This window comes from Dermochelys coriacea, chromosome 2 (genome assembly GCF_009764565.3).
Source record: "Dermochelys coriacea isolate rDerCor1 chromosome 2, rDerCor1.pri.v4, whole genome shotgun sequence".
NCBI classification, from domain to species: Eukaryota; Metazoa; Chordata; order Testudines; family Dermochelyidae; genus Dermochelys; species Dermochelys coriacea.
This window is the reverse complement of record NC_050069.1, coordinates 5,932,282-6,003,693: the sequence shown is the minus strand read 5'-3', so window position 1 is coordinate 6,003,693 and position 71,412 is coordinate 5,932,282. Positions and strand designations below refer to the sequence as shown.

Here is a 71,412-nt window from a genome sequence, read left to right as displayed (position 1 = left end):
TGGCGGCCGGTAGCCCAAATGCCCTCCACCTGCTAAAGGGCAAGTCTGCTGGCTCTGAGTCTGCCTCAGTACAAAGGGTCTGCAGTTCTGCACAGAAAGTCCTTCAAGCAGGGCTTGCAAGCCTGACTCACATGCAGCCGGCACGGTGGGTAATCCCCATTCAAGGAGGGTGGCAGACCTGCCAGTCTGTTCCCTTGCAGAGTTGTTCAGCAATAACACCACTAAGGACCTTGCAAGAGCTCTGCTTTACTCTCTGTCTGGTTGCGGCTTGCTTCACAGGGCTCCACCCAGAGGCTCTGTCTGGGAAGCTCAGCCCTTGAAGGCACAGACCCCGCAAAGCACAGAACCCCGACTACAGTTAGCAATGGCTCTTGTCCTGCTCTGGAGAGAGAGGGTGTGCACTGGGTTGACTGTGCTAGTGCAGTGGTTTTCAACCTTTTTTCATTTGCAGACCACAGGTTAAAAACCACTGGGCTAGCATAACACCCCATGACCCCATGCAGATGGCGGGAAACTGAACCCTCAGACCCTCAGCACAAGCACCTCCAACAACCCCATTAGTAGCCAGCAAGTAGCGGGCTCTGATGCTCTCTGGGGCCAACCACTGGAGCAGGACATGGCCATGACCAGCCAGCCTGCTTCTTGCAGTTCCTCCTTGAGCTCCAGGGGCGGTTGCACTGGAGGAGTCTAGTGTTGATTCCCCACAGGTGACCGGGGTGTTATTCTATGGGTGACTGCAGCTTGTTACACCAGGACTGCCATGTGTCCAACACCCCGAGCTTAAGAACCTGGCCGTTTAGCTCACGTTGGAGCAGCTCATGCCACTGGCTGCCTGGCTCTGGCATTGGCCAAGTCAGGCACTATCATGCTGGCTGGGACCTCCTCTGCTACTTCTCTCCTTGCTGGTGCTGGCGAGTGGATTGTGATTGTGATGAGCAGACTAACTTTCCCCTTCCCACTCCTGCCCTCGCAGGAAAGTCAAGGGGAAGCAGATTTAATTCTACTAAGTGGGGCGGGGGCCCCAGTGACCTAGAGGCTAGCACTGGATTGGGATGCAGGAGACCTGGATTCCATTCCCAGCTCTGCCACTGAGCTCCCTGGGGCCCTTGGGCATCTCAATGCAGTGCTCTGGGCCTCAGTTTCCCTCTCTGTGAAATGGGGTGAGTGATACAGATCTCTGTTATAAAGGGCTTTGGGATTTATGGATGACAAGGGCTATAAAGGAGGGAGGTATTTTTACGATTTGGGTCCCAGGGAGCTGATCCATAAGCAAAGCTCCCAAAGAACTGGTTGAATTTTGTGACACGTTAAAGCCAGCCTGTGAGGGACACAACAAACAGCAGAATAGCCCACCACACATGCCATCACCCCTTACTCCTCCTTATTAGTGATAGCTCTGCTACGGCTGCTCCAGAATCCCTTTCTTGAACCAGTGGGGCGTTGCTCGCTTGTTGTTAAACCTGAAGTGTCACGGGTCTAATGACAGTGTGTTCAAGTGGCCCTGAGAGATCGACCCAGAGGCCCCTGAAATGTTTGTCATCAGCCGAGCAAGCACACTGGAGAGCAGTCAGCGGCACGGTAGATGTGCTCTGTGGCCTCTGAGCCCTGTAACATTCAGCAGCATGGCAGATGAGAGCATGTATAACATTCAACGGGGTGGCAGGTGCATGGTCAGAAGCTGTGTTCTACCTGCAGGTACCTGGAACATCCAGGCTCACAGCAGGTATGTTCTGCTCAGGGGTGTCCCTGCGGTGTTTGGCAAGCCAGCATGTGCTTTCTATCTGCCTGAACTGAGTTCAAGTGATTGAACGTAAGAAAGGCCACAATGGGTCAGACCAATGGTCCATCTAGCCCAGGATCCTGTCTTCCAACAGGGACCAATGCCAAGTGCTTCAAAGCGAATGAACAGAACAGGGAGTCATTGAATGATGCATCCGCTGTTGACCACACCCAGCTTCTGGTAGTCAGAGGCTTAGGGACACCCAGAGCATGGGATTGCATCCCTGACCTTCTTGGCTAATAGCCATTGATGGACCTATCCTCCAGGAATTTATCTAAGTCTTTTTTTAACCCGGTTCAAAGAAGCAGCTGTAACAGCAAGAGCTGGGTGAATGTGGCACAAAAATTAGAAAATAAAGACATAAGAATGGCCATACTGGGTCAGACCAAAGGTCCATCCAGCCCAGTATGCCAGTTGCCCCAGAGGGAGTGAATCTAACAGGTAATGATCAAATGATCTCTCTCCTGTCATCCATCTCCACCCTCTGACAAACAGAGGCTAGGGACACCATTCCTTACCCATCCTGGCTAATAGCCATTAATGCACTTAGCCTCCATGAATTTATCCAGTTCTCTTTTAAACTCTGTTATAGTCCTAACCTTCACAACCTCCTCAGGCAAGGAGTTCCACAGGTTGACTATGCGCTGTGTGAAGAAGAACTTCCTTTTATTTGTTTTAATCCTGCTGCCCATTAATTTCTTTTGATGACATCTCGTTCTTATATTATGGGAAAAAGTAAATAACTTTTCCTTATTCACTTTCTCCACACCCCTCATGATTTTATAGACCTCTGTCATATCCCCCCTTAGTCTCCTCTTTTCCAAGCTGAAAAGTCCCAGGCTCTTTAATCTCTCCTCTTATGGGACCCATTCCAAACCCCTAATTACTTACAAATGTTTCTATTTTTAAATTGTTGATTGTGCTTGTGCTCCTTGCAGCATCCTCTGTGGAAAGCGTTTTACTGGCAGGAACATTTGCAAAAATACACCTAGCAGAACACTTGTGGATAAATCAATTGCATGGCTTTACACGGAGGACCTGGTGCTGTGCAGTACACTCATCCAGTCCAGAAACAGAAGCATACCATATCACCTTAGGTCCTCCAATCCAGCACCAGAAACATACCTTGGGACCAATGTGTCCAATCAAGCAGCTTGGAGTTCCAATATCGGCTGCTCAAAGCAATACCCTCAGCAAACATCTGGGGAGCTGCGGTGGACTGAAATCTATTTGCAATAAACATGGACTGAGTCATTGCAAATGAAGAATGTGGTGGGAACTGTAATGTGTTTGCAGGTGTTTTCCAAAAGCAAACGGCCAACAGTGCCCAGTTCTGCCAAGCCCCAGAGAGACGTTTGTGTATTTATTTACCTGAAAAAGTAACAACTCCTGTGACATGCCCATTTTTTTAGTTGCTTGCTAGCTCTTCTCCTCTTTGCTTCCATTCCCTCCTGTCACAGACAATATAAAAATATGGGATTTATTGCCATGGACGGGCTGCCATTGTAGAGAGGTGAAAGAACAGCTGTTACTGGAGGCAGCGGGAGGGGAAAGTGTATATGGACAGCGGCTTATATGTACTGTAACACTGTTGACTCTCTCCTGTTATCACTAGAGCCAGAGAAAAACACCATAATCAGTGATAAATGCTCATGAATCCGTGTCTCATCTTCCCGGGAACCTCAGAACAGGGGACGGACAGAGGGTCAAATAAATGGGGAGAACTAGCCCCTGAATCTCATCCAGCCCCCTGCTGTTGGGCTGCCAAGTTAATCTCCTGCCTGGCCACCTGGCAATCACATAACACCTGCGCGGGAGCGGGGATCTCTGAGCCACCTCGCGCTCTTAGACACAGCCGTGCCCTTAGCCAGGCTGTCGAGAAGCCTGTCCTACAAGGCATGGGCCCATCAATCCTGCATGCACCAGGCTGCAAGAGATGGTCCTCGGTGTGCTGTGTGTTAAGCCCTGAGAGGGAAAGGGCCTGGAGAGATGGGACTTCATAGCATTTCTGTTCCTTCTGCACAGATGCACCCTACCCTCTCTAGTGTTAGTAACCGTACAGTCATAGAGTTTAAGGACAGATGGGACCACTAGGTATCACAGCCCACAGGAGACTAGGCTGTCATGTGTCACCATCAGAGAATAGGCGGGATTGAGGTGCACCTGTGCCCAAAGCTCCTACAATGGCAGGACAATGATTACCTGAGATACACCCAGGTAATCCTCACAAGTCATCTGAACCCCACGCTGCAGAGGAAGGTGAAAACCCCCCCAAAGGTCCCTGCCAATCTGAGCTGGGGGGAAATTCCTTCCCAACCTTACATATGACCATCAGTTAGACCCTGAGCGTGTGAGCAAGAACCAGCCAGCCAAGACCCTGAGAAAGATACTCGGTGACACCTCAGAGCACTGGCCCAACCTACTGAATGTCCCTTCTCCAGCCAGGGACATCCCTGATGTTTCAGAGGAAGAAGATTAAAAACACTACCCAGAATACATTGGTGGAAGTAAATCCCTTCCTGACCCCTAATGGGGGCCAGCTGAAACCCTGGAGCATGAGCTTGAGGAACAGGACAGAGCAAACACAGCAACGTTTGGCTTTGGCATGCCCCAGGCATGCTGTGGGCTGGGCTGGGCGGGGCTGGGCCAGCTGGGAGCAGCCAGCCCTCCCTTCCCTCCAGTCCAGGGATGGGCACCAGGAGTGTGAGGTTTTTCCAGACCAGCTGTAAGGAAGCAGGGACGAGTCTGTCACCCAGCCGCTGAGACACACACGTCAGCCTGATATGTGCTGGTCCTGCGGCTGCTAATGCAGACTCATAATGACCAGCTTGGGTTCAGCTTGGGGGCACTGAGACTGGGTCCAAGCGGGCTTGGATTTCTGGCCAAAATATCCTACAAGCTGGGGAGAGGATGTTTCAAGGCCCCTTTTTATGCATCCAGGCCTTGAGATTCCTTGGACTCCCACCTCAGTTTAGAACTAAAACGGGGCTTCCCTTCTTCTCTGAATGCCCAGGACACAACAAATAGCCACGTGACTCATCTGGGAGAACATTCTGCTTAGAGACGATTCCGCTCGTGTCCGAGATAACTTTGGTTCTCCTGGGATAGTTTTAGAATTACCCAGTGGTTAGAGTATGGGACTGGGGGTCAGGACTCCTGATTCTGTGTCCAGCTTTGGGAAGGGGCTGTGGTTTCATGATTAATGCAAGGGATGGGATGTCAGGGCTTCTGCCACTGATTCTTTATGAGACTTCGAGCCAGTCACTTAGGCCTTGTCTACACCAGGCTTTGGAGGGGTGGTGGTAACTAATACACTTTCAGAGTCTGGTCTAGATAAGACCAGAGAGCCCGGTTTTTCAGAGAAACTGCAAGTCTGTGGCACTCACCGACTGGCTGGAATTAGGAGTGGTCAGCACCTCGAAAAATCAGGCTCTGTGCCCTCCTGTATTTCAGTTTCCCCATCTCTAAAACAGGGCTGGTGATACTTCCCTGCTTCACAGGGTTGCTGGCAGGCTTAATTAGTCAGGGGGGTACAATGCTCTAAGTAATAGCTAACTCTCCTCAGCATGAATTTGTTTGTCTAGCAATGCCTTGCCAGGTTACCTGGGGTGCTGCTATTTCACATACCCCCCTGCAGCCCTGTAGGTCAGTTCCTGCCTACATTACACGTTAAGAAATCCATGCTGAGCGAGAAACGTTTGCTCTCAGCAGAAGAACTAGTGATGAATGAGCTGGGAACCGTTAATGTCATGCAGGCCACATTTTACAGTCGCAAGAGGCTAATCGGCATGAAATCGCTGGCTACATTCTTTTGTGCAAACGTTCATTAAGGTGCCCGCCTGCACAAGCACATAACATATAATTTCCCATGGGGGCCCCTCCCCATGGGTCTGTTAGGGAACGGACTATAGTCTCGGACCAGCCTTTCATGCCCATTCCATTTGCACTGCTTAAAGTGCTGCTTGGGCGAACAATATGCTCAGCGCTAAGGCAGGTATAAACCTTTTGCAGGGAGTTCTCCTGGACACCACACTGAGCCTCTAGGGGACTCACCCACGGTCTACAGCAGGGTTTCTCAACTCGTGGGTCGGAACCCAAAATTGGGCCATCAGAGTGTTTCAAAGGGTCGCGTGGCAGCTCCTGTCCCATGGGGCTGGCTGGGCTCGCCTCCCTGCTCCTGGCACTGCAACCTCTGGGGTCCCAGCACCGCTCAGGTTTGGCCCAGCCGTCGTGATGACGGGAGCCCGGGTAGGCCAGATTTGAGCGAGTCACCCTGCAACCCCAGGAGCCAGGTCACAACTCCAGTCACACAAATCTAGTCCAGTCAGGGGGCTGGGGCCAAACCTGAGCGGCACTGCTTGGAGTGGAGAGCCAAGCCCAGCCAGCCCCACAGCACAGGAGCTGCAGGAGTCAGCACTGTGGGCTGAATGCCAGGCAGGACCCAACCCCTTGCAGGGCAGGACCCGACCAAAACCACCCCAGGGCCTCCACCCACGACTATTTACTGGGTCACAACAGGCCATAAACATTTACAAATGGGTCCTGAGCCCAAAGATGTTGAGACCCACTGACCTACTGCATTAATGGCGGTAGTGGGTCGGGACTCTGGTTCCCAGGTTGCCTGGAGTCCAGGGTGGAGATAGAACAAGATGGAAGCTATTCCAAAAGCCAAACTCAGAGACAAAGGGTTTGGCTAAGCCACAGTGCTGGCTGGGAATGTGAAAGGGATCTTCGAAGGGTTTTATAGGCAGCCATGCTAAAGGAACTACAGTAGAGTTTGCAAATATTTGCATGCATGCGTATCTACTCTGCCTCTCGCTCTCTCTGTATACACAGAACTTGAGCACTCTCTTTATATATATATTAGCTCTTAATCAGGCGAAGGTCCCTTGAGCTTTGTGTGTGGGGGAGAGAGAGAGAGAGAGCGCGCTCTTAATTAGGTACAAATCCCTAGAGTGGTGTTAATACCTCAGTGACAGGCCTTCCCTAGCACACAGAGGTTTGCAAGGATGCACACATTGAAGACTGTGAGGTGCTCAGGTACAACGTCAATGGGGCCATACAGGTACCTAGGACTGACAGATACACACCACGAACAACTTCAGCAAGATCTTTGTGGAAATGTCCCTCCCTTGCCTGATATCTTTGGACCTCGCATCATGTCCGTTGTATCTAACCTAGATTGTAAGATCCACAGGGCAGGGGCATTATCTTTATTCTTTCTGCAAACATCCGGAGTAGCATTAGTGCTAGGAATATGACAGCTAGATAATTATCTCCAAAATTTGATCTCTAGAAGGATTTTGTACCTCTCCCAATCCTGAAGCATCTCCCACTGATCATGCAGGTAAGAAGAAATCTTCTGAACCTGACAAGTCAAAAGGAGACATGCTAAAAATGTAGAAAGCGATTGAGGTGTCTCCATTTTTGGGTGCCTGACTTGAGACACCTTAAAGAGCTCGATTCTCAGGAGGCGTGTGCTTACCATGAAAGGGCCTCCCAAGACAGGTGCCTAAAAACTGCTGAAAAGTAGTTAATAAGAGAATAGAGAGAAGGTTTAGCTGCAGACCCTCCCAGCCCCAGACAACGTGACCATGCAAATGGTTTGCATTACCCATCATCAGTGCTTAAGAAATAATAAGTGAATAATAAAGCTGCCATTAAAAGTTGATTGGCCCAGGAAGTTAGAAAGCTCCTTAATGGCTGTTGTTCTTGTGTGTTTTCAGCCACCAAGAGGAGAGGCTTTGATGCTTTGCTCCCTGTATTTGCCATGGCAGTGAAGGCATCTGAACAGACATTGCAGTGGCATGAACTCAGACTCTACAGAAAAACCAGCACCCACAGTGAGCCGCATCAATCAGGAGTGATTTTCCACCTGAAAACGTATGTGTTGATGCTAATGTCTTCCTGGCAGAAAGCACAATGGAGAAGGACAAAGGAGTAGCTGAGCGGGAACCAGCTGTGATGCCAGAGTACTGTGAATATGGCATGAGGCACAGGTGGTACAAACAAACACTCATTTCTATGCACTTCTACTGTTTCCAACACATGGTAACAAATAAGAATGTAAGAATAGCCATACTGGGAGAGACCAATGGTCCGTCTAGCCCAATATGCTTTCTCTCACAATGGCCAGTGCCAAATGCTTCAGGAGGAATAAACCAAACAGGGCAATTGCGAGTGATCCATCCTCTGTTGTCCAGTCCCAGCTTTTGGCAGTCAGAGGTTTAGGGCCACCAAGAGCATGGGGTTTCATCCCTGCCCATCCTGGCTAATAGCCACTGATGAACCCATCCTCCAGGAACTTATCGAAATCTTCTCTGAACCCAGTTATACTTTTGGCCTTCACAACATCCCCTGGCAATGAGTTCCACAGGTTGACTGTGCGTTTTGTGAAGAAATACTTCTTTCTGCTTGTTTTAAACCTGCTGCCTGTTAATGTCATTGGGTGACCTCTGGTCCTTGTGTTAAGGGAAGAAGTAAATAACATTTTTTTAGTCGCTTCCTCTACACCAGTCAGGATTTTATAGATCGTCTCTTTCTAATCTGAACAGTCCCAGGCTTTTAAATCTCTCCTCAAATGAGAGCCATTCCAGACCCTTCATCATTTTTTTTTGCTCTTCTTGTGAATGCCAAACACACCTGTTCTGCTTCTTCCCCAGCTCACTTTAAAGGCAACAATCAACATCTTTTCTCTTGCAGATTTGCACTATTCTTTTCCTAACTTGTTTTCTTCCTTGAACAAGGCTTTCCCAGCAGTTAATTGTTGTGGATGAAATCTACTAGAGTTATAATTCCGCCTGAGCCAGAACCTCAGCTTGTGTAAATCAACACAACTGATTTGAATGGATGCTGATTTACACCTCTTCATGCTCTGTGGGCTTCTTTCTGCTCTTGTTCACGCAGGGGAAGGAATAATTTCAAAATGTCAGCAGAAAGTTTCATCAGCATGTTTAAAAACATGTCACAGCTCTCCGACTGGCTGAAAAGCAAAACCCAAACAAATCCATGAAATCTTCTTTGAATTTTGCATGACAATTGCCATAGAAAATTTGCAAATATGAATTAGCTGCACCAATATTGCTCCAATATTGTTGGAACAGCTGTAGTGGAATGGATACAGTTGTAATTTAGAAAGTATTATTATCATAATGTATTGATGTCTATTACTTTAGCATCCACAGATGCCCGTCTGGATCAGGGCCAGATTGTTCTTTTATCCCTCTGCTTCAAACAACTGAAAATTGCTGCTCCAGGACAACTTCAGGAAATGATACATGAACAGTCCAGATTGAGATACTACAGGAAGATAGAAAGAAATCTAACACCTACAAACCCTGAACTTGAAGCCAAGAATGTAACCAGATTCAAGAAGGGACTGGATATTCCTGTGGATAACAAGAATATGCAGAGTGATCATGATTAATGCTAACAAACATTTTGGAAGGGATATTAAACCTTCCAGCCTTAAAACCAGAAGTCGAGAGGACACCTAATGTGAAAGGCAGATTTTCTGACAGATGCTGGGATGGTTACATCTTACACCTTAAGAACAGAAGAATGGCCATACTGGGCCAGACCAATGGGCCATCTAGCCCAGTATCCTGTCTTCTGGCAGCAGCCAATGCCAGGTGCTTCTGAGGGAATGAACAGAACAGGTAATCATCAGGTGATCCTATCCATGTCACCCATTTCTAGCTTCTGGCAAACAGAGGCTAGGGACACCATCCCTGCCCTTCCTGGCTAATAGCCATTGATGGACCTATGCTCCATGAACTTATCTAGTTCTTTTTTGAACCCTGTTATAGTCTTGGCCTTCACACCCTCCTCTGGCAAGAAGTTCCACAGCTTGACTGTGCTCTGCACTGTGCATTATTACACCTTCCTTTGGAGCATCTGGTTGTGGTCACTGTCAGAGTCAGGGTACTGTGCTAGATGGACCTTGGGTCTGATACCAATCTGGCAACCTCTATATTCCTAAATAGCAAAGTACAGACTGAAATTACTGAATCAGCTAAGCACACAAGTAGCCTCATCTCTGTTCAGCAAAGCATTCACACATATGCTTAATTATAAGCATTGACTTCAAATGTGTGTTTAAATTTAGAAAAGTGCTTATGGCCCTGATCCAGCAAACACCTACACACACTTAACGTACAGCACATGCTTAGTTCCACTGACTTTAATGGAGCTACTTAAATGATTAAAATTAAGGACATATGTGCGTGTTTGCAATACCAAAGACTGAAAGCCTGACCTTACACCATTGAATGGGATCTGTGCCATTGACCTCAATAGAAGCAGGATCAAGACCTAAGTGCTTTATAGAGGTCTAGGAACTGACTGGGAATGACATTAAGCAAACCTTACAGCTCCTTGAAAAGTTTCCCGGGGGCTTAGTCCATGTGCACAAAAACCAGGAGATAAAATCAATCTCTCCCATAAAAAGGTTGTTTGCTTATGTTCAGCATCAGCTGCTGGTTTAACATTAAACCCTCCTCTGCTCTGGAGGAAAAAACAAACTAACAGCTAAACACTGCTTAATAGCGTGCTCAGACTGAAATTACAGGTTTCAGAGTAGCAGCCGTGTTAGTCTGTATTCGCAAAAAGAAAAGGAGTACTTGTGGCACCTTAGAGACTAACAAATTTATTTGAGCATAAGCTTTCGTGAGCTTCAGCTCACTTCATCGGATGCATTTGGTGGAAAATACAGTGGAGAGATTTATATACACACACAGAGAACATGAAACAATGGGTTTTATCATACACACTGTAAGGAGAGTGATCGCTTAAGATGAGCCATCACCAGCAGCGGGTGGGGGGGAACGGAAGAAAACCTTTCATGGTGACAAGCAAGGTGGGCCATTTCCAGCAGTTAATAAGAACATCTGAGGAACAGTGGGGGGTGGGGTGGGGTCGGTGGTAGAAATAACATGGGGAAATAGTTTTACTTTATGTAATGACTCATCCATTCCCAGTCTCTATTCAAGCCTAAGTTAATTGTATCCAGTTTGCAAATTAATTCCAATTCAGCACTCTCTCGTTGGAGTCTGTTTTGAAGTTTTTTGTTGAAGGATAGCCACTCTCAGGTTTGTAATCGAGTGACCGGAGAGATTGAAGTGTTCTCCGACTGGTTTTTGAATGTTATAATTCTTGACGTCTGATTTGTGTCCATTTATTCTTTTATGTAGAGACTGTCCAGTTTGACCAATGTACATGACAGAGGGGCATTGCTGGCACATGATGGCATATATCATATATAACATTCCACACAAAGACGGACTACAAGCCATCAGGAACAGTATCCCCGATAATGTCACGGCTAACCTGGTGGCTGAACTTTGTGACTTTGTCCTCACCCATAACTATTCACATTTGGGGACAATGTATACCTTCAAATCAGCAGCACTGCGATGGGTACCCGCATGGCCCCACAGTATGCGAACATTTTTATGGCTGACTTAGAACAACGCTTCCTCAGCTCTCGTCCCCTAATGCCCCTACTCTACTTGCGCTACATTGATGACTTCTTCATCATCTGGACCCACGGAAAAGAAGTCCTTGAGGAATTCCACCATGATTTCAACAATTTCCATCCCACCATCAACCTCAGCCTGGACCAGTCCACACAAGAGATCCACTTCCTGGACACTACGGTGCTAATACGTGATGGTCACATAAACACCACCCTATATCAGAAACCTACTGACCGCTATTCCTAACTACATGCCTCTAGCTTTCATCCAGATCACACCACACGATCCATTGTCTACAGCCAAGCTCTACGATATAAGCGCATTTGCTCCAACCCCTCAGACAGAGACAAACACCTACAAGATCTCTATCATGCATTCTTACAACTACAATACCCACCTGCTGAAGTGAAGAAACAGATTGACAGAGCCAGAAGAGTACCCAGAAGTCACCTACTACAGGACAGGCCCAACAAAGAAAATAACAGAACGCCACTAGCCATCACCTTCAGCCCCCAACTAAAACCCCTCCAACGCATCATCAAGGATCTACAACCTATCCTGAAGGATGACCCATCACTCTCACAGATCTTGGGAGACAGGCCAGTCCTTGCTTGACAGCCCCCCAAACTGAAGCAAATACTCATCAGCAACCACACGCTACACAACAGAACCACTAACCCAGGAACCTATCCTTGCAACGAAGCCCGTTGCCAACTCTGTCCACATATCTATTCAGGGGACACTATCATAGGGCCTACTCACATCAGCCACACATCAGAGGCTCGTTCACCTGCGCATCTACCAATGTGATATATGCCATCATGTGCCAGCAATGCCCTCTGCCATGTACTTTGGTCAAACTGGACAGTCTCTATGTAAAAGGATAAATGGACACAAATCAGACGTCAAGAATTATAACATTCAAAAACCAGTTGGAGAACACTTCAATCTCTCTGGTCACTCGATTATAGACCTGAGAGTGGCTATCCTTCAACAAAAAAACTTCAAAAACAGACTCCAACGAGGGACTGCTGAATTGGAATTAATTTGCAAACTGGATACAATTAACTTAGAGATACAATTAATACTTAGATACAATTAACTTAGCTTGAATAGAGACTGGGAATGGATGAGTCATTACACAAAGTAAAACTATTTCCCCAAGTTATTTCTCCCCCCCACCCCACCCCCACTGTTCCTCAGATGTTCTTGTTAACTGCTGGAAATGGCCCACCTTGCTTGTCACCATGAAAGGTTTTCCTCCATTCCCCCCCCCCCACTGCTGGTGATGGCTCATCTTAAGTGATCACTCTCCTTACAGTGTGTATGATAAACCCATTGTTTCATGTTCTCTGTGTGTGTGTATATAAATCTCTCCTCTGTTTTTTCCACCAAATGCATCCGATGAAGTGAGCTGTAGCTCACAAAAGCTTATGCTCAAATAAATTTGTTAGTCTCTAAGGTGCCACAAGTACTCCTTTTCTTTTTACTGAAATTACAATTTCCCTTGCTTGTTCCCTTTTCTTCTATGCAGAGGAGAGCAAACTCAGGCTCCACAAGCCATTATGATCAATCACAGAGCATCAGAGCTGGCGAGGTAGTTACAAGCTGTGTTTAATAGAAATTTTCTCAGAGACAGCGTAATCGCCAACCAGCTCAGGTGCCTGAAAATAGGAAATCTTAACAAAGTCCCACATATTCACACAGAGACCTATGAAAACAAATGGCAAATGACATCCTGGGCCTTTGATCCAAAGCAGGGTCTCAGCTATCTAGTCGCCAAGCAGCTTGGCCAGCACACAGGTACCCCAGAGTCGGGAAATGGCTTTATTAGACAGAAATAAAGAATAACAATCAATGCAAGTGCATTTGTGAGGTTCAGTTAAATCCCTCTTTTGAGTGGGCAGCTTGAATGGAGCAAGATTCTGAGCCAGATCCTCAGCTGGTGTCAGTTGATGTAGCTCCACTGAAGTCAACTGGACTTAAGCATGAACTTAAAGTTAAGCACTTACTTAAGTGATTTGCAAAATAGGTAGAAATTCTAAGAGTTACTATTGATCCAATGCCCCAGACTATTGCCAGAGGCTACTGTTTTCTGGAAGATACCAGCCTACCGATAAGATGTAAAATACCTGTTGTCGTTAAAGACGGAGTGGTAAGCCGGTGTCCTGGCCAAGTTCCAAATCAGGTAATTGCATCCTGCCTACCCAAAATTCCCCTGTAGTTTTAATTGATATGTATACTTCCTTAGTTTCTGTCCTCAGCTGTTGTGCTGTGTGGTTATGTGCTGTGAAGACAACTGAGATGTTCCACCCCAGAAGTGGCTGTGTTTCAGTAGTGGATAAAGTAATAACCGTATATTTTGTTGTTTGGTTGTTTTGTGAGCGCCTGTGATCATCTTGCAGATAGTCTGACTGGCCTGGCTGGAGGAATCCTATTCCCCAGATCTGAATCCTTTAGCAAATGTCCATTTGAGAATTTCAAGGCGAAGAAGGTTTGGGGATGGGGTTCTTGGTAGACCTGGAGGTCGAAGCGCCTGGTGATATCCATCCTCTGACTGATGTACAGACCTCACTGACAGAGCACTCTATTCGTTGCTGGAATGTGGTACAAGGAAACATTACCCCATAATATTTTGTCCATGGCCATTTGACAGCCTTCCCCAGTAACCTGTCACACCTCCACCTCTACAGCACATATGCCTTAGCCATTGCTCATTTGACCTGAACCAAAGTCCAATGGAATCAATGGAAGCTTTTCCACTGAGTTCAGTGGCCTCTAGATCAACGCCTAGGGAGGCAGCAATAAAAGTACTAGTATAGACAGAACCAGGTACATGCACTAGATATGATACCAAAACACATCTATTTGAGGTTGTTATTTACTGCATCTCATGGAATCATAGACCCATAGGATTAGCAGGGACCACAAAGCTCTAGTCTAACCCCCTGCCAAGATACAGGATTTGTTGTGTCTAAACCATCCGAGACAGATGGCTCTCCAGCCTCCTTTTGAAAACCTCCAGCAACGCTGATTCCATGACACTGGAATCAACTATTTCATATGTCAAATATTCAGTCTTAGAATCATAGACTCATAGAATATCAGGGTTGGAAGGGACCTCAGGAGGTCATCTAGTCCAACCCCCTGCTCAAAGCAGGACCAATCCCCAACTAAAACATCCCAGCCAGGGCTTTGTCAAGCCAGGCCTTAAAAACCTGTAAGGAAGGAGATTCCACCACCACCCTAGGGAACCCATTCCAGTGCTTCACCACCCTCCTGGTGAAAAAGTTTTTCCTTACTCGTTTCCACTCCAACAGTTACTCACCAGACTCCAGATGCCAAGAAAAGGCTCCATCGTGCTACGTTGAGGAGCGTGAATCCTCTCTGATACATACCTCGCTGGGCTGGAATGCCTCCAGACATCACTGTGTAGCTGGGAAGGGCCTTTCCGCTTTTGTAAAGCAATTTTAGTAGCTGTTATTTTATTCTTCCCTCAATCTCGACTGGCTTCCCCAATTAGTTAGCTGTTGCTGACCGATCCAAAGGATAATAAAGGCCTACAGGCTGCTCATTTTGTCTGAGTGATTGTAGAGAGTGGGCTATAACTTTCTCCAAGAACAAACAGGAGAAAGGTCTGTGTCACAGGAGATGGACACCCGGTCTTTGCACTGCCTGGTGCTTCTGTGAACAGTCTGATTGTAATGATACTACCTTTCCTTTCCAAAACCGAGCTCTAGGGAGAGTTCTTTGAAAGGAAATCAGCCTTGAGGAGATAGCTTTGATTAGACATATTTACACTCCCTGGACCTCCAGGTTTATGCTTGGCAGAGTCAACTCAGCTTTTCATCTTTCAGAGATAAATACATTCAGTTCCGGACATCCCATTGTCAGGCACTCTTTCTAATGAGACCTTTTTGGAAAAGCTAAACTGAAGGCAGGCCTTGCGTATGCTCTGAGGTCATTAAAGATTACAAGTGTCCCACTGACACGCCAGTTCTTGTTATCCAATGCTCAAAGTGCTTCAGTATGTTATGAAAAGGAGTAAAGAGTCCACAGAATTTATAATTATCGTACAGGAAAAAACATACTAAATATCTGCTGTTATGAGAAGACCACATAGATCTATCTAGCCATTTATATACACATCCACCTATCCAACCATCTATCCGTCCCTATTGATATCTGTCCATCCATCCATCCATTCTGAATGATACCATTCATCCATCCATCCCTATTGATATCCAGCCAATCAACTCTATTGATACCGATCTATCCAGCCAACCAGCCCTATTGATATCTATCCATCCATCCTTATTGATACCCATCTATCCACCCATCTATCCATCCGTACTAATACCCATCCATCTAGCTCTATTCATACACATCTACTATCTATCTATCTCTATCTATCTATCTATCTATCCCACACACCCCATCTCTATCTATCTATCTATCTATCTATCTATCTATCTATCTATCATGAAAACCCCTTTTTTCATTTTTCAACTCCCCTCAAAACTGGGGGTTTTCAGTTTTTCAGTGAAAATCTCCCTCAAAATCAGGGGAAAATGATTTTTTTTCATTTTCTTTGAACTATTCCATGGGAAATAAAATCCATTTCCCATACATTTCCTATCATCTTCCTGGTGTCCAAGCCCCTCAGCTATAAAGCACCACAGACTGATGCGTTTCTCTTTCTCTCTTTGCAGTCGCACGGGACTGCACAGTATTTCCATGGAAGGGTTTGTCTCTTTAATGCACTGTGGTTATGGGAGGGCTGGATGAAAGAAGCCGGTGTTGCACTAATTCTTGAGGATCACAGAGAAGCACTCTCATTTCATAGTTTCTAGTATTCTCCACGGAGTCCCACTGCCTCTCTCCCATATTGAAGCGCCACTATTTTAGGGCCAAATTTTGCTCCTATTACTCATGGTGAAGTATTGTTATTTGCATTGCAGTAATGCCCAGCGGTGCCAACTTTGGTCAGGGCGCCATTGTGCTTGTAGGGAGAAAAAACAATTCCTGCCTCCAAAGAGTTTACAAACTAAACAGACAATGGGTAGGAGTGGAAGAGACTAGCCCAGTGATGGTCACATACCAGGGCAGGGGCAGAGTTGGAAATAACACCCACGTCTCCTAATTCCAAATCCGGGACCCTTTCCACTAGAAGACCATATGCCTGAATAGTCCCTTTCTACAAATAGTCCGACAGCTGTCCATGGGACAATGTGGTCTAGTGTATAGAGCACTGGACTGGAACTCAATTGACCAAACTCTATTCCTGGCTCTGCCATTAATCTGCTGGATGACCTTGGGCAAATCATGGTGCCTCCGCATATTTAAAATGGGGATCATGTTACTGAGCTCCTTTGCAAAGTGCTTTGAGTTCTACAGATGAAAAGCTCTACATAAGAGTCAGGTGATGCTGTTATTAACTTTTCTAAGGTCCAGCTTGACAAAGCCCTGGCTGGGATGATTTAGGTGACGTTGGTCCAGCTTTGAGCAGGGGGTTGAACTAGATGACCTCCTGAGGTCTCTTCCAACCCTAATCTTCTATGATTCTATGATTATAAGATGGCAAACTCTGATCTAGATCCAGGTTGTGATCACCTTCAAAGTTCACAGGTTTTTCAAATCCCAGGTTTTGATTGAGCCAACATCATCACAAAAAGAAAAGGAGTACTTGTGGCACCTTACTTCATGATAAATTTGTTAGTCTCTAAGGTGCCACAAGTACTCCTTTTCTTTTTGCGAATACAGACTAACACGGCTGCTACCCATCATCACAAAGAGTGCTATATTAGAGATTAACCCCTGCCTTTGTGGTATTATTATATATATTACAGTGCCACCTTGAGGCACCAACTGAAATGGTATGACTTGTGGAGTAGGGTCTCACTCAACGTGTTCAAGGCTATCAGCATCTGCCCATAGTTAACAATGTAAAATGAGCACTGTATATCAAATGTCATTATGCGGGCAGAACAAGGGTATATATATATATATATATATATATATATATATATATATATAGCCTAATTCATCAGGCAAAGGAAGTTGGAAGATAATCTGTGAGGAAAAGCCCTCAGGATTCTCCTTTCTACATTCACCCAGAACAAGGCCCATAATCCCTGACGACACATGATTAATTTGTCCAATGAAGCCTTTCACCTTCTCGCCGAGGGCAGTTTCTTTTTCAGTTGAAAAGCTGTTTTTGGCAGCATGGATCAGCTGATCACAAAGAGACCATGAGCCTTTGTTAATGGGATACACATGGCCACCGGGAACATGGCTGGGTAAAATGGAAGTTGAAATCGACCATCTCATTGATTCTACTATCTTTTACCAGGGCCAGGATGTTAAGACTCATCCATCAATTTCTAACACACCCATTGTCATGATATCAGAGCTCCAATATAAGTACATAAATCAAAGACACAGGAAGCCTGTTTTGTGTCACCCATCCCACATAATGTCCAAGGAGTGTGTTGGTGAACATATGATATTATTATTAGCAGGGTCAAATAATGTCCATTGCAACTTTATTTTTCAACTGAAAATGCTATTTTGACCAGAAGGAATTTCCACCCAAAATTTTGGTTTGGGGCAAAAGGTTTTGTTTCTTGGCAAAAAAATTCCAAACAATGAAATGGTGCCATTTTTTCCAAACGATTTGGTGAGCAACCCCCACCACCACTATTCTCTCCTTTTTACTGCCCCTCTTGCTTTTCTCCATGGAAAAAGTTAAAAGGCTAGAGGAGAAATTAAGGGGATTTCCCCACATTGAAATGAAACAATATTTTAAAAATCCTCCCAGAAAATTCACGGAAAATGTCAAACCAAAGAAAACAAATATTATTTTTTCTGAATGTTCACTTATCTTTATTTGAGCATCTCTAATGATTATTAGAGAGTTACATCAAGAAAGGATCATTAGATCATCGAGTCTGAGCTCCAGTATATTACAGCACAACTGCCTACTAAATCCAACAGCCGGAATTAGATCAAAGTATTACAGCCTTCAGGAGACCAAACTATTGTGTGCCACCAGCAGACAATAGGAAGGACTTAAGTGCACCAGTGCCCGAGGCCCCTGCGGTGGCAGGATATTGCCTTAGTATGATATTATTATATCAGATGCTATCTTCAGGCACATGGACGCTGAGACATTCTTAAGGTCTTTCTTGTGGCGGAGATTGAGGTTTGTTTTCATTTTGAAAGTGGCGGGCACTGTACACCGGCACAATGGCATTCCACAGCCACCGGCTAACCACCAAAACAGGTCTATTCGAATTGGAAAAGGTACAGAAGAGAGCAACAAAAATAAAGAAGAGAATGAACAGCTTCCATGTGAGGAGAGAGAAAAAGACAGGGACTGTTCAGCTTAGAAAGAGGTGTGGAAATCCGGCTCTTAAGAACCAATCAAATCCCAGTCAAGTCATTGGGAACGCTGCCCATTAACTCCAGTGAGCAATGTATCAAGCTCCAAAAGTGTACACGGTTCACTTATCCATGCTCCTACTGAAATAAAGGGAGTTCGCTATTGAAATCAATAGGGACAGAGTTTAGGCCAATGCTGAGTCATTAGAAAAATCACACATTTCGGGAACTCCTGACCCTATTGAAGTCAACAGCAAAACTTCCAGTGATTTCACTGGTGCCAGGATTTTACCCTCAGTGGCATATCTTTTGCCATGATAATGTACATTCAAATTGCTGCTACTGGAGAATAATAAATAGAATAGCAGAGGTCACTAGAATCAAGCCCTCCCCATGTGCACAATGGGAAATTTTTCATATGGGTATTAGCCAGCATCACTTCTATTTACATAATGGCTCTGAGAAAGTGTGGAGTTTTCTAATAGGTTTTGCAGCAAAATATTTGCAGCGGAAGGAAATGCAGATATTAATTGAAATTCTTATCATCTATTCTATCTACATTCTCAGACCGCCCTCATCATCATAGTACCTGATAATGCATGCAACGTAGGACAAAAAGGTGGAAGAAAATCTTTTCCCCAGTGCACAAAAAACAGAGCACACTAACATTCTTGCACCTGGCTGATTTTCCCATGCACCAAAAAAACCAGGCATTTCCCAGAGGTGGAAACCCACTGTTCGGCCTTGAAGCTGTGCATGAGCTCACAAAATTCACAGAGGGTGGAAATGTCAGCCACATTAGGTGCACAAAGGCTCCTGAAAGGATGATTCTTGAATTCATTGTGATACAAATGTCTGTAGTGGCATTGGCCACTGTCAGAAGACAGGATACTGGGCTAGATGAAAGTTGGTCTGACCCAGTATGGCCGTTTTATGTTCCTTATGAGTTTCAAACTGGTTCTAAAATATCAGGCAAATGCTGCTGAAAATCAACAAAAGGACCCATGTGTCACAGGGTGCTGCAGGCTCTTAAGATGGAATTGGCCAGCGTGCCTGTGACTGGTCAGCTGATCCCAAGCTGGGCTGCAAGAGAAGGCACCTAGATCCTTGAAGTGGGGTGGAGGGTTGGGGGAGTCAGGCAAGGGGCAGAGAGGGGTAAGCCTGACAGACTGAAGGATGATGAAGACTGATGACAAGCCTGGAGGGAAACTGAGGCTGGGGTGCCTGCAGAACTGGCATCATGGGTAGGTTACATAGGCATCCACCCAGTTTTTGTAGGCAGCCCCTGACTCCAGCACTGCTAGCAGGGATAGCTTTAAGAGGTCTGCCCCTTTACCAGTAGCCACCCATGCAACGCCATACAGCGGTCTAAGTTTGGCCTCAGCCTTAAGAGGTGTAGCGTGTAGTACCTCCCAGCACTAGCCTCAGACCATCAGCCAGGGCCAAGGGGGAGGAGCCTTGGCTGGCCACACCCCAACATAGCCACACCCTCTATGGGATGTGGACGCTCACGCCCCTGGCCCAGCAATGGTATTCTGGCTGTCCGATGAGTGAGATCTCCCTGGTCCTCACTCTCTCTTCCATGCTGAAGTAATCTTAGGGTCTTTCCCACACAATCTGCCCAATCATTCCCAAACCCCACTCAATCTGCTCTGAGCCTGGGCTCCTGGAGAGCACTGATCAAACATCACTAGCCCTGCACTGGTAGGGGGCGTCCTACGGGTTAGAACACAGGAGAGTGACCCAGTTTCCAGATTCTGTTCCCAGCTCAGCCACTGTGTGACCTTGGGCCACTCATTTCTGCTCTTGGTTGCCCCCTTTATAAAACAGGGTCCTGCCTCAGAGGTGCATTGCCCAGGCCTGTATAGCGCTTTGAGATCCAGGTAGCTGGTCTGAATTCCTGCCTTGAGCTGTTTCCCCCAACAGCAAAGCTCCACCGAAAGAAAGTCCCTTCCCATCTCCTCCTGCAAACAGCATGGAGGTGCACTAGGCTCCTCCTGCAGCCGCTGGCAGGGATCCCACACACAGAATCTTTTACAACCAAATGACCTCAGCAATTAGCAAAATGACAAAAAATGTCAGATGCATTTTTGATGCGCTGGAGTTGCTGGGATATTGAACAAACCATCTGGACTGCTCCTCCCCACAAAACCACCTGGGCACGAATGGTGGTGCAACAGCACCACCTTCTGGAAAGCTTCCAGGACCTGCAGCCCTCTGAAATCAATCTAGCTATGTGCTAGCCACCAGACACAATTAGCATTAAGTTTTGGTGATATATTGATATCTTGGTTTCCAGCAAGACCATGTGTGATATAGTGGAGAATTCTCCTTCCAAGCTGGTAAGGCTGGCTAGACAAAGCGTGGGTAGAGACGACACAGGTTCCTGGTTGGGAATTTTGGTCTCTCCCTTGACCCTTCTAGAAACACTCAAGGTCGAACAGGTTTCTTGTTTAATGAACTCTTCTACAGCAGTTTCATCCACAGATCTCAAAGTGATCTGCAAAGGAGGTCAATGTCTTTATTCCCATTTTAAAGATGGAGAAGAAGAGACACCCAGAAAGCAAGTGACAGAGCCAGGATGCAACCCAGTCCTGAGTCTTGGCCCAGTGCTCTATCCTTTAGTTTAATCCAGCTCATTAGGGCAGCTCCATCTTGGCAGATCCTGGAGGGTCTCTCTGGGCTGCCCTGACCTAAAAGTACCTCCAGACTCAGAGGTGTTCTAAAGCTAAACTCAAATCAGGATCCAAATTTCACAAATTGCCACAGTCTTTATAAAGATCTGAGCCAGCCACCCAGATGCAAACACCTCTGGATCTGGCTCCAAATTCAGCACCCTGTTCTACTTAAAGTCTGAGCGAGTTCAGCCCTGGCGTAAGCAGGCGTCATTCCTATCAAAATCAATGGGTGTTGCATCGGTGGATGCCAGGTCTGAATTTTAGCTTCTAAGTCACAAAACAACAAGCCTGGAGGCCTGAAGAGTAGCTGGAAGCGTTGGCTGAAACCATTCATTGCCCGAGACAGCTCACGCACAAGAGTGTGCTAATACTGGAAAAGTATAAGCTTCTTAGCAAATGCATTCATCGGATGAAGTGGGCAGTAGCCCACGGAAGCTTATGCTCAAATAAATGTGTGAGTCTCTAAGGTGCCACAAGTACTCCTGTTCTTTTTTGCGGATACAGACTAACACGGCTGCTACTCTGAAACAGTTATAGAATGGTGTACCTTCCTATCAATTACTGCACATTGCTCCTGATCTATCTAATATTTTTATGTTACTGCAGTAATTGAGTTCCTCCTGCCTGGCCAAAGGTTCCTTGCTGGGTTGTACTATAGGGAAACAGTTTCCTTTTAACTTTTCTCATGCATCAAAATGAATGCTGTGGAGGATGGGATAATGTCATGCTTGCTCAACTCCCAAGCAGGACTGAAAATCCTCACTAATGATGGCAAATATGTAGTTATGACAAGCGAGCCATTCAAAATCCAGAGCTGTGCATCCAGCCATGCTCTTCTTACAAATGACAGTGTAAGAATAGTACAACGTGACTGGCTATACCGACAGCTAGTGGTAGAACATGGAATCATGGAATGGTAGGATTGGAAGGGACCTCAAGAGGTCAGCTAGTCCAGTTTATTCCATATAGCCCATTATCCTGCCTTCTGCAATGGTTTATATGCCAGATATTCAGAGGAATCTGAAAATTCCCATAATGCACTTCGCTCATTGTGTGATATTGTACCAAGGGGGGAATCCCTTTATAAATACCCAGTAGTGGGGTTGCTTGGGGGGATTATTCATTGACTGGAGTGCCATCATGTTTCTAAGGAAAAGGTGCAAAACCCTCAGAGAACATTTAAAATAAAGACACCACGAGCCAGATCCTCAATGGGAGTGAATCAGTCTAGCCCCATTAACTTGCAGCACATTGGCTTTAGCAGAGCTAGGCCAATTTACACCAACTAGCTAAGGACCTAGCCTAGGAACTATATGCAGAATCACCAACCATTTAAAAATCATGAGTCAGCCCATCCTCTGCCTTCCCCTCCCACCCAAATCAAAAGACTGGCTTAACGATCATGAGCTTTAATCAATAAATAAATGTGGTTCTTTTTATTTTTCTTCTGGTTCTTGAGCTGTTACGGGAGTTTGGGTCACATTTTCAGGGTTTTCTTCCCACCATGAGGGCTGGAAACAGAAAAAGAAAGCTGAGACTCCAGAAGCTGGGGCTTTAAGAAACTCACCAAATAGCGTGCGAGCGGTGTTAAAAGCTCACAAGATGGCAACATTGATAGATAACAATGGCTTTGTATGAAAGGAGCTAGTCAGCTATTCAAAGAAAAGTAAACAAGGCTTTTAGAGAGGATATAAGTTTTCAGAAGTAATTCAAATGATAGCGAATTCCTTATAGTTCTATACTGAGATATGGGACCCAAAGTTTGAAACCTCAATCCAACATTAGGGGCTTAAATAAGCAGCCTGATTATCCATTGAAAGGGCAAATATTCAGCCACCAGAAAGAGACCCCCCTCCCCCAGACAAGGTAACACTGAAGAAACAGCTGGGTCACGGAATCACTCCCCCTCCTTTTCTTGCTGACATTCTCAACCCAATTACCAGGGTTGATGTGGACGCCCAAATGTGACTGCCTCAATGACAGGATTATACTCTTAAGCACTCAGGGCTCAAACCCAGGCACCTACTTCGCAGGTGTGGAGGAGACTGTTTCAAAAGGCACATTTGCTGCTGAAGTCATCGGTACACGTCTGTCGGCACACATTTGTTACACAATCTTTCGTGCGGTGAGTCTTACAAAGCTCCCAGGAGCAGGGAGTGCTGTTATCCCCACTGTATAAATGGGAGACTGAAACTTGGTGATTTTCCCCAGTCACTGCAGGGATTTCAACACAAGTCGTCTGTTAGAGCACTAACCACTGGACCATCCTTCCTCCCCTGAGCATGCTTAGGAAACTGTAAACAAGAGCATCCCAGTGATCTTTGTTGCCATGGCAGGACAGAAAATGAGTGGCCTTTAATGTGAAATAATTCCCAGCAAACTAGACAGCTGTAGCAATAATGTGATTGTTTATTTCAAGGAAGGGAACTACAAAGCAGAATTTGAATCAAGAAAGTAACCAACCAAGTCATCGAAGGTCAGGCTAGATGACCACAGTGGTCCCTTCTGGCTATGAATTTGTCCAGTAGAATTTGTTTTCTAGACAGATGAGAAACCCAGCACTTATCCTTTCCATCCTAGAGACCAAGCATTTGGCAAAGCTGGATGAAGATCTTCTCAATTTTTACATATTTACTGAGATGCAAAGAGGGTCTGAGAATTACCACAGGTCACAGAATGTGAGCAGCAGAGTTTGGAACACAGGCTAGATTTCCTGACTCTTACTCCTGTCTCGTAGCCATAAAATGTATTATCCACAAAGAGAGAGTCAGAGGTTTGCGCAGACCTGGAGGCAGAGAACACCGGGTGCTCTCCTGGAGGGGGTGCTCCTAGCCCATGCACCAGTGACAAAGATCTGGTCTGCCTTCAAACTTTAAAGAAAAGGGAATGCCCAGGGTACACGTTGGGCTTGGAAGCAATGTGAGAACACTGTACATCTGTATAGTTATTGGGCTATGCAGGCACATCAGGGTTTCCCTGATGACTTTCCCTTTTCAGGTCTGTGAGCCAGTCAGAACCCTGAGATCAGTGTGTAGAACTAAATTCAGAATTCCCCTTTGTTATTTTTCTGCACTTCTAGAGACATTCCAACAAAACCAGGCTGTTCCTGAAGTCATAGACATTTCTCTCTGCCATCTGGCCCACCTTGCTGCAGTATCTTCAAACCACCTGCTCTAATGCTTACTATGACCTTGGAATGCTAAGCAAGTTTCTTTCATTGATACACACTTGTGATATACCAAATTTCCCGGCGCAACGGCTCACCTGCTGTCTTTGATGGCCCAAAATTTCTTCATGTGACATGTCTTCATGTGACATCTCCTGCAGTGATATACCATGTCATTGTCACCAGTGACATCACACCGTGAAACACAGCACCAAACTATTCAAGCCTGACATTTAAAGGCTAATACCAGGTGCCCATGTATTATCTGGAGAATAAACTATACCTTCAATGGAAAGATACAAGGATGTATTTCTTTCAAGATTTTGTAGTGACACAAAAGCAAAGCCTGAGTGATTTGTAGCTCTTCCTAGATCCTCAGGAGAAATAGATGGCCATATATTATGCACAGTTAAGTGGACTTGTGATTTTAAAATACAAGGAGGAATAAAATATATGCACACATACTCACACATGTATGGCTGCATGTTAATGCTACCTGCTGGTATCTAAAATAGTTCATGTTTGCCATCTTCAGGAACTGAGCCAGAATTGCACATATATTCAAAGTACCATTAGGAGGGATTCATGCCTCAAAGGTACAGAAATGCCTAGGTTTTCACGCTACCCCCAAAATGGCCACAGGGAATGGGGTAACCCGTCCTGCCTGGCGTGCTGGTATAGCTCGTGTTGAAACCCGTCCCGGTTCATCTGCCCTGCTATTTTTAGCTATGCCAGGATGGGTAAGGGCCAGGAGTCAGACCTGGGATTGCAGTGGAGACAAACCCTAAGAGCCCTCACTGTTAGGGAATGTTTCTTAATAGTCAGATAGATTGTAATATTTTAATATTAACTTTACATTGGAGCTAGTATTTCAATTCTAACATACGTTCCCTTTGCTCATTTTTCTCCCCCTTACTCATAGTCCTAGCTGAAACTTTGCTCTTGTCTCCTTAGTGTTCCCACCTTCCAAACTCTTGCCGACAGTTAACCAGGTCCCCCAGAGCCTCACCCAGCTACACGTATTTAGATCTTTCTAAGTTTCTTTGCTATATCCTGTATTTGTTTTTTCCCCAGAGCCTGCAGCCCATTCCACCTTGGGCTGTGATCCCATCTGAGGTCACAAGCTAAGGAAACATGGCTCAGTGAGTAAGATGGATGACCTCCAGGTATCTCCTGTAGTGTCTGCAGGACGGGTTGTTGATGGCAGTCTCAGGGCTTGTCTACACGGGACATTTGTGCGTGGCAAGCCAGGGTGCAAATCTACAGCCCACCAGCCTCCCACGCATTAATGTCCTGTGTGGACACGTGTGCAGCGCACTATAAGTTGTGGAGTGCACTTTGACATACTCCCATTTCAAACACACTGCAGAACTTTTCATGCGCTGTAGCAGTGTCCACACAGGACGTTGCTGCATGGCCAACAGGTGCACTGTCGATTCACACCTCAGCTTGCCATGCTCTAACTTCAGCTGTAGAGGAGCCCTTTCTGAAAAAGGCAGCGAGGAAGGGTGCATGACTGTGAACAAGTCACTTAATCTCTCTGTGCCTCAGTTCTCCCTCTGCAAGACAAGAATAAATATAGTTCCTTCTCCCATCCTTTGCTTGGCTTTCCCATTTACATAATAAGCTCAAGGACAGTCTCTTGCTATATGCATATCCAGCTCCTAGCACAATGGAGTCCTGATCTCAGCTGAAAACTCAGGGTGTTGCTGTAAGACAAATAAAAAATAATAGCAATAGTGGGTGAACAGAGGAAAACCAAATTCATGGCCTAGGTAGAATCTTTCAGTGGCTCACGGGTTGGCCCTTTTGCAGTTACCCTGCTCCTCTTCCAAATGAGAAACCAGGCCCAGGCTTCGCTACAGACTCTCTGAGGACAAGCATAGAGTTAATATACCTGTGTGTGAAACAGACAAACCGGGTTTCTGTGATCCCCACAGGACTGAAGACAAAATAGAGATGATGCAGCTGCCTTTTACATTCTTTTGCCATGTGGCTTGTACGTCCTTTGTCCCAAACACAAGTTTCACAGCACATGGCATGGAATAGCCTTAGAGTTCTGTCCATAGGCCTGCCCCTACATACCTTGCTGACTCATAAGATACATCCCCTGACTCCTCCCAATGGATTTATTGTACAGGTGATGATCCTTGATGGGCCATCAAACAGGTTAGGCAGTGCCAAGCTATCTGAGAGTGTCACCCAGAAACATAATACAAGTTTGGAAATACAAATATTCCCTACATACCTATAACTCACAATACAAAGGAATACACACATATAAACAAGATTATCATACCTGGCGCAAATTATAACATTTTCGCAGATACCTCACACGGCATATCTGGCACGATTCATTGCAATTTTATAATATTGGTAGTAGTAGTAGTAATAATAATAATAATAACAATAATAATAATAATAATAATAATAATAATAATGCAAAGTGTCACAGTAGGGGTCACCAAATTAAATGAACAGGCAGCAGGTTTAAAACAAACAAAATGAAGTACTTCATCACACAACGCACAGTCAACCTGTGGAACGCCTTGCCAGAGGATGTTGTGAAGGCCAAGGCTATAACAGGGTTCAAAAAAGAACTGGATAAATTCATGGAGGACAGGTGCATCAATGGCTATTAGCCAGGATGGGCAGGGATGGTGTCCCTAGCCTCTGTTTGCCAGAAGCTGGGAATGGGCGACAGGGGATGGATCACTTGATGATTTCCTGTTCCATTAATTCCCTCTGGGGCACCTGGCATTGGCCACTGTCGGCAGACAGGATACTGGGCTAGATGGACCTTTGGTCTGACCCAGTGTGGACGTTCTTATGTTCTTATGTGCATATGTAGAGAGTTGACTGAACATGTAGAGCCAGAGATCACAGCAGCTCTGTCCGAGTCAATGGAGAGCGGCCAGTTGATGCCAGCTGGGGACCTTGCCCCAAGTCCCCATCTCCCAGTACCGCTTTGGGCTCTGAACCGGCAATAGGATCCGCACAATATCATTGGGCCGTGCCATTGTAATGACTTCATTGGAACAATTGCTGAGCCAACCCCTGCCTGCGTCCTTGCCCTCCTCCACACCCGATAGAAATAGAAGGAGGGCAACTCTGGGCACTGGGGCCCTGGTTGTGAGTAACAAACTGTCCCAACGTGTGTGAAGGTGTTTCTACCCCTTGTGAGGTATGGGGGAGGTGGTTCTACCCCCTGTGGGCTATGGGGAAAGGTGGTTCTACCCCCTGTGGGGTATGGGGGAAGATGTCTCTACCACTTGCGGGATATAAGTAGCGCCCTTCCAATTTCATGGCTATGAAAAACAGCACATGGACCATGAAATAAGCCCTTTCCCTGAAATCTGATGTCCCCTTGTTCCTAGGAGCTCCCCAGCAAAGGGGCTTCTAGCTCCAGCTGGTCTGGGGAGGGACCAGGCTTAGCCACCCCCTGCTCAGCCACTGTGGGGTGCGGGGAGACAAGACCCATCTCCAGGTGCCTCCCCTGTCCCCCTGCTGCAGGACACTCTCTGGGTCTGTGCAGCAGCCCCAGAGGTTCCTGCAGCTAGAGGAGACTTGTGGAGTTGGATCCAATCTTCCTGTGCTGATGGGAGTGCCCCAGCAAAAGGAGGTCCTAGCTGCTAGTCCAGGCAGGGCTGGGGCAGGACAGGACTTGCTCTTTCCCTACAGGGCTGCTCTTGGATATCTCTCCCGGCTGCAAATATCTCCGCACTCCTTCCTCCCCTCTCTGTCCAGCTCTGAAAGCAGCACAGAAGTGAGGGTGGCAATCCCATGACCCCCCACAACAGGTTTGTGACACACACACGTACCCCCCCCACACACACAATCCCCTTTTGGGTCAAGACCCCCATGGTTACAACACCCTGAAATTTCAGATTCAACCATCTGAAAACATGAAATTTACCAATTTTCAAATCCTATGCCCATGGAATTGACCGTAATGGACCATGAATTTAGTAGGGCCTTATATATATGGCAATACTGAGGCACACAAGGGCAGGTTAAGGACAGTCCTTGGCAGTATTAAGTTCATTTAGTGTTGATGAAAGGAACTGATTGACAGCCCCGAAGATGGGAGTTCTCTTCTCAGCCACAGAGCAGGTAGCACATGGACACTTGCAAGGAGTGATTTCCGCACTGCTGAGATGCCTCATCTCTGTCCTGGAGGGACCGTCTCTCAGGATGAAGGAGAAGTTCACTCTCAATGAGCCATTTAGTCCTTGGCATCTCTGCTGAGACTCCCAGCTAAGGTACCACTTAGTGTCAGCTGGGATGGCGTGTCCTTCCATGAGGATATTTCTGCACTACAACTAGACTAGAGCCACCAACGGACTTCAGATAGGCCATCAGCTGCTTCGTTCAGTCACTAGTGAATTCAAATTCAAACTGGTGACCTAGAGCTGAAAGGCTGTATAACCCATCAGCCGTCCCCTGAGCAAAGTTTTAACTCTGGATTTCCTCCCTCCTCTGGGTTTAGTTCAGGCCCATAATATTCTCTCAATAGATTTTTTCTATTTAAATTCTACAATATAATAATATTTTCTTCTGCAAATAACCATTTGCACAACAGTTATCAATAGAAATTACAGTCCTAAACCCTTCAACAGATTTCATTTGTTGAACTCATTTTTACAGTGACTATAGGCCTATGTATGCAGAGGTGGTGTCCACCCTTTGGGCCTCTCCAAAGATCAGGAACGTACAGAACTGGGCATGAACGTACAGGGCATGAACTGTAGCCACAAGGTTGAAAACAGAAACCCAGGAACCAGTGGTTTCAATCAGATGCCCGGCTAAGGACACACAAACAACACCTGTGTATAGAAAGAGAGCAGAAATGCATCAAATAGAACTCAGGCCTGGTCCTTGCCCTGTAATGTCAGCTCAGCCAGAGGATCCCCCAAATGTGGGACAATTCCAGGAAAAACCCGTACCTAATAGGGCTCCACCTCTACTTCCAATGCCTGTAAAGAGAAGAAGTAAACCACTGCATCACATCACTTTACACACGATGCTTCTAACCATAAGATACTTGCTAGGAATCTGTGAGCACATTTAGCGATAACTAGTGACTTCGGTGCATGGTTTCATCTGGGCTTCTACTCTCCTTCCATTTTGTGGGCAGGCAAAATTGGCAGGGCCAAATGCCAGCTGGAAACTCTAACACCCGCATGTGCCCTGTCCATAGCCTGACTCTTGTGTGCACACAAGCATTAGACTCGTTAAAGGGCATGCACATGCAGGAATTTGCACCTGCCGAGGACAGGTGAAAGCGCATGAATAAACACAGGGAGAGGCTATGGGTTGAAAATCTAGCTCTGAATGTGTACAGTGCTACTCCCAAGACTTGTCACTCCCTTTGGGTTCACTCGTGCTGTTTAGGCCCAGCCTCACTGTGTGGGTGTCAGGGTGGAGTTGCAGTTCCCCATGGGGTAGAGTGCGGGAGATTCCTCCCAGAGCTCACAGAAAGAGCTTACCCACTGCTACCCCTTTCAGGTAGTGCAGCGTACACTAGGTAGCTCAGCTGACCAGTGTGTGGAAGGCAGGATCCACCTCCTCCCCATCCACTTCCAGATGTCTTGTTCTCCCAGGGGGATGCAGAGTCTGCACCTGAGTCCAGTGTTCCCTCTAATTTTTCCCACGCGTGTGCGGAATGAATTTTGTTATGTGCACCAGTATGGAGGGGATGTGTGACACCTGGGCTGGAGGGGAGAGGCACCTCTCCCCGCCGTGGCAGCTCTGGGACTGGGGCCTCGGGATGGGAGCCTCTCCCCCGGCCGCGGCAGGTCCGGGGCACGGCACTTAATAGGCTGCTGCCCGGCCGTGCGGCCACACAGCTGAGGGAACTTAGCCTGAGTCTGGCTGCTGTGTAGGAGAGAGGACTCCTTGCATATTCCCCATGCCACATGCACCCATGAAGCCACTCAGCTTCATAGGTAGGGCCCTACCAAATTCATGGCCATGAAAAACACGTCACTGACCATGAAATCTAGTCTCCCCCACCGCCCCCACCACCCTGTGAAATCTGGTCTCCCGCCACCTTCCCTAGGAAATCTGGTCTTTTGTATACTTTTACTCTACTATATACTATACATGGGGGAGACCAGGGTTTCTCAAATTGGGGGTCCTGACCCAAAACGGAGTTTCAGGGGGATCACAACATTATTTTGGGGGGGTCGTGATATTGCCACCCTTACTTCTGCGCTGCCTTCAGAGCTGGGTGGCTGGAGAGTGGCAGCTGTTGGCCGGGCCTCCAGCTCTCAGCAGAACCCCAACCAGCAGCAGTGCAGAAGTAAGGGTAGCAGTACTTCAACCGCCCCCTTACAATAACCTTGCGACCTCCCCCAACTCCTTTTTGGGTCAGGATCCCTACAATTACAGCACCATGAAATTTGAGATTTAAATAGCTGAAATCATGAAATTTACAATTTTAAAAATCCTATGACCTGTTAAATTGACCAATATGGACCGTGAATTTGATAGGGCCCTAGGTATAGGGGAGGTGGTTCTACCCCCTGTGGGGCATGGGAGACTTTTTGGAATATTGGGGTTGGAGTCTTGGATCAAACAAGGGGATGGTGCTTTCTATAGAGCCCATCATCATGGTATCTGGGAACCACAACCTACCCCCGTGAAATAGGGAACTATTATCTGTCTATGTTTCTAGCTTTCTGTTTTATCCTACCACCTGTCACTGCTGTATCTGAGCACCTTCCATGTAAAATCAATAGCGAAATCCCTAGAATCTCTGGCACTGCTTCCTTTTCAGGGTAAAACCTCTCCTTGAGGTAGGGCATTACTCTCCATAGTGCACAGATGGGAAACTGAGGCACAGATCGAGGCTGAGTGATTTGCCCAGGTCACACAGAAATTCTGTGGCAGTGCAGGGAACTGACTGTAGGCCTTCACGTCCTAGACAAAGTCCTTAACCATTGGACCATCCTCCTTCTTCTCTGAATTGTCTCCAGTGGTCCAATTTGTGACACATACAGTATAGGTCTGTTTACTGAATCAGCTAGGATGCATATGGCTGAGATGCCCGCATCCCTTTGAATTCTAAAAGTTCTGTTTTGGTCTCTCCATAGGACAATCCCAAGATGCCCTGCTGGGATTCTGAAACCTGGCTGTGGTGCCCCCCCAGTAGGTGGGTACTGTGGCCCCACCGTCCAAGCTCTTGGCTTACACTGCAGATGAACAACACTCCCATCCACACATGGAAACAGCATTGTCAGAAGCTGCTTTTGGCAGAGCATACGCTCCCCTCCACCCAGCTGTCATGCAGGAGGTGGAAATACTTTTCCTTTGACTTCAATGGATCTACACCAGCTGACTTTATACCATCAATCCAGAAATTACTGATCACGCGCTAAGCTCAGCACAAGCTCCAACACCCTTTTTTTTTTAATTAGAAAAAGCTCATGGCATCCTGAAAGTAAAACCCAAAAAGAATCTCCCCCCCCCCGCCCCATGCTATATATTGTGAAAGAGCTGTGTTTTGAAGATAGAGACATTGGCCCTAAAGAAAGCAAGAAACGGCAGGAAATTGAATTTGGAAGCCAGTCTGTTTCCTTTCACACTGATCTCAATAAAAAAAGCCACCCTGCAAATGGCACAAGGAGTGGAGAAACCTGTCTGATCAACTTGCTAAAGTAAACATGCAACCTGCAAGTTGGAATCTGAATGAACTAACCTTCACCTACAATAGAGGAAAGTGTGTTCTCAGGAATCCTGAATTGGATGAGGACCTGACGTGAATCCAACTGTGAGAACTTAATCTACCCTCTGGGTAGAGACCAACCACAGGACACACCCGGGTAGAAAGCCTAGCTGTGCTCTGAGTGCATCGAGAGCATCATTCAGCAATCAAGTCTCACCAAGCGCCTGAGGATACAAACAAGCAAGAGACCCATCTAGTGTCTATGGAGGTATTTATGTGGCTCTCCTCTCCATGATGTCAGAGGCCCTTCCCATCACCCACTTCTACAGGCAGGGAACAGAGGCAGAGGATAGAGGTAGCTTTTTGGCCCAGGTCAAACACATGGTCTGTGGCAGACCCATGAACTGAAGCCAGCTCTCTCTTGAGTTCCAGCTCAGTGTTCTGTCTGCTAGACCACTCTGCCCGTGGGACATCACCCAAAAGCACTGCTCGGCTCAGGGGTGACCCAGCAGAGAAACTCCTGACAGAAAACTGGTTCCACCTTCTCCCTCTGAGGACCAGAGTCCCGCACCCTGACTGCTCATTAACTGTACCAAACCCAGCAAAACTGGGCTCAGCGCGCCCCAGCGGCCTCCTCCAGACGTTGGTTCTGGGATCTTGCTCTCCGTTTTTCCATGCACCTATTCAAGGGCCTGGGAAAAGGACTCTCTCTGGTTTCACCCATGTACTGGAATGATTGATAGAGTCCTAAATTGACTGATAGGGTCCTAAACTGGCAAGAAAAGGCCTTGGCTGCTTGAAGGAAGCCTGTGCTTTCAGGGAATACAGCTACAGATTTAAATTATTTCTAAGCCATCCTTCTGGTATATTTATTCCTAATACTGTTGCTCATTTCTAGTGTTAAATAAGGGCTTCCTCTCTCAGGGCCCTGCTTCCCCCCAGGAAGGTATCAGGCCGTATTTTGCCATCCACACAGAGAAATGACCATCAAAATCACTGGGTGCCTCAGAACGACCTGAGGGCCCATGGTGCTGTATTGATGACGCTGTGTGACAGCACAAATTCAGACATGGGACTTCACTGCAGGAAGAGCTTAGGAGAGGGAAAGGGCCCTTTAACCAGGTGTAAGTGTCTCAAGTAAGTGTCTACAGTTGCACCAGGTCCTGGGCATGTAGGGGATGTTTAATCCCTTTCTTTGGGGCCCTTCTAAAAGATTCCACGGTGCCCCCTACGTGTCCCTTCTTCCCTCTCCTGGGGGTGCCTTGGTAGCTGATGATCAGTCCCTTGGTGATGTGGTGGCTATTCCTGTGACTGAAGAGAGAGCTCCAGCTAGAGCATTGAGGACAATTAAAGCCTGTTCTGGGTATCAAGTGAGAATTGATCCTGTCCGTTCTTGACAGCTTGCTCGTGTGTCCCCCAGTACCCGCCAACGTCCCTTCCTATGAAATGCCGGGGACCCTCTTGGTCTCACTCCTGATGATGATGTCCTGGTCCATCCTTCCTGGACTCAGCTCCTGCTTGTGATACATGAGTGTGAGTGTCACTTTCTATGGTGTCCGCCTTACACAGAGCAAAAAGGATCTGGACCCCGGGCTGGTGTTTGTGCATCACCGCTGGCGCAACCTGTCCCTGATGACAACCTGTCCTCCCGGGATGGGGTGTTCACCCACACAAGCCCTGAGCAGGTTAATGTGGGCCAGGAAGAGCCAGTTAACCTCAGATGCTGCACCTGGAAGCCAACCAGGGACTGACAGGGCCTAATGGCAGAGGAATCCCAGCTGGGGGAGGAGCTGGGATAGGCGAATAAGCCAGGAAGTGAGAGCAGGAGGGGGCCTGCAGGGAGGTCTGCAATCACTGCCCAGAGGGAAAGAGACTTGGAAAGGGACAAGGAGGAGATACAGGGGGACAGTAAGCCTTGGGGAGCAGAGGGATCTACAGTGGCTAAACCCAGAGAAAGGCGATAGAGAGGAGGGGTAGGAAGGAACCCAGGGAAACAGCAACACGCTCTGAGACGGAGCAGACCTGGATTGCTAGTCAGAGGGTCCCTGGGCTGGAACCCGGAGTTGCGGGAGGGCCCAGCTTCCCCTCCCAGCCACTGGGAAAGTGGCACAGGACCTAGACTTGGAAAAGAAGGCAGCCTGAGATGGCATCTGGACAGCTTGTCTGGTGGGACTTTGTTACCCAGGAAGGAGAGAACTAAACAGTGACCTGGCCAGAGGGCTGAGTCTTGAAGAGGGCAGACCCTGTGTCATGAGCAAGAGACGGGGGGCACAGCAGGGCGCCAGATGGGGTGAGAGCTAATGCTCAGACCTAGCCACAAGGAAGTGCACTTACAACCATCTCCACCCTCTAACCAGCCCCTGATCCGTGCGTGCTCAGGGGCTCCTACACATCCCGTCCTCCTCCAGTGTCTCTCTGATTCTGCACTGTGGGTCTCACTTGGATATTTGAGTTAATATGCAAGCTCTCCGTCCTGGCTAACAGGCAAGGAACCTAAATGCACAGTGATGTGCCCGGGACACAGATGGAGCAATCGCAGTTGTGCTAGGAGGCTCAGAGATTGGTCTGGCATTGTGACTTCAGAACAGCCCTCCCTTCTTCAGATCTTTCCCCTTTCAGGCTGTTCAGATGGGGTCTCTACCCTCCCTTCACCTCTCCTTCAACAGCAGGGATTTTATCCTTCCTTCCTGTTGGCTGCTGGTGAGGTTGGGGATCTTTGCCACCCTGTTCAATTGGCCAAGTGTCCTGAGAACTGTATCCTTCTCTCAGCAGAGTCCCCCATTTAGTATTCAGGGGCCTAGAAGTTCTCCTGTCTTTCTTCCCAATGGGAACCTCCTTGCTATCATACAGGGAGGTCGCCTATTCTCTGAGACTGGGCATTGGCCACATGTGGCGAAACTAGAGACTTTGGGAATTGCCCTTTAGGATACATGAATGAAATTTCATTCCCCTCCAATGTTCCGCAAAGAGCCTGAGAAACAGCTTGCATCAGGCACGTGGGCTTAGAGCGGCGTGACTCTGAGCTACTGTGGAGACACTTGGAAAATTCGTTAAAGAATGAGCCTGTGTTTAATGTAAAGCCGGTGCCCCTGGTTATGATGGGTGTAGCACTCGCAGAAGATTAGTCACACCTGAGCAGCAAAAATCTCCCCACCCCAGGGAAGGGTCACAAAGAGAAGGCCATCCTTGATTTTAGGTGCTTTGTTTTTCTCCACTGAGACGTGAACCATTCGCCCAAGCACGCTGGACAATGAGGAAATGAGCGGTGATGGGGAGGGAAGTATCTGAGATCACAGGAACAGGTAGATAGAGGAAGGGCATTTATCACAAATATCAGTGCCATGACTCAGAGAACCAGCTGGTCCTGAAATGAGCGATTTACCAGTGACACCTTCCAGCCCCCTGCGATTGATGAGATAACTAAAACGGGCTATAAAGCACCCAGGAGGAGATGTCCCGTATTCTCTGTGCTTGGCTCATCCTCCGAAGATGAAGGCTTTTCTGGTCATCCTGCTGGCTGCCGTCCTGTGCATAGAGCCAGGTAAGACATCCAGGAGATTCCTCCGTACCCCGACCCATCTCCTTAGCACCAAGATAAACGGCTCTGGGAGTGGCTGGAGAGATCCTCAGAGTGCGTTTGCAGCAAAGAAAGAACTTCTGAAGTCACTGGCTCCAGCTCCAGATATAGTGTATTGGCATTCTCCTGGACCACTTGATGGTTGATCACTTGATGGTTACCTGTTCTGGTCATTCCCTCTGAAGCACCCAGCACTGGCCACTGTCAAAAGACAGGATACTGGGCTAGATGGACCATTGGTCTGATCCAGTGTGGCCGTTCTTATGGACAGCAGACCGGTCCATTTAAGGATAAAGATGGTCTTCTGCATTCTTGATGGGAGTTTATGTGCTTGGGATTTGAAATGAGTGCTCATTTCTAGAAACTATCTATCTGCCAGGGCAGTGAGTTGTATGGGCCCGTGGTGCCCGGGCTCCAGCAATCTTCAGGGCCTGGGGGCCTGGCTGCACCAATGTCTGGGGCCGGGTCTCTCCCCTGGCCCCACCTGCCACCCCCCCTGCACCTCCCCCGAGTGTCCCCCACCCCCACTTGCTGCCCTCGTGCACCTCTCCCATGTCCCGGAGCATCCCTGCCTCTCCCCTGCAGCTTCACACTGACTCTGCTCTGCATAAACTGCCACCGCAGGGTCCTAGCGCCCCCCATCATGAGTGGAAGGGCAGGCTGACCCTGCCCCTGTCCTTCCTCCTCGAACCCTTCCCTTTTCAGGCAGGACCCTCCACCAGCAGAGGGGGACCCCCCACCCCCCGCCCACAGTCACCACTCCTACCTCATGCTGGGCAAGGGGCAGCCCCATCCCTCACCCCCAGTGAGGCTACAGTGAAGGGCAGCAGGAGGGGAGGAGACACACATGTGATGGCAGCCCCCCACCCGGGACCCACCACAGGGGAGGTGAGGGGGCTTCCTGGACCTGAGAGGGGCCCTAGGAGCGTGTGCAGTGACAGTGGTGTGAAGTGAGTGTGCTGCCGGGCGGGGGAGAAGGGGGGTTCCCTCCCCCAGAGCTCGCTGCTGCCAGCGGGGAGAGGGCTGGGGGGAGTCCTCCTCTCTGGCCCCAGCCCCGAGGCAGCCTGCCTGCACCCCAAACTCATCTTCAGCCCTGCGCCACCAGAGAGCCCACCCCCCCAACCAGAGCCCTCACCCCCCTCGCACCCCTACCCTCTGCCCCAGCCCTGAGCCTCTCCAACACCCCAAACCCCTCATCCTCAGCCAGAGTTCTCACTCCCCCGCACCCCTGCCCTCTGCCCAAGCCCTGAGCCCCTCCCAACCCCCTCATCCCCAGCCAGAGCCCTCACCCCCCACACCCCCACCCTCTGCCCCAGCCCTGAGCCTCCTCCTGCATCATGAACCCCTCATCCCCAGCCCAGAGCCCTCACCCCCCCTGCACCTCTACCCTCTGCCCTAGCCCTGAGCCCCTCCCAAACCCCTCATCCCCAGCCCAGAGCCCTCACCCCCCCCACACTCCTACCCTCTGCCCCAGCCCTGAGCCCCCTCCTGCATCATGAACCCCTCATCACCAGCCAGAGCCCTCACCCCTCACCCCTACTCTCTGCCCCAGCCCTGAGCCTTTCCAACACCCCAAACCCCTCATCCCCAGCCAGACCTCTCTCCCCCCCGCACCCCTACCCTCTGCCCCAGCCCTGAGCCCCTCCCAAACTCCTCATCCCCAGCCAGAGCCCTCACCCCCCTCGCACCCTAACCCTCTGCTCCAGCCCTGAGCCCCCTCCTGCATCATGAACCCCTCATCCCCAGCCACCCCCTAACAACCCTCACCACTGCACCCCCTCCCTCCACATCCCCTCCCATCCCCAAACTCCATCCCAGAGCCTGCACCCCTCACCTCCTCCTGCACACCCACCCCCTGCCCCAGCCTGAAGCCTGCACCCAAACTCCGTCCCAGAGCCTGCACCCCCACCCCTTTCCACACACCCTCTCCTGCCCCCAAACTCCCTCCAAGAGCCTGCACCCTGCACCCCTCCTGAACCCCAATCCCCTGCCCCAGCCCGGGGCCTGCATCCCAGACCTCCTTCCCCCTTAGGCAGAGCCCAGAGCCTTAGGCAGGTGAGGGGAGGAGTTTGGGGGGGGCGGGTTCTGGGCACCACCAAAATTTCTACAAACCTGCCACCCCTGTCTATCTATCTATCCACACTCCCCCCGTTAGACTGGTATCTGAATCCCCCACTACCTTTCTAATCTTTCTTTTTATGCCTTTCCCCTGCCACATACGACAGGAGGTTTCCCTTTACTGGCAGGTTTTCTTACTGCTTGGAGGGGGTCACTTTGGAAACCAGTGAGATGCCTCGGGGGCTTACTGACAGAGGGAGTTTAGAGAAGAGCAACAGAATGAATGTGGAAGAAAAACTGGACTGTCTATATTCTCTAAGTCATAACCAAAGGGGGCAGGTGACGTGCCTACAGAGATGGGTGGGAGAGGAATGGTTTAAGATGGCACAAGAGGGTATGGCTAAGAATACTGAGATGGGATAAGAAAGGGAAAATTTAGGCTGAAGAGCTGCAAAAAGCATCCTGCCAGACTTCTTGGGCTGTGGAACAGCCTCCCAAGGAAACGGGTGTTAGGCAAATTATTTGGGTCTTTTATAAGCATTTGGGATAATACACTAGAAAATGTTCACTAGGACTCATCCTGCCATGCTCGGTGATGAACTGGGCAATCTAACAGAGCGTGTGCAATTCCATCAATAGCATCTACAGCTCTGCGCTCTGGAGCCTGGGTTATTGCTGGGAGAGACATGGGCATCTGAGCACGCTGGGGCCATCTTTGGTTTACTTGTTTATACAGCTGCTAGCGCACTGGTGCTCTGATCCAGACTGGAGCCAGTCTGCGCTCCGGCCACGTTGTTATTAATAATCATCATCATCCCACGAACCCTGCCGAAGGCACTGACTCTGCACTGTACTATGTCAAGCCTGGATGTAGCCCTAGATCTGGGAACTCTGATCCCATTGATCCGAGCCTGGGAACCAAGAGGACCAGTGCAAAGTTGGCATGAGATTAGATCGGCTTCCTGGATTCATTTTATCTGCAAGTTATCTCCTTAGTCCTGGGTATAAATGACACCCTCTCCGCCCGCCCCACACACACACAGAAGAACCATTACAGGTTATGGACCTTGAGAAACCCACTTGGCATGGGCAGGGAGGGGGAATGAATTCCCATCTCAGATCCCATGGGGACAGCTGCACCCAAAGGGGTATGGACCCTCCAGGGAAGGCCACATGGGAGTCCCACCAAAGGAGCTGGCTGAATCAATATATCTCCCCAGGCACCCTTGGTATGCCCGTGCTAGCCAGCCTCGCCTGGGAGCAGGAAGAACTTTATGCCCTGGGATTCTCCTTCCCTGGTGGTTGTGCTGGTGAATCAAAGCCAAGAGTGGGAGGGGAAGCCGCATAATGGAACTTCCCTGAAATTCTGCAGTCGGAAAGGACAGATGATCTGGTGGTGAAGGTGCTAGACTTGGGTTCAATTTTTTGCTGTGCTACAGGCATCCTGGAGCGCATCACTTGGCCTCTCTGTGCCTCTGCTCCCCATCTGTAAAAGGGAGATAATGGGGTGCTGTCAGGGTAAGCGTATTAAAGGTGATGAGGTGCTCAGATCCTATGCTAGTGGCGGCCAGATAAGTGCCTGAGCTAGATCAAGATGGGGGCAGTGAGCTAAACCCACAAGAATTTGTGCAAATGAACTTAAGCAGGGCCAGATTGAGGGGCAGGCGACCACCTGGGGTGCTGGGCTCGGGGGGCTCCAGGCTCGGGGGGCTGTTTTTGTTATTAGCGACAAAGGGGAAAATAGAACATTTGAAGTAAAATGTTTCAGGTATGGCGAATGTGGTGTCATTTTTCACTAGCCTCCTAGAGTGTTCTGGACCTTTGTAAAATCTTGTGGAACCTTCCAGACTTTCCCCGAACCTCCTAGAATGTTGTCACCACGCCCGCACGGGTATATAAGGGGCGGGACGTTGCCAGTCAGTCCGTGAGATGGGCTACCAATGCTCAAAAAAATAACTATTCAAACGTTTAACAAACAGTGGAGGGATATGGCCGGCCCCGGTAAGGTGGACGCTCCAGCCTTCTCGCTCCCCATAGAGGGTAAAGCAGGTACGTTAATTGAAAGTCCTCATGTCGAACACACCTGGGGTGCTGTTGAACATTTCAGCTGCATGAGAGCAAGACATGCCTCAAGTGGTGCTGGGAGAATCAGAATAATAATGCTTAGCCCCAGTATAGTGCATGATGTTTTCAAAAGCCCTACCCATACAGGCACATCTCCTCCCAACGCTTCTGGGAGGTAGGTAAGCGATTCCAGCCAGTGCAGTGCTGAACATCCAGGGACAATGCAAGTGGATTCAGAGTAGCAGCCGTGTTAGTCTGTATTCGCAAAAAGAAAAGGAGTACTTGTGGCACCTTAGAGACTAACAAATTTATGAGAGCATAAGCTTTCGTGAGCTACAGCTCACTTCATCCAAATGCATCCGATGAAGTGAGCTGTAGCTCACGAAAGCTTATGCTCTAATAAATTTGTTAGTCTCTAAGGTGCCACAAGTGCAAGTGGATTGGTATCGATAGGTACCGAAGCACTACTGAGGATCTGGGCTTTAAACTGCGATTGTCTGCGCTTGCGTCATTGCCTTTGTTCAGTGCACTTCACAGTGCTGTGGAAAGGTACGGTATTGCGTCATGCTCCCCTAGGGCCTTCACACATGCCCGGGTGTATGAACCCTTTAAATGCACCCATGACCACTCTACTCACTGGGATTCATTTCCAGAGGGAGATGAAGGGTGTGTATAGACTCTGTGCTCGAGGGGGTTGCCAGAGAGCCGGTGTCACAAGTCACAACATTAGTTCAATCCACACCTTTTAGGCCTCCCTCCATCCATCCTGGTTAAATTTAACATTGATGTCCGATTGTTATTTATTGCCAAAGCTCCCGGGGGCTCCAATCAGGAGCAGAACGCCATGGTGCTCGGTATTATCAAACATTTTGGAAGAAATGGTCCATGTTCTCATTTACCAATAATCATCATCATCATTAATAAACTGTTCTCTCCTTGATAGTCCTTATTCTTGAAACTATTTAGAGGGAACATGCCCCAACCCCTCCAAAAATTGTCCATCTCCCTCCCCCTTCCTACACATGACTCTCTGGGGTGTGACTCACGGTAAAGATGGAGGGAGGGTCTTTTAAACCACAGTTTACATTGCAATCGCCCTGTCTGCTTGGTAGTGTGCATGAGACTCCCTGTATTGCATTTCCTTCTAACCCTCTTCCTCTCCTGCAGGTGGTTCTTTGAAATGTTACATGTGCAAGATGCAGCTCAGCAACTCCAACTGTCAGACACAGAAGCTGTGTGGCAACGACTCTCAGGCATGCAAGACGGAAGTGATCAGTAAGGCAAAGTCCCAGTTTGGTATCAGACACCGAAGGGGCTAACACAGAGACATCCCTCTAGGATGTGTGAACAGATTGCCTTCCATGGCAGCCTTTCAGAGATCCCTGTCCAGGTGCCACTGCCGGGTCTCTTAACGGCACGGTGTGCTACAGGAGGAGAAATGCTGACTGGGAATGAGTGGGGGCAAAAGGCCTTCAGCTTGACTTTCACTTTATTCAGGAAAGGCAGAAGGCTAACACTGATGCTTAGTGCTTCTGGCGTACACTGTTTCCCCGCAGGAGCCTCTCTGCAGAATTCCCCAGTGCCCAAAAGAAGAGGGGGGTGTTATATTTATATTGTAAAACCCAACCCATTAGGGTGTACCCATCTCTGCCTGTCTGGAAGTCTCTGGGCCAGATCCTCAGCTGGTGTAAATCAGCACTGCTCCATTGATGTCAATGTGTAGGAAGCCCAGGGACACTGAAAGCAATTCTAGCTTTAGAAATTACCTGTTGGAGAAACACTAATATCCTCTGTTAACTCTTTCTTTCTCACAAAACTTCCCCGGGTTAGACAGGAAGGCTGTATGATTCAGTGGTTAGAACAGGGACACCGGGAGCCAGGGGTCATAAGTTCTGTATTGCTGGCTCTTCCATTAACTCACCAGGCCAGATTTGGTAGTGAGGAATTAACTTAGAGCTGGTCTACAGTGGGAGCTTACATCGGCCTAGCCACAGCTCTTGAGGGCGTGAAAACGCCAGGCCTCTGAGCATAGGCGCAGGAATTAGGGGTGCGGCAGGTGCTGCAGCACCCCAGGTGTCACTGTGAAAAGTTTGCTGGTGCTGTCTGAAGGATGCTAGCATCATTTCGCGATTCTTGAGACTCCCGGAGCTGCGCTGCATCCGTGTGGTGTGAGCTTTTCCACATTACTTTTGAAGACACATGGTTTACAAAAAGAAAAGGAGGACTTGTGGCACCTTAGAGACTGACAAATTTATTAGCTCACGAAAGCTTGTGCTCAAATAAATTTGTTAGTCTCTAAGGTGCCACAAGTCCTCCTTTTCTTTTTGCGAATACAGACTAACGCGGCTGCTATTCTGAAACATGGTTTACTGTTTCATTAGCTGGCTTTCAGCACCCCCACTATAAAAAGTGGTCCAGTGCCTCTGAGAGACGTAGCTATAACGACCTAAGCCCTGGTGTAGACAGCGCTAGGCCGATGGAAGAATTTTTCCATCAACCTAGCCATCACCTCTCAGGAGGTAGATTAACTACAGTGACAGATGAATTCATCCTGTCAGTGGAGGTAATGTCTACGCTGTCACCTGATCTACCCTAGAACTTACTTTGGTATAATGTGTCATTCAGGGGTGTAAATAATCCACATCCCTGAGCGCTGTAGGCAGCACTATGTTGGCAGCAGAGCTTCTCACGCCAACGTAGCTACCGCCTCTGGCGGGGGGGGGTGGAGTCATTAAACCGACAGGAGAGCTCTCTCCCATCAGAGAGCTTAGCCCTACTTTCACTAATGCACCTATGTGTAAGAAAGTCTGAGCTGTTGTAACTTACACACTGAAGGGCCAAGAAAACGTTTGTTACACCAGCTTATAGTGTTCAGCTCTGAATTTGATCCCCTGTGTGTCTCTGGGCAAATTGCTTAGCCCCTGTATTACTTCACTCTCCCCTCTGTAAAATGGGGATACCAATACTCCATTAACTCACAGGGATGTTGAGAGACTAGACTTGTTTATAACAGAGGTGCAGGACTGTCTCAGGCTCTGTGACTGTACAATGCTTGCTACAGTGGGGCCCCAATCCCTGTATGGGGTCTCTGGAGTTATAATAATAATGCTTTGAAATCCTGGGCTAAGTGTGCTATAGAAAGGCAAAGGGTTTGGTATACTACAAGTCAAGCAAACACGCTTAATTAAACTGGAATTTTTTACAAGCTGGTTCCCCCAAGAAATGCAACCTGCTTTATGTTCTTTCCCTTCTCTTTGTCACTCCTTTGCCGAGACTCCTTCTAGTGATCGATTTCAGAGTAGCAGCCGTGTTAGTCTGTATTCACAAAAAGAAAAGGAGGACTTGTGGCACCTTAGAAACTAACAAACGTATTTGAGCATAAGCTTTCGTGAACTACAGCTCACTTCATTGGAACTGCCTTGGCTGATTCAATTCAGTGACACTGGGCCATGGTCGTGTTTTAGAATCCCCCACGCAGTGGTTCCCAAACTTTAGACTAAATGTTCTCTCTTTTGGATAGGGTGACCAGATGTCCCAGTTTTATAGGGACAGTCCCGATATTCAGCCTATTACCCCCCCCACACACACACACCCTCTGTCCCGATTTTTTAATTTGCTTTCTGGTCACCCAGCTTTTGGGGAACCCACCATTACACACACACACACACACAGAGCGGGCATGTGTGTAAACTCTTTACTATGTTCTACTTTTTTTTTAATTCAAATATGAAAGAAAAAAAAGAAACACAACATCAAGTGATTTCCACACTGCTAGCACCCCTCCTCAGCCCCCTGCTGCCGCTTCCCTTCCCCTCCCTAGACCACCCCGACTCCCCAAGCCCCCTGTTCGGCTCCCCCCAGCCCTCTTGCTCTCCGTCTCCCAGCCCTGCCCCCTCTTGTCAGAGGTGCTGGAACAACTTGTATTGTGGGGGTGCTGAGAACCCTGGATATGATGGAAACCAGGTCAAGCCAGGGGGTGCAGCAGCCCCCCCCCCCGCACCCTTAGTTCCAGCACCTGTGCCTCTTGTGAATAGAGACCTGTAGCAGGGTTCCTGCCACACCCCTGTAGTTAGAGGCCTTTAAACCTTAAGTGAGAGTGGAAGACAGGCTACAAGGAAACAGAACAGCCCTCCAGGCTGTTTCTGTCCTGGGAGAGAATTAGCCTCACCCTCTTCAAAATCCTTTTATGTCCGTGGGCAAGGGGAGGGGCAAACAGAACAGCACCCGCCACAGCTCCCTCTCCCAGCAAGGGAGCCCCACAATCGCAGTCTTCACCTCCATCAAGGTGAGAAGAGCACCCCGTCTCCATCCCAGCTCCCCTCCTGGGCCAGGCCCCCAAGTTCCATAGTCTGCTCTGCCTGGAAGAGAGTGTGATCCTGCGCCACACCCTGCTGCAGCAGCTCCTGTCCTGGGGGCTGAGCCTGGCTTCCCGCTCCAGGCGTTGCAACCTCGTGCATGGGGGTTGCTGACCAAGTCGGGTTTGGCCCAGCCACCCCTCTGTCAGCGGGCCCCCAAACCTAAGTGGTGCTGCGGCCCCATGCAACAGGCCGCAGTGTCACTCGCTCAGATTTGGCCGGGTGTCTCCTCCATCATAATAGAGGAGACGGCTGGGTTCATATGCACCGAGTAGTGGTGTAACGCCATGCACCAGGTCACACCACCACTTGGGTTCAGGGGCCTCTCAGGTAGGTGGCCCAGGGCAAGCTACCCTTTTTGCCCCCACCTGCTTCTGGGTGACCCTAACCGGGGGGAGTGCTTCTGGGACATGCACGGACAGGGATTGATGTGGGGGGCAGGGGCAGTGACAGGCAACCCACATAGACCCTTTCCACGGCCCCCCTCCCCGCCCAAAATGAAACCATTTTGTCTTCCTTCCAGACGTCGTGGGCATTTTCAATGTCATCAACAAGGAGTGCGCTGTGTCGTGCCAGATGAACTACCAGGACTTTACCGTGGGAAAGCAGAATGTTTCCTGCTGCAGTACCGACCTCTGCAACCACAACAGGGTGGGCAGCGTGGGCAGCAGCTACGCCACCACGGCAGTGGGGCTTACAGCCAGCGTCATCTGTGCCCTTCTGAGGAACGGGCTGTGAGGCGTCGGGAGGAGCCCTTCGGCCTGACAGGATCCTGGCACTTCCCCGCTGCAGCTAGGATGCTAACCACAGACCCCAGCTTCACGCTCAGCTCTCTTGTGCGCTTAAAGCTGGCTGCAGATGCCTCCCTGGCAAGAGCTTCGTTCCTGCTGTTAATTAAGAATAAGAAACTCTGTGTGTGTGTGTGTGTGTGTGTGTGTGTGTGTGTGTGTGTGTGTGTGTGTGTGTGTGGTGTGCCTCTGAGAAGGACGCGCCGCTCGGCTGATGCATTTGTCACTCCGTCAAGTGCACATCCGGGCGTGTGTGTTTGTGTGCCAGAGACACAGATTTTGACAGACACACATGCTTTGTCACTAATGCTGTTGTCATGTGTGCTATGTGAGATACCCTTTACTGTTGTATAGCAAAGCAGAAGGCATGAATTGTACATACAAAACTGTTGGAGCCCTGGTCTGTGACTCTGGCACCTAGGTGCGACTGCTGTACAAATAATAAATGAAAACAATAAAGGAAGGGAATGTTTGGTGTGTTTTGGGGACCTGGTACCATGCACACCATGTCTAATCAGCTTCTCAGCTGTCACCCCAGGGAAAGAAAGACCTAAGCTTCTCAACAGCCTGCCAGCTGCTTGATTTCTTGTTAACGCCTTCCAGGCTGCTCTCCTTCCCCGACCCAGGCCTGGCCCCTGGAGACATTTTCACCTAGAGTTACCCCAGCGTTAGGATTGTTTGCAGTTGTTCCCCTCGTCTGCTGTTCTGAGTGATAGTAGCACCCTCTGAAGCCGCCCTCCCTTCTGGTCTTTGGTTCTCTCTCACTGTGTATGCTCCAGGCTACTCCCTGGTACATGTCTGATGGCAGAGACCAGAACAAGCTTTGCTGCATGGCTGATGAGGTGTTTCCCTTGGAGCAGCTCCAGGGTTATGCACTGTACAGGGAAGAGTGGAGAGCATAAACAAGCAAGTGCATATTTCCCATCCCAGCAGCTTGATTTCTGAGACGTGCATGCACACACCCAATACCACAGGCGAGCTCCAGAGGGAGAAGCCAGTGGTAGAAAATCACTAACTGAACCCAGAGCAGGGAAGATAAAGAGACTTGTCTGGACTGACTCTGCCTCAGGGAGATGTTCTCAATATCACTCAGGAGCGGAGAGGGGATCCTGTCTAGGATCATCACAATATTTCCTCCTCTCAGAACTGGCCCTGGGATTTCTGGGGCCCTATGCAGAATAGCCCATGGGAGAACCCACCTAGATTCCTCCCTCCTTCCCGGGGATAATGGGAATTTCCCCTACCTCCCAAGCACATCCGTGCCACCTCCTTGCTGCCTGGGAGTCCCCATTCAGGCCCTGGTGGCTCTCTCCTTCCCTCACATGTTTAAGACTCTCTACTATCTAACATCCCTCTGAATTTAAGTGGCAACTTCCTCCATAGGGAGCGGCTCAGGACTATCTCTGGCATAGGAGTCCATCCTCACTGACGCAACCTGTTTGCCTGCCCACACCTACCAGAGTACACAGGTGGCTAGACCAGGATTGTGACTGGTTTGAGCAGTGCATTTAGGAGCAAGATTAGCCTCGTTATGTAGGTGTGATGAGGGGGTCCCAGCGACTCATCCGCTAGTTAAGGCAGGCAATTGAGTAGCAAATTGGTATATGCAAGGGGGTGAACTTTGGGTTCCCCCAAGGATCTGTGCTGGGACCAGTGCTGTTCAACATGTTCATAAATGATCTGGAAAAAGGGGTAAATGGTGAGGTGGCAAAGTTTGCAGACTATATACAGGTTTCGGGTAGGGGGGTAGCCGAATCAGCAAAAACAACAATGAGTACTTGTGGTACCTTAGAGACTAATAAATGTATTTGGGCATAAGGTTTCGTGGGCTATAACTATATACAATTAATAGACTATATACAATTACTCAAGATACTTAAATCCAAAGCTGATTCAGAAGAGTTACAAAGGGATCTCACAAAACTGGGTGACTGGGCATGAAAACGGCAGATGAAATTTAGTGTTGATAAATGCAAAGTAATGCACAATGAATAACGTAATCCCAACTAGACTTACAAAATGATTCAGTGGCTAGTACCCAAGAGGGTCAGGAATGCAACCCCATGCTCTGGGTGCTGCCTCTGATTACCAGGAGCTGGCACTGGATAACAGGGGATGGATCAGAATGCAATTTAAAAATAGAAACATTTGTAAGTAATTAGGGGTTTGGAATGGGTCCCATATGAGGAGAGATTAAAGAGGCTAGGACTTTTCAGCTTGGAAAAGAGGAGACTAAGGGGGGATATGACAGAGGTCTATAAATTCATGAGTGGTGTGGAGAAAGTAAATAAGGAAAAGTTATTTACTTGTTCCCATAATATAAGAACGAGGGGCCACCAAATGAAATTAATGGGCAGCAGGATTAAAACAAATAAAAGGAAGTTCTTCTTCACACAGCGCATAGTCAACCTGTGGAACTCCTTGCCTGAGGAGGTTGTGAAGGTTAGGACTATAACAGAGTTTAAAAGAGAACTGGATAAATTCATGGAGGCTAGGTGTATTAATGGCTATTAGCCAGGATGGGTAAGGAATGGTGTCCCTAGCCTCTGTTTGTCAGAGGGTGGAGATGGATGGCAGGAGAGAGATCACTTGATCATTACCTGTTAAGTTCACTCCCTCTGGGGCACTTGGCATTGGCCACTGTCGGTAGACAGGATACTGGATTGGATGGACCTTTGGTCTGACCCAGTATGGTCATTCTTACGTTCTTAGTGGTTTACGGTAGAGGTGGGTTAGTGACATTTCTCAAACTGTGTGTTTTTAATGAAGATGACTGTAATCAGCTTGTGAGTCACGGAAGTTCAGCCTCTGGGAAAGCCGCATCTTTCACATTCCCCTCTGCTCGGTGTACTCCAATGAGGGAAAATGCCCAAACTGCACCCCAATGCCATAGCCTAGTCTCCCTGACCACTAGGAGGACCTCAAACGGCAGGCCCGCAGCTCTGCAATGAGCTGTGTCAAACTTCCAGCTCCCTCACTCCCAAATCTGGGAGAATGCCCAAGCTCACTTTACCTGGTATCTGCTTCCGCATGTTTCAGACGACAGAGACACTACCCTTGTGTTTCCCTTACAGCTGAACTCTAGGGCCCAAGTAAAGTTAGACCTCTGTATCGCCCACAGCAGCCAGTCACAGAGGTCGGGTCAACAGGCTTGTGGGGCTCGCACTATGGTGCTAAAAGTGGCTATGTGGACATTCAGGTGGAGCTCAGGCTCTGAAATCCACCCACCTCCTTAGACTTCAGAGCCTGAGTTCTGGCCTGAGCCCCAGCATCCTTTGGGGATAGCCCACAGCTATCCTTAACGCTGTACCACAAGCCTGAGACTTGCTGCCACGGGCCGCCACACACTGTGTAGACACACCCAGTGTTGCTTCACTGCTGCTGAAGGCGGGTGGGAAGGAAACAGGTCACCCACTCCCCTGAAGATCTTTAAGGATGTAGCGGGCAGCGGGCCTTTACAGGTACCCCCTAGAGATGGTCAGTGTGGGGAGCAAGCCTGCTGCCTGCCCCAAAAAGATAGGAAGGAATCTACCCCTAAATATTGAGGGGGAGGAAGCATGTGGGCTACTGGAATCCCCAGAAACCATCTCATAAGAATGGCCATACCAGGTCAGCCCAATGGTCCATCCAGCCCAGTATCCTGTCTTCCCTTAGTGGCCAAAGGCAGATGCTTCAAAGAGAATAAACAGAACAGAGCAATCATCGAGTGATCCATCCCCTGTCATCCACTTCCAGCTTCTGCCAGTCAGTCTTAGGGACATCCAGAGCATGGGGTTGTGTCCCTGACCATCTTGGCTAATAGCCATGGATGGACCTATCTTCGGTGAACCTCTCTAATTCTTTTCTGAACCCAGTTATTCTTTTGGCCTTCACAACATCCCCTGGCAATGAGTCCCACAGGTTGACTGTGCAGTGTATGAAGAAATACTTCCTTCTGTTTGTTTTAAACCTGCTGCCCACTAATTTCATTGAATGACCCCTACTTCTTGTGTTATGTGATGGGGTATATAACATTCTCTGAGTCACTGTCTCTATACCAGTCATGATTTTATCGACCTCTCTCATATCCCCCCTCAGTCGTCTCTTTTCCACGGTGAACAGTCCCAATCTTTGTAATCTCTCCTCATGCAGAAGCTGTTCCATACCCCTCATCATTTTTGTTGCCCTTCTCTGTACTTTTTCCATTTCTAATATCTCTTTTTTGAGATGGGCAACCACAGCTGCACATGGTATTCATGTGTGGGCGTACCATGGATTTACATAGAGGCATTCAATACTTTCTGTCTTACTATCTATCTCTTTCCTACTGGGTCCTTATATTCTGTTTCCTTTTTTGACTGCTGCTGCACATTGAGTAGATGTTTTCAGATAATTATCTACAGTGACTCCAAGTTCTCTTTTTTGAGTGGCAACAGTTAATTTAGACCCCATCATTTTGTATGTCTAATTGGGATTATGTTTTCCAATGTGCATTACTTTGCATTTATCAGCATTGAATTTCATCTGCCATTTTGTTGCCCAGTCATCCAGTTTTGAGAGATCCCTTTGTAACTCTTAACAGTCTGCCTTGGACTTAACTATCTTAAGTAATTTTGTATCATCTGCAAACTTTGCCATCCACTGTTTACCCCTTTTTCCAGATCACTTATGAATATGTTGAAGAGTTCTGGTCCCAGTACAGGCTCCTGGGGGACCCTGATATTTACCTCTTTTCGCTCTGAAAACTGGCCATCTTATACCGAACTCGGTGCAAACCAGGCCTTGTTAGGAGCCAGCCTGAATCACCTACAGGTTTTGTGGGAGCCTATTCCCTGAGACAGAGTGATGCTTTACTTGTCTATCCCCGCCACATGCTGTGGGACTTGATGCAAGGATGGCTGGGAGAATTTCTTTGGCCTGTGCTATGCAGGGGATCAGGCTGAATGATCACAATGGTCCCATCTGGCCTGTGAATCACAGTGTGAACCTGAGTTTCACCTTGTCTCGGGCTGAACCACCCATCCGGGCCATCGCATTCTCCAGTCACCACAACCATCATGGAGAAAGAGCAGGCCGTATGTTCTGCGTCGACAGGGCCAGCCTCGCGGGTGGGTGTTGTGGTCAGGGGGGCGCCGTGGTCAAGAGTCAAGGAGCAGGGTGGGGTGTGAGGCCATGGAAGGGAGCTTGGGGAAATGGGGGGAAGGCAGTGGGGTTCGGCGGCGGTGGGGAAGGTGGGCAGCCCGGGGACGCAGCGGGGACCAGGGGGAATGGGTGAGGGGCCAGGGGAAGCAGCATGATCCAGGGCCGATGGAGGATGGATAGGGAGGCAGCAGAGGCTTGGAGGGATGGGGGGATGGTTGAGAGCCTGGGGGAGGCAGCAGAAACCAGGGGCAATGGGGGGATGGTTGGGTGGCCTGGGGAGGCAGTGGAGACCAGGGGTGATGGAGGAATGGGTGTGGGGCCAGAACCGATGGGGGGATGGATAGGGAGGTGGGGGGCAGGGGTGATGGGGGAATGGGTGGGGGGGCAGAGGAGGAGGCAGGGGCCAAGAGCAATGGGGGGGATTGATAGGGAGGTGGTGGGGGCCAGGGGCGATGAGGGAATGGGTGGGGGGGCAGAGGAGGAGGCAGAGGCCAGGAGCAATGGGGGGATGAATAGGGAGGTGGGGGGGCAGGGATGATGGGGGAATGGGTGTGAGGCCAGAGGAGGCAGCGGGGCCAGGAGCGATGGGGGGATGGATAGGGAGGTGGGGGTCAGGGATGATGGGGGAATGGGTGGGGGGCCAGAGGAGGCAGCAGGGGCCAGGCGTGATGGGGGGTGGATAGGGAGGTGGTGGGGGCCAGGAGTGATGGGGGAATGGGTGGGGGGGCAGAGGAGGCAGCGGGGAGGAGCGGTGGGGGGATGAATAGGGAGGTGGTGGGGGCCAGGGGTGATGGGGGAGTGGGTGGGGGGCCAGAGGAGGCAGCAGGGGCCAGGAGCAATGGGGGGATGGATAGGGAGGTGGAGAGCAGGGGTGATGGGGGAATGGGTGGGGGGCCAGAGGAGGCAGCGGGGAGGAGCGATGGGGGGGATGGATAGGGAGGTGGTGGGGGCCGGGGGTGATGGGGGAATGGGTGGGGGGGCAGAGGAGGCAGAGGGGAGGAGCGATGGGGGGATGGATAGGGAGGTGGTGGGGGCCGGGGCGATGGGGGAATGGGTGGGGGTCAGAGGAGGCAGCAGGGGCCAGGAGCGATGGGGGATGGATAGGGAGGTGGGGGCCAGGGGTGATGGGGGGCCAGAGAAGGCAGTGGAGAGGAGTGATGGGGGGATGGCTAGGGAGGTGGTGGGGGGCCAGGGGTGATGGGGGGATGGATAGGGAGGTGGGGGCCAGGGGTGATGGGGGAATGGGTGGGGGGCCAGGGAGGCAGCGGGGGCCAGGCGTGATGGGGGGGTGGATAGGGAGGTGGTGGGGCAGGGGTGATGGGGGAATGGGTGGGGGGCCAGGGAGGCAGCGGGGGCCAGGCGTGATGGGGGGGTGGATAGGGAGGTGGTGGGGCAGGGGTGATGGGGGAACGGGTGGGCAGCGGGGGCCAGGGGCGTTGGAGGGGGCAAGGTGGGACGCCCGGGTGCCACAATACCAATTGGCCCCCGGCCCATGGCCTCATTTCCCCTAAGGCTGTCCCTGTGCGTCGAGCTGGAATGGAACGCAAAGGTCTAGCCGGACTCAGCCAGGGCACCTGAGCTGACCGCTACGCTCTCCCGAAAAGAGCCGTAAACGTCCCAACTGGGCGATCCTCCCACAGGGCCAGGCCCTGGAAGCCTTGTGTCACCCAGGCAGCCTCGGGCTCTGGTTGTGACATCCCAGCCAGTTAGGAAAGAAAAGGAGGGCGGGGGTGACTGCCTGGGGGAGCGTCCTGACCAGTCCTACCTCCTAGCGCCTCCCCAAAGGCAGCAAGCTCCAGGGGACCCCCCAGATTTCAAAGGAGAGCAGCCCCCGACCCACGTCCCCACCCCCCAGCCCCTCCGCCCAGGGCAGGTGTAGGATCCGCGACTCCCCACAGCTGTAGGGCTGCCAACTTTCTAATGCCACAAAACCAAAAACCACTGCCCATTCCCTGCCCTGCCCCTTCTCCAAGCCCCCACCCCTTCTCCGAGGCCCTATCCCCACCCGCTCCATCCCCCATCACTCACTCTCCCCCACCCTTTTTTCAGAGTAGCAGCCGTGTTAGTCTGTATTCGCAAAAAGAAAAGGAGTACTTGTGGCACCTTAGAGACTAACAAATTTATTAGAGCATAAGCTTTCGTGAGCTACAGCTCACTTCATCGGATGCATTTGGTGGAAAAAACAGAGGAGAGATTTATATACACACACACAGAGAACATGAAACAATGGGTTTATCATACACACTGTAAGGAGAGTGATCACTTAAGATAAGCCATCACCAGCAGCGGGCGGGGGGGGGGGGGGAAGGAGGAAAACCTTTCATGGTGACAAGCAAGGTAGGCTAATTCCAGCAGTTAACAAGAATATCAGAGGAACAGTGGGGGGTGGGGTGGGAGGGAGAAATACCATGGGGAAATAGTTTTACTTTGTGTAATGACTCATCCATTCCCAGTCTCTATTCAAGCCTAAGTTAATTGTATCCAGTTTGCAAATTAATTCCAATTCAGCAGTCTCTCGTTGGAGTCTGTTTTTGAAGCTTTTTTGTTGAAGGATAGCCACTCTTAGGTCTGTGATCGAGTGACCAGAGAGACTGAAGTGTTCTCCAACTGGTTTTTGAATGTTATAATTCTTGACGTCTGATTTGTGTCCATTCATTCTTTTACGTAGAGACTGTCCAGTTTGGCCAATGTACATGGCAGAGGGGCATTGCTGGCACATGATGGCATATATCACATTGGTAGATGCGCAGGTGAACGAGCCTCTGATAGTGTGGCTGATGTGATTAGGCCCTATGATGGTGTCCCCTGAATAGATATGTGGACAGAGTTGGCAACGGGCTTTGTTGCAAGGATAGGTTCCTGGGTTAGTGGTTCTGTTGTGTGGTGTGTGGTTGCTGGTGAGTATTTGCTTCAGATTGGGGGGCTGTCTGTAAGCAAGGACTGGTCTGTCTCCCAAGATCTGAGAGAGCGATGGCTCGTCCTTCAGGATAGGTTGTAGATCCTTGATGATGCGTTGGAGGGGTTTTAGTTAGGGGCTGAAGGTGATGGCTAGTGGCGTTCTGTTGTTTTCTTTGTTGGGCCTGTCCTGTAGTAGGTGACTTCTGGGTACTCTTCTGGCTCTGTCAATCTGTTTCTTCACTTCAGCAGGTGGGTACTGTAGTTGTAGGAATGCATGATAGAGATCTTGTAGGTGTTTGTCTCTGTCTGAGGGGTTGGAGCAAATGCGGTTATATCGTAGCGCTTGGCTGTAGACAATGGATCGAGTGGTATGATCTGGATGAAAGCTAGAGGCATGTAGGTAGGAATAGCGGTCAGTAGGTTTCCGATATAGGGTGGTGTTTATGTGACCATCGCTTATTAGCACCGTAGTGTCCAGGAAGTGGATCTCTTGTGTGGACTGGTCCAGGCTGAGGTTGATGGTGGGATGGAAATTGTTGAAATCATGGTGGAATTCCTCAAGAGCTTCTTTTCCATGGGTCCAGATGATGAAGATGTCATCAATGTAGCGCAAGTAGAGTAGGGGCATTAGGGAACGAGAGCTGAGGAAGCGTTGTTCTAAGTCAGCCATAAAAATGTTGGCATACTGTGGGGCCATGCGGGTACCCATCGCAGTGCCGCTGATTTGAAGGTATACATTGTCACCAAATGTGAAATAGTTATGGGTCAGGACAAAGTCACAAAGTTCTGCCACCAGGTTAGCCGTGACAGTATCGGGGATACTGTTCCTGACGGCTTGTAGTCCATCTTTGTGTGGAATATTGGTGTAGAGGGCTTCTACATCCATAGTGGCTAGGATGGTGTTTTTAGGAAGATCACCAATGGACTGTAGTTTCCTCAGGAAATCGGTGGTGTCTTGAAGATAGCTGGGAGTGCTGGTAACGAAGGGCCTGAGGAGGGAGTCTACATAGCCAGACAATCCTGCTGTCAGGGTGCCAATGCCTGAGATGATGGGGCGTCCAGGATTTCCAGGTTTATGGATCTTGGGTAGCAGATAGAATACCCCAGGTCGGGGCTCCAGGGGTGTGTCTGTGCGGATTTGTTCTTGTGCTTTTTCAGGGAGTTTCTTGAGCAAATGCTGTAGTTTCTTTTGGTAACTCTCAGTGGGATCAGAGGGTAATGGCTTGTAGAAAGTGGTGTTGGAGAGCTGCCTAGTAGCCTCTTGTTCATACTCCGACCTATTCATGATGACGACAGCACCTCCTTTGTCAGCCTTTTTGATTATGATGTCAGAGTTGTTTCTGAGGCTGTGGATGGCACTGTGTTCTGCATGGCTGAGGTTATGGGGTAAGCGATGCTGCTTTTCCACAATTTCAGCTCGTGCACGTCGGCGGAAGCAGTCTATGTAGAAATCCAGGCTGCTGTTTCGACCTTCAGGAGGAGTCCACCCAGAATCCTTCTTTTTGTAGTGTTGGCAGGAAGGTCTCTGTGGGTTAATATGTTGGTCAGAGGTGTGTTGGAAATATTCCTTGAGTCTGAGACGTCGAAAATAGGATTCTAGGTCACCACAGAACTGTATCATGTTCGTGGGGGTGGAGGGGCAAAAGGAGAGGCCCCGAGATAGGACAGATTCTTCCGCTGGGCTAAGAGTATAGTTGGATAGATTAACAATATTGCTGGGTGGGTTACAGGAACCATTGTTGTGGCCCCTTGTGGCATATAGTAGTTTAGATAGCTTAGTGTCCTTTTTCTTTTGTAGAGAATCAAAGTGTGTTTTGTAAATGGCTTGTCTAGTTTTTGTCACTCACTTTCACCAGGCTGGGGCAGCAGATTGAGGTATGGGGGGGAGGGCTCCAGCTGGGGGTGCAGGCTCTGGGGTGGGGTCAAGGATGAGGGGTTTGGGGTGCAGGAGGGTGCTCCAGGGTGGGACAGGGGTTGGGGGTGTGGGAGGGCTGCAGGGTCCCGGCAGCGCTTACCGCGGCTCCCAGAAGCAGCCGCCAGGTTCCTGCAGCCCCAAGGCGCTTGGGCAACCAGGGAGGCTCTGCGCCTGCCCTCACGCCCGCAGGCACCGTCTCCGCAGCTGCCATTGGTCACGGTTCCCGGCCAATGGGAGCTGTGGAGCCGGCCAAAGCTTATGCCCAAATAAATTTGTTAGTCTCTAAGGTGCCACAAGTACTCCGTGTTTTTTCTGAAACCTGTCCTAGACAGTATCAGAAACAGAAAGCAAGACCCTAGCTATCGGGACTGTCCTTGCCGTAACTAACTGTGCCAGTGCACTGTGCACATGGAACAAGATTCCCTAACATGGTGCTATCGCTGGGTTGTCCTAGCCGCATGATCAACAACAATCCTTTTTCGGATACAAACACTTCTAACCGTAAGCTGTGTGTGAATGGGGCCCTGAGGGTAAATTGCCTCTGTGCAGGCTTGAATAAAATCCTGTGTGCAACCTACCATGGCTTTAAACATGGTTTAGGTGGTACCTTGGCCCCCAGGGAATTGTCGCCTTCGTTATGCTAGCAGTTCTTCTAAAACTGCCCACCAAGCCTGTTTGGTGAGTTTCATGGCGCTACAATGGGCTGAGAGTGGCTGCAGAAATCATTTTGACTATGAGTTTCAATATGGCTAACTGTAATCGCATATGTCGAGGAACAAAGAATATTGGCCATACTTACAGGATGGGGGATTCTACCCTGGGAAGCAGCGACTCTGAAAAAGGATTTGGAGGTTGTGAAGGATAATCAGTTGTGGCCAAGGGAACTAATGCAATCCTTGGATGCAGCAACAAGGGAATTTCAAGTAAGACTAGAGAAGCTATTTTAATTCTGTATTTGACACTGGTGTGACCGCTGGAATACTGGAATCCTGTGTCCAGTTCTGATGCCCACAATTAAGAAGGATATTCATAAATTGCAGCGTGTTCAGAGAATAGCCATGAAAATGATTAAAGGATTAGAACACATACAATCATAGAAGATGAGGGTTGGAAGGGACCTCAGGAGGTCATCTAGTCCAACCCCCTGCTCAAAGCAAGACCAACCCCTAACTAAATCATCCCAGCCAGGGCTTTGTCAAGCCTGACCTTAAAAACCTCTAAGGAAGAAGATTCTACCACCTCCCTAGGTAACCTATTCCAGTGCTTCACCACCCTCCCAGTGAAAAAGTTTTTCCTAATATCCAACCTAAACCTCCCCCACTGCAACTTGAGACCATTGCTCCTTGTTCTATCATCTGCTACCACTGAGAACAGTCTCGATCCATCCTCTTTGAAACCCCCTTTCAGGTAGTTGAAAGCAGCTATCAAATCCCCCCTCATTCTTCTCTTCTGCAGACTAAATAATCCCAGTTCCCTCAGTCTCTCCTCATAAATCATATGCTCCAGTCCCCTAATCATTTTTGTTGCTTTCTGCTGGACTTTTTCCAATTTTTCCACATCCTTCTTGTAGTGTGGGGCCCAAAACTGGACACAGTACTCCAGATGAGGCCTCACCAATGCTGAATAGAGGGGAATGATCACGTCCCTCAATTTGCTAGCAATGCTCCTACTCATACAGCCCAAAATGCCGTTAGCCTTCTTGGCAACAAGGGCACACTGTTGACTCATATCCAACTTCTCATCCACTGTAACCCCTAGGTCCTTTTCTGCAGAACTGCTACCTAGCCATTCGGTCCCTAGTCTGTAGCGGTGCATGGGATTCTTCCGTCCTAAGTGCAGGACTCTGCACTTGTCCTTGTTGAACCTCATCAGATTTCTTTTGGCCCAATCCTCTAATTTGTCTAGGGCCCGCTGTATCCTATCCCTACCCTCCAGCATATCTACCTCTCCTCCCAGTTTAGTGTCATCTGCAAATTTGCTGAGACTGCAGTCCACGCCATCCTCCAGATCATTAATGAAGATATTGAACAAAACCGGCCCCAGGATCGACCCTTGGGGCACTCCGCTTGATACCGGCTGCCAACTAGACATGGAGCCATTCATCACTACCCAATTGAGCCTGATAATCTAGCCAGCTTTCTATCCACCTTATAGTCCATTCATCCAGCCCATACTTCTTTAACTTGCTGGCAAGAATACTGTGGGAGACCATGTCAAAAGCTTTGCTAACGTCGAGGAATAACACATCCACTGCTTTTCCCTCATCCACAGAGCCAGTTATCTCATCATAGAAGACAATTAGGTTAGTCAGACATGACTTGCCCTTGGTGAATCCATGCTGACTGTTCCTGATCACTTTCCTCTCCTCTAAGTGCTTCAGAATTGATTCCTTGAGGACCTGCTCCATGATTTTTCCAGAGACTGAAGTGAGGCTGACTGGCCTGTAGTTCCCAGGATCCTCCTTCTTCCCTTTTTTAAAGATGGGCACTAGATTAGCCTTTTTCCAGTCATCTGGGACCTCCCCCGATCACCATGAGTTTTCAAAGATAATGGCCCATGGCTCTGCAATCACATCCGCCAACTCCTTTAGCACTCTTGGATGCAGCGCATCCGGCCCCATGGACTTGTGCTCGTTCAGCTTTTCTAAATAGTCTCGAACCACTTCTTTCTCCACAGAGGGCTGGACACCTCCCCCCCCATGCTGTGCTGTCCAGTGCAGCAGTCTGGGGGCTGACCTTGTTCGTGAAGACGCAGCCCGAAAAAGCATTGAGTACATTAACTTTTTCCACATCCTCTGTCACTAGGTTGCCTCCCTCATTCAGTAAGGGGCCCCCACTTTCCTTGACTTTCTTCTTGTTGCTAACATACCTGAAAAAACCCTTCTTGTTACTCTTAACATCTCTTGCTGGCTGCAACTCCAAGTGTGATTTGGCCTTCCTGATTTCACTTCTGCATACCTGAGCAATATGTTTATACTCCTCCCTGGTCATTTGTCCAAGCTTCCACTTCTTGTAAGCTTTACAAGCTTTGTGTTTAAGATCAGCAAGGATTTCACTGTTAAGCCAAGCTGGTCACCTGCCATATTTACTATTCTTTCTACACATCGGGATGGTTTGTTCCTGAAACCTCAATAAGGATTCTTTAAAATACAGCCAGCTCTCCTGGACTCCTTTCCCCCTCATGTTATTCTCCCAGGGCATCCTGCCAATCAATTCCCTGAGGGAATCAAAGTCTGCTTTTCTGAAGTCCAGGGTCCATATTCTGCTTCCTTGTGTCAGGATCCTGAACTCAACCATCTCATGGTCACTGCCTCCCAGGTTCCTATCCACTTTTGCTTCCCCAGCTAATTCTTCCCTGTTTGTGAGCAGCAGGTCAAGAAGAGCTCTGCCCCTAGTTGGTTCGTCCAGCATTTGCACCAGGAAATTGTCCCCTACACTTTCCAAAAACTTCCTGGATTGTCTGTACACCGGTATATTGGTCTCCCAGCAGATATCGGGATGATTGAAGTCCCCCATGAGAACCAGGGCCTGCGATCTAGTAACTTCTGTTAGTTGTCAGAAGAAAACCTCGTCCCCCTGGTCCGGTGGTCTATAGCAGATTCCCACCACGACATCACCCTTGTTGCTCACACTTCTAAACTTAATCCAGAGACTCATGCCTTATAATGATAGACCCAAAGAGTTCAATCTACTTAGCTTAACAAAGAAATGGTTTGTAAGTATCTATATGGGGAACAAATATTTAATAATGCACTCTTTAATCTAGCAGAGAAAGGAGTTGACATTATCCAATGGCTGGAAGTTGAAGCGAGACAAATTCAGACTGGAAATAAGGCGTACATTTTTGACAGCAAGTGTAATTAACCATTGGAACAATTTGTTAAGGATCATGATGGATTCTCCATCACTGGCAATTTTAAAATTAAGATTGGATGGGTTTTTTAAAATATCTGTGCTAGGAATTCTTTTGGGGAAGTTCTATGGCCCGGATTATACTGGAGGTCATAGAATCATAAAATCATAGTGTTAGAGCAGGGACTTGATCCCTAACCACTGGACCATCCTTCCTCTCCCTTTGCCAGTCACCCCTTTCTGATCTCCACTCCCATCTGCTGCTGTAGCTTCAGGCATCTCCCCCGATGAAGCTATTGAGCTGAAGAAACTAATATGGAGAAACGTCCGACAGGTACCAAGGGGAGAGACCCACCAAACTCATCTCACCTAAAGCCATACCTTTCTGGCTTGGTGCAGCTCCGTTGAACTCACAGAAAGTAAGGGCCTGATCCTCAGCAGCTGTGAATCTGCATGGGTCTGCTAAAGTAAAGGGAGCAAGATTGATTTCCAGCTGAGAATCCGGCCCTAAAGAAGCAGGCACCTGGGCCCAGCAATGGGAGAGTCAGTGATTAATGCTTTGTGTGGACGCTTAGCAGGCTGTCAGGGCATGGGATGAAGGTCCAGAATAGGGTGGCAGGAGGGAGCTGGATGGTAGCAGAACAAGTTGTAGGGTGGCAACTCATCTCTGGCAGTCGGAGGGGATGGAATTGGGGAGCCTAGAGTGGAAACCCACTGAAGGTGGCTCAGGATTGTTGGTCAAACTCCTTTGGTGCTGGTTTATCTCAGGTCCGGATCAGTGACAGGGGGATGACCGGAGAGCCCATGCACACAAGACAAAGCAGCCGTTGTCTCGTCCTTTGAGAGAACAGCGGGGAGCAGCCGTGACCCAGGACAACACCCCCAGTTCTAATTAAAGCTGTCACACTCTGCTATCTGGTCCATTAGCCAGCAGGCAGGGACGGCACAACACATTGTGATGACGAAGGCCTCCCACCCAGCTGAGCCGTGTGTCCCACACACCTAGCATTTGCTCGCTCATGTGAAAGCTACTTCACTGAGCAGGAAGGGTGGGTGGAGAACACCAAGTCCCAACACGACACGCCAAGACGTTCCGAAGCTCTGCCTCCCACAGCAACCGCAGCTTTGCTCTCGGTCACTACAACGAAGCCCAGGAGAGCAGATTTTTAATGCTTCTTTCCTTGTTATTAAAGATGCACTGTGTGACAGGCTAATTACATACTAGGCTGGAGCCCGAGGCTGGTAGCTCCTAAACTGTTGGCTGCTGAGACCCCATTGACCCATTTCACAACCGTTTTCTATCACTGCGATCACTATCAATAGCGTCGTCTTTAAACACTCTCGTGTTCCCTTGGACTTCGAATAGCCAGGAAGATTCTGGGTCACGGTGCAGCTCCTCCATGGTACCACTTCTGGGTAAAGAGGCCAGAATCCCAGCAAATCCCAGAAGACCCTCCCCAGATGGATCCCAAGCAGATTCCCCACCTCTGGCTGTTGCATTGGTGCAGCTCCACCAGTGGGTAGCACTAGTCAGAGAGCTAATGTGGACTGCCCCTGGCTTTTCCTCACCATCACGACCTCTATGATTATCATCTAGGCTTGCTCAGCGCAGGGTGAGCCAGCTGTGCCCTACCACTAGGCAAGGGTGGAGATGGGGAGGGGTTGGTTTCCTGATAATGCTTCCTCAAGGGAGGAAGGACAGGCCGGTGGTCAAGGCCCAGGATTGGGAATCAGGTGACTTGAGCTTAATGCTCAGGTGAGTCCCTTTGTTGACCACGCCTCAGTTCCTGCTGTGTAGCATGTGAGTGTTGAGGAGGGGCCATAATAGGACCTAGACAGCCTAGTCTGAGAGCAGTGGGGCCTAGAGAAGGGCAGAACGGGCAAAGAAACTCTTCCAGGCCTGGAGGCTGCTGAGGGGAAGAGGAGTGGCTAACCTGTCACTGCTAGGATTGGAGTAACAGAGGCCAGTGTACAGCAAACAGGGAAAGAGAGAGCAAAGAATGTTGTAACTTGCATTCCAGGAGCACCTGCCATTGCTCAGGGTAGTACAAACACAGAGTGGCAGGCAGCCGGGCCTCAAACAGCTCCCAATCTGAATAAACAAGACAGGGGAGGGGGCAAGGAGCAGCAGTGTCCCCTGAGACACAGAGAGGCTAAGTGACCCACCCAAGGTCACACAGAAAGTCTGTGGCAGAGTGCAGCACAGGTCGCCCAAGTCCCAGCCTAGCAGTCTGACTGCGGGACTGTCCATGCTGTCGGACTTGCTTCACTTCCCTGGTGCCACTTCACTCCCTGCCGCCCAGAGCTTCTAAAGACCGTTTCGTCCAGAGCCATTATCCCTCAGGGGCCCCCAGCTGCCTGCGAAAGCGAAGAGGGTCAGTGAGGGGCATCAGTATGACACAAGGAGCTGGCATGAAGAGTCACTCTGATGCAGGGGGATGAGCTGTATGAACACCCTTGCTCTTGTCTGATGGGGAGGGTACAACCCCACCCCACCCCAACCAATGCAAGGATCCCTGAACATAACCCCTCTGTACTGCTAACTATTTTCAGCCCTGGAGAGCTTCAGGATGTGCAGGGGTGGGGGAGAAAGGGGGCGGGGCCCTGCTGCGATAAGATCACTCAAGGAACTTGTTCCACTGCAGGTCTGGGGAAGGCTCTAATCAGAACCAGCGGAGGACGGGAAATCACCTGCAGAGGGGAAGAGTAGAAAGCTACCTGCGAGCAGTTCTTGCTCTTCTTGGCCATCCAGGCTGAGGGTGCTTCAGGATGAAGGTGCTTCTGGCTGTTCTGCTGGCTGGCCTTGTGTGCGTGGAGCTAGGTAAGATTGCCGGGGCTTCACCTGGATTCCCCGGGCTGCAGTGATTTATCTGTGATATTCCCAGCGTGCGGCTACGCTGGACAAAGGTCTGGACAGCCCAGAGAGAGGGAAGGAGTGTTGTGATCTATTTGACAAATAATCAGGCAAAATGAAAGAAAGGTTTTGGGGAAGGGAAATGTGTGGGGGGGGGATGTTCCCGGCTGGGCAGTTACTGACAGCAGAAGAGGGAGGCTCTCTCTCTGTCCTGCATTGCACTTGGTGCAGGCCTTCACACCTGTGTAATGCGATTGCCTCAGGGTGGTCACATCTCACATCCCCTCTACGCTGGTGTAAAGAACTAGCAAGGTAACAGGGCAAGGGAGAATGGGAACCAAGGGATTCTCCTCTCTGCTCCAGATCCATGACCCACAGCGGAACTGGGAGGGTGAAAGGACAGGAAGGAGGCCGTGGAATTGCAGGCAGGGATCGGACCTGACACGTGCTCCACGTAGCCCGCCAGTTTGGTCTGTTAGGTGCAGGATGGGTTGTGCTCCACCTGCTATGTGACTGTGGTGGCCGTCTGTAAATCAGCGTTGGCCAGACGATGGGGAGGGATGTCCAGAACTCGGATAGTTAATGCTAACACAAATTATGGAAAAGGAGCTAACCCATGGGAGTCAGCATTTAAGCCCATCTCTAGCTAGTGGGGTTGGAATGAGACCTTCATTGGGGAGATGATCCTACACGTGCCTCCTATAGCATTTCCTGCACCTTCCTCTGAAGCATCCGGTTCTGGCTACAGTCACGGACAGACCCTGGCCCCGATGAACCTTGGGTGTGATCCAGTCTTGTTGTGTTCCTTGTGTTCCTGTTATATATCCTTGCAGTGCGCATCCCTGGCAGTGCTGAGATTTAACAGCCTGCTGGGGGGTTTGTCTCGACATCTCTGCTGTGACTTTAATCATACCCCGGGAGTCTTTCAAGAGTTAACCGCTTGGGGGTTTTCCTGATTCGCGCTCTCCTGCCTTTCCTCCCTACCCCTCGATCCTCTCCATCTGCTGGACTTATTTATATACCACGGGCCAGCTCCTCTGCTGGGTTAAATGATCAGAGCTCCATTTACTTCACCAGACCTGCACCGATTTACCCCCAGCTGAGGGTCTGCCCCGTTTCTTGTTTCAGCCCCCTTCCAGGTAACCTATTTCACATATTTAGTTATTTCCCTCTGGGGCGTCATAACATTGCTTAATATTAAAATACCATAGGGGGAGGACATGATACTGACCTATTTTATAGATGGAAAGATTGAGGCACAGAGAGGGGAAAGTTACTTGCCCTAAATCCTGCAGTGAGACGGGGCATGGCTGGGCACAGAACTGGGATCCCTTGAATCACCCTCGGGTGTGCAGGCCAGAGCATTGCACAGCCCTTTGTATGCCCTTGTTCTGCTTCTCCATGGACTCTTTCCTCAACATTGGATTGTTCCTTAGTTTTGTAACCTCTCTCCCATGCTTCTTTGGTCCCTTCCACGGCCCCCTCTCCATGGCAATAATGGCCTTTTGCTCCTCTGGGAAGGGTTCATTTGCCAAGGACCATGGGGGCCTGATTCTCTTCTCCTTTAAGCTGGTGTAAATCAGAAGTAACTCCACTGAAGTCAATGGAGTTAGCCTAGTGGAAAACTGTTGTGAGGTCAGAATCAGGCCCAACCAAAATTCGCCAGCCAGACCATGATTTATACTTGCTGAAGTTCTGATACCACATGTTAACAACCATCTTTATGCAAAAAAAAAGAAAAAAAAGAAAAAAAAGAAAAGCACATCAGTGAGTTTCAGAGCCTGGGCCAACTGACTCAGGCTCACAGGACTCACACCTGGGGCTAAAATGATCAGTGTAGACGTTCCCGCACGGGTTGGAGCTCGGGCTGCAAAACCCAGAGAAGGGGGTGGGTCTCAGAGCCCGAGATCCAGCCCAAGGGAGAACATTTACACTGCTGGTTTTAGCCCCGTACCACAAGGATATCTCTACACAGCAATTAAAAATCTGCCGCTGGCCCATGCCAGCTGACTTGGGCTCACAGAGCTGAGGCTACGGGGCTGTTTAACTGTGGTGTAGACATTCCGGGCTAGAGCCTGGACTAGGTGGGATCTGGCCCACTGAGCCTAATTTACCACAGCCTTCCACCTTATATTGTCATTCCGACCTGTGCAAAGTAGGTGGAGAGCATCTGCAAATCAAAATGGGAGCATTTCATACTCTGCCCTCCCTCTGCACAGTTTGAGGCTGGCATTTTCAAAGGAGCTACATGCTCAACTCCCCTTGAAATTCAATAGGAACTGGATAGCTAATTGCCTTAGCGTCCTTTGAAAATTCCAGCCAAAATGACTACCCTAGGCATGAGGCTATGGAGAATTGTCCATACAGAGCACCTGGATCCAAGTAATATAGTCTTAGAAATTTCAGAGTAGCAGCCGTGTTAGTCTGTATTCGCAAAAAGAAAAGGAGTACTTGTGGCACCTTAGAGACTAACAAATTTATTAGAGCATAAGCTTTCGTGAGCTACAGTAAATGCATCCGATGAAGTGAGCTGTAGCTCACGAAAGCTTATGCTCTAATAAATTTGTTAGTCTCTAAGGTGCCACAAGTACTCCTAGTCTTAGAAATAACATTCATTACTTTCTACATTTTCACCAGGAGGTGGCAGTAGAAACATTTCTTGCACTTTTTTAACTACTACTAGACTGATCATGTTTATAAAATGGACTCATAGGAAAGAAGAAATACGTCAAAGGTCCTGACTGTGCAAGCAGCTGCTCTTAGCATATTACAAAACAACTGTAATATCATCAGTGGTTTTATACAGCAACAGCATACCTTAAGGAGTGCATGTCCTCACTCTGTCCTCAGTAACTCTGGGGTAAATCTGAAATTCACTGGCCCATATTCTGATCTCAGTTACATCAGTGCAACTGACAAACACACACACACACACACAAAACTCAAATGGTGGCTGAACCAAGTTAGTCTAAAAAATAACAAACTACATAAACTTCTCTTCTGAGCTGAGAGAACGTGCATAGAAAAATTCATCCCGAAAGGAATTTGTTTAGAGAAGCCTCTGAGCAAGTGCAAGGGGGCCTTGGAGTGGAAGCTGGAGCTCAGTGATAGTGGCTGCTATGGTAGGGGTATAACTGAGACCCGTTTTGTTTCATGTGAACAGCACCTCGAAATGACAGCAACCACTTTGCCCTTGGTGCCGCTGCAGTTTGTTCCAGAATACACACACACACACGTGTTGTCAGACGCCACCAGTGTGGTGCTCTGCTCTGTCCAATGCTGATAACAGTTGGCTGTGTGCGTGTGTTCCCTCTGTGTGCTGCCCCGGCTCTGTGCAGATCGCTGATGCAGCAGACCCCTAGAGAACCCCCAATGACCACAGACTCCGATAAGGAATGAAGGCACCCGGCCAGGTTTATGGTCAAACGAAACACAGTTTTCTAGCTCCCCGGATCAGATGTCTACAGTTCTGCTAGTACGTATGTGCTCTCTGACAATGGACGCAGCTCAGTCAGTGGCGGGACACTCCACTGCTCCCTAGGCTGGACAGAGACACCGCCCCAGGGAGGCATTCTTACACACACGGACAAACAAGTTACACGTCACTCCTGATGTACTGAGGTGCAACCCCTCTACGTAGCAAGGTGCCGCCTCTCCCCTTGTACATGTTGGTTCGAACAAAACAACGCCATCCATCATACTGCCCCTTTGCCCCTGTCTTTAGTTTGTGTCCGCCTGTTCCTTGTTATGTGTACAGAATGTGCAAATATCAGTGTTCTGGTATCTCTAGTGTCCAGTACCTTTTAGGGATGTGTATTTTTGCAACATCAGCCCTTTCCTTGCCAGCATCTGTGAGCAGGGCCTGCCTCTGGCTCGCAGCTTAACTTTGCTTTATGTCAGCAAAGTCTTGACCATTACTTTAGCTCAGGCCTTAGGCCTCATACCAAGCCGCTGATACTAGGGTTTGTGTTTCAGGGCCTCATCTTACTACAGCATGCAAACACGCTCACGAGGAAACATCTCTTTTGTTCTTTGTTGCTTTTCTTAATCTAAAACCAAAGTCATTTCAGGTGGCTGGAGCTTGCTCTTTGTGCGTGGGCACATAACAGCTCCCAGCCCCGGCTCTCTTGTATATAAACAAGCTTGACAGGAACAAGTGTCTACTGCTTGGCAAAAATGCTGACCACGCAGGTACCTGGTATAACCTCAGAGGTAGCAATCCCACAAGAAAGTAATGAGGATCACCAGGCAGGTGATTCATACTAGATCCCTGCACTTTTCAAGTTGCGGAACCCAAACTAGGGGACACAGGATCTTAGGTCTTTCCAAAATAAAATAATAATAATTAATGAGACAGCTACAGCTTGGTCTTTTAGCTCAAGTGGTAGAGGTTCATGCTTTTAGCTCTGAAGTTCTGGGTTCAAATGCCACTGCACCTGGCTGGTTATCAACATACTTGAACCTGTGACTTACATTCGCAACATACCCTGGGGGGGGGAGGGAATCTGGTGTTCTAAACAGCCATTTAGCACAATTGCAGGTTCTCCAAAGCTGACAAAAAAACAGAGCCACATTGAGCACCTGCTAAGATCTATTCAGAGGCATGCCATTTTGTTCCTCTTGACAGCCCAGTCCTTGCGATGCTACACCTGCAAAGAACCGACAGATCTCTCTTCGTGCACCACAGTCAGCAACTGCTCTAAGAACGACACGGCGTGCAAGACAACTGTGCATTCTGTAGACTTGGGTAAGTCTCAGCCAATCGCTGCGAATAAACATGGCAAAGGAAATGCATCTCGGTTATAACTTCTCACACACCCTCTTCCCTCTTTTCCTTCTACCCGCTTCCCCAGCCAGTGTGGGATTGTCCCCTATACTGTCTCTGAGGAACCCAGATGGAGAAGTCCAAATCCAAATTTACAGAAGGAGAATAGTCTATTTAACTCTACCCTAGTGGTAAATCACCAGGATCTGGGCTCTCTCTGCTTACTTTGCTTCATCTATGTATCAGGCGATCCTACCTCTCTAACTTGTGGGGACCTGGACTCCCTTTTTTCACTTTGCTTCACCAAAGCTTTGGCCGGCACTGGTCATTTACAAAGGAGAATAACAACATACCAATGCTAATTTTACAGGAGCGTCTCTTGTACGCTCTGAACTGACCGTCTGCAGTGTGCCCTTACTGGAGGCTGTGCCCCGTCATAAGATGCAGTGACTTTACCCTTAATTTACACTGGCATCCATTCAGAATCAGGCCCCTGGAGAGGACGGAAATACCAGCTGGTGCTTGGGTCTGAATTCCATGCAACTTTGGCACAGTGACTGTGTCTTCACATGCACATACACAGCATCTGGCACATTGTGGGTACCACTGGATTACAGATACTAACTAAAGCCAATGAGCCTTTTTCTCACCTGCACTCAGGCTCCTTTGAATATAGTTTGCTTACCCTTCTAAGGCCCCTTTCTACTTCCAAGACAGTGTAAAGTAGCCTTAGCATAAAGGAGAACCAGGCCCTAAATCTATAAACCTCCCTTCACCATTTCTCTCTCCCCTTTTTTCCTATTCTATCCATTACAGGTTACCCCTTTTTCAGGAACACCACCGTCTCCAAATCCTGCACTGAAACGTGCATGCCCTCCGACCCGGATGGAATTGGGGAGTCCCACCCCATCTCGTGCTGTTACACCGACCTGTGCAATACCGGCGGAGTGCCAGGGCTGAGAGCCAGTGCCATAGCGATCACAGCTGCCACTCTCTGGACCCTCCTGAGGGTCATGCTGTAGCACAGCAGGGTCTCAGACAGAAGTCCTCCTGGCCACGCTGCCCAATGCTGCCCAATGTTAGACGCTTGAGGAAGATATTTCTTCAGTTAACTGTGGCTTCTTCAATTGATGCCGGGAATTTAATGGACCTTTGGAGGTCAAACCCACCCAGCTTTGAAACCCTGGGCAGCGCTCTGCTCCCAGCTGCTAATCTAGGGGACGTGTTTCTTCAGCATTGACTACATCCTGCCGCTGCACCCCTCCAGGGATGGGGACGTGGAAGAGACATGGCCGTTCTGAATAGCAGGAAGGGTCAGGCGACAGGGACGGTGTGGGGGTGGGCACTGTTCTGTACTGGGGGGAGGAGGAGGAGGAGCAAGACAGAGCCATGGTAGGCAGGTCAAAGAACTACACAAACTCACCAGCCAATCCGTCCATGTAGGGCCATGCAGGACTGGTGTCAGGGGAAAATGCGGGGTGCCCCCCAATTCTCACCTAAAGCCTGTTTCTTGTGCAAGGGATCCAGCATTTAACCCCAATCATGCACATTTGATTTCTTCTTAGCAGCTACCAAGCACTGCAGTCCCCCACCTTTCTGTACCATAAATAGCTTAACATAGTGATTCCCTGTTCTCTGGGGACGTCAGTTTCCACCTCCCCTTATCTCAGCGCGCTTGAACCCCAGGAGGTCGGTTTTCCAATGCTGCTTAGGACAATGAGCAAAACGAGTTTGAGGGCTCATCTGAGAGTTCCTCTAGGTTGCAAATCCCGCTGCACAGTTCAAGAGAGAGACCCAGAGTTGGAAGGGCAGGGGGGTTGTGCATATCAGAAATGCAGGTGCAGTTAGTATGGAACCTGCTTGCTCTGAACTAGTGATCTCAGTTTTTTACTTTCAATTGCACTAAAACCCAGACATGTTCCAAATTGGCTTCAGACAGCTGCCTCTGAGCACCCCTGCCCCCCCCAAATAAAATAAAAGGAAAATGTATTACTGGGCCAGATCCAGTCTTCATGAAGCACGTCCTCTGCTGAGGATCTGACCCAGCTGAGGATCTGGCCCCCCCGACCCGTGAGAAGTGTTTCTAAGGCACATTTGTCCCACCTCTGCAGTAAAACTAGATCCAGTATAACTGGATCCAGTTCAGAAATGGCTTGCCAGGGATTCCTAGCTCTGTCCCATCTAGGAGGGAAAATTTGGACTTTGCACCACTCTTATTCCCATGACAAAGACTTTGGCGTGTGAGCCGCCCCGCTGACATCAACAGGATGACTCAGGTAAATGAGGGAAGGAGATCTGGGCAGCAGGCCCTGAATTCCAGTTATAAATGTTTCACTTTGACCAGCCTTTCCTCTGTGTCACCTTCCCATCCAGGGTAAGGTCCAGCGTCACTCCCATGAACTCTGGCACGTGGAAATTGACCAGAAACCTGATGGGCAAGATGTCTGCTCTGTCCTCTGCTGCACGCTGCCTCTAGCTGGTCCTTGCACTGCGCCTGTATGTTTGGAGTCCCACAAGGGGGCACAGCACGAGCTTGTGGCAAGGGCAGAGGACCTGCCCTCTCATCATGGCTCAGTCACTGACTCCGTGTGCGACCCTGTTCAAGTCATGGGGTCATTGCTCCATGCCTCAGTTTTCCCAGCTGTAACATGGACACAGCTTCGCTGGCACAGCTTTGTAAAGTGCTTTGAGATCTAGGGGTGAAAAATGCTGATTACCACCATAAGAGGGGGCACACTGCCTCAGGCAGAGAAAGGTCTTCTCCTCCGGTTACTGCTTCCCCGCCATTTCAGACTGGTAAGCTCCCTTCCTCCCCATACCTCAGAGAGTCTGAACTCTAAACGCCAGAGCAGACCAACCTCACCGTTATCCTTTTTAAAAGAAGGTCCCGATTCCCCCTTCCCATTCTACACTGTAAAGAGTGGAGTTCAGCATTATCTCTCTGGTCTTTGGATTCAGATCCCACGCCAGAAGCGGCGACATGAGCCGAGCTGAATTCTCCACGTTGTATTGTCTGAACATGTCAAGTTATTTGCCATGGTCCGTACGAGGGGGAAGCTGGCAGGGGCCCTGAACTCCCAGTGGGGCTATTGTTCAGGCTGGCAGGTCTGCGGAAGGATCCAACAAGCAAAGTCACATTCAACAGCTCTGCAATCTCTTCCTGTACAGTTCCAAACCATTGCCCAGGGACTAACTGCCTCCCTCCAATGGGGAACAACAATCTGACCATAGGGAACTAAAATTTGATAATGAGCATTTCAATCTAGCAGACAAAAATCAAACAAGATCCAATGGCTGGGAGTTGAAGCTAGACAAATTCAGACTTGGCAATAAGGTGCAAATTTTTAATAGGGAGGATAATTACAGAGGCTAATTGGAACAATTTACCAAGAGTCATGCTTGATTGTGAATCACTGGCAATTTTTCAATCAAGATTGGATATTTTTTTTCCTGAAAAATCTGCTTTAGTTCAAAAATTCAGGGAAGTCCGATGGCCTTTGTTAGGCAGGAAGTCTGTTGTAATCAGTGGGCCTACAAATTCACCCTGATTGTGAGCTCTGCTGTAAAAAGTAAGTGAAAGTTTCTAAGATGTCACAACAACAAATGTTGCTGAGAAAAGGCACAAAAAGACTGAATTCATCCAAACGAAAAGGCCGACCAATAGAACGCCATGTTTCTTCTTGTTTCTATCTTTCTCTTTTTTTCCATCTGTATAATAAAAGTCTAGTTTAGCTAGCTGAGATGGCATATTTTGCAGCACTTCTGTAAGCCTGTGACCAGAAAGAAGTGACTAAAAGCTCTGCCCTAAACAGCCCAATGCTGACATGAGTTTGCCAGGCCTCAGAGCAGCTGATCAGCCCCTGTGCTGGCCTCTTTGTCAGCTCTGAGGTTGCATGTGAGAGTTACCACCAGAGACAGAAGCTACAATGTCTCTCTTTGGCACCTTAATGACTAACAGATTTATTTGAGCATAAACTTTCGTGGGTAAAAACCCCACCCCAGCTTACCCACGAAAGCTTATGCTCAAATAAATCTGTTAGTCTTTAAGGTGCCACTGGACTCCTTGTTGTTTTTGTGGATACAGACTAACACGGCTACCCCCTGATAAATGTCTGTCTTTACTGTTCTTTTCTCTGCCCTTTTGCGTGTTTGTCTTGTTTTGTCTTCTAGGAAGTGAGATTGGATTTTAACAGCTCCCAGCCCATCACTTTCCCCCCAAAAGCATGTCTTGAATAGCATCGAAAAGACTGTCAGACACTGGGGGAGGGTAGGTTCCTTCTAAAAACTCTCTCCCGCTAAAGGAAAAAGGGATGTAGTTGAAAGCCTGACAATGCTTTCCATGTCAAATGCTTGAACTTTTTCCTTCTTTTCTGTATCTTTAATAAAAAGGTTAAACAAAAATTCAGTGGTGGGTTTGCCATGGTACTAAGCAAGCTGAGGTCTCTGTGTACCAAACTCCAAACCTCGTTGAATACAGTTGGGTTATGTTAAGACCTTTTTGGCCCAAACATTCCATCTAAACGAATAGGAGTACTTGTGGCACCTTAGAGAATGCATCCGATGAAGTGAGCTGTAGCTCACGAAAGCTTATGCTCAAATAAATGTGTTAGTCTCTAAGGTGCCACAAGTCCTCCTTTTCTTTTTGCGAATACAGACTTACACGGCTGCTACTCTGAAACCTGTCATCTAAACGAATACAGCAGATCAGACTCCATCCCAGGGCTCTCTTCTGGCTTCATAATCTCAGCCAGCCAATCTGCAGAGGGAGCCTGGCTCAGGAAGCTCAAATCACGGGGCAAGTCCTGGAAAGGCGACTTCGTCTAAGGCTCTGTCTAGGCTTGCAGCGCTTTTGCGCTGTCAGTTTCACCGGCGATAGGGAACCGGTGAAAGTAAAGCACTGGTTTGGGTGCTCACTTACTTCCTACATTTGCAGCACTTCCATCCTGGATGCTCTAGGGCAGCTATCCCACAGTGCAACTCTCTCCATTTTGACATGGGTCTTGTGGGAAGGGGG

The 71,412-nt window shown here is 48.9% G+C and overlaps 2 protein-coding genes across 2 annotated transcripts; both read left to right on the top strand.

Annotated features, from left to right (window-relative positions):
* Positions 1-35,370: 35,370 nt before the first annotated feature.
* PSCA (prostate stem cell antigen) lies at positions 35,371-46,564 on the top strand. The gene is made up of 3 exons (XM_038393444.2): positions 35,371-35,693; positions 41,019-41,126; positions 44,730-46,564. Exons 1-3 carry the CDS (start codon positions 35,642-35,644, stop codon positions 44,942-44,944), a joined length of 375 nt encoding a protein of 124 aa, XP_038249372.1. The 5' UTR covers positions 35,371-35,641; the 3' UTR covers positions 44,945-46,564.
* A 14,873-nt stretch (positions 46,565-61,437) lies between these two features.
* LOC119852277 (ly6/PLAUR domain-containing protein 2-like) lies at positions 61,438-68,380 on the top strand. The gene is made up of 3 exons (XM_038393443.2): positions 61,438-61,600; positions 66,261-66,380; positions 67,215-68,380. Exons 1-3 carry the CDS (start codon positions 61,549-61,551, stop codon positions 67,418-67,420), a joined length of 378 nt encoding a protein of 125 aa, XP_038249371.1. The 5' UTR covers positions 61,438-61,548; the 3' UTR covers positions 67,421-68,380.
* The last annotated feature ends 3,032 nt before the right edge of the window (positions 68,381-71,412 follow it).

Excerpts from the sequence above, each read along its gene's own strand:
- LOC119852277 (XM_038393443.2), top strand. The coding sequence starts at position 61,549 with ATGAAGGTGCTTCTGGCTGTTCTGCTGGCTGGCCTTGTGTGCGTGGAG. Across the intron at positions 61,601-66,260 it reads CCTTGTGTGCGTGGAGCTAG|CCCAGTCCTTGCGATGCTAC; the intron begins GTAAGATTGCCG and ends TCCTCTTGACAG. Across the intron at positions 66,381-67,214 it reads TGTGCATTCTGTAGACTTGG|GTTACCCCTTTTTCAGGAAC; the intron begins GTAAGTCTCAGC and ends TATCCATTACAG.
- PSCA (XM_038393444.2), top strand. The coding sequence starts at position 35,642 with ATGAAGGCTTTTCTGGTCATCCTGCTGGCTGCCGTCCTGTGCATAGAG. Across the intron at positions 35,694-41,018 it reads CGTCCTGTGCATAGAGCCAG|GTGGTTCTTTGAAATGTTAC; the intron begins GTAAGACATCCA and ends CCTCTCCTGCAG. Across the intron at positions 41,127-44,729 it reads ATGCAAGACGGAAGTGATCA|ACGTCGTGGGCATTTTCAAT; the intron begins GTAAGGCAAAGT and ends TCTTCCTTCCAG.